Raw genomic sequence first — 72089 nt, forward strand, 5'->3', positions numbered from 1 at the left:
AAAGTCTCATCGGCCAGGCCAGTAAAGAAGTAGCACATGGCCGAGTCATCGGAGCAGTGCACGACCTTGAGCTGCTCCTCTTGGAAGCGGGCCACGTACTCTCTTAGAGTCTGTCTTCCTTCTGTCGAATGGTGGCGAGATGAGTAGCTGTCTTCCTGTCATAGTGCCGAGAAGAGAATGGGGTGATGAATTCTTTCCTCAGCTGGCTATAGGTCGAGATCGACCTCGCTGACAACCTTCTATACCAGAGTCGAGCACTCCCTGTGAGAGCGATCTGGAATGCTAGGTACTTGATGGCGTTAGACGCTGCCTGAAAGTTTATGAGGCCTTCGAAGACCTCAACACATCTAGGGCTTCATCGCAGGTGTTTTGAACTTCGGAGGAATTGGGCCCTCCAAGATGTCTAAGGTGAATGGTGATTCACCCATCTCGCCATCATCGAATGGATTTTCTTTCTTCTCGCACTTCGCCTTGAGTACTTCAACTTGCTCGTCGAACCTGTTCTTCATCATGTCGAACTCTTCCCTCTTTATTACGGCCTCCGACGTCAACAGTTTGTACTTTGACTAGGCCTTGAGGTTGTAATTAGAGTATTTGTGAGAGCAGGATGGATAGATCCTTGGACCCCGTGAGGCATTCCTCTTCTTTTCAACGAGGCGCTTTCTGAGATCGTGGTCTCTTAAGCTATAATCGACCCCCCCCATTGTCGGCAATGGGCTCATAGTCGTCGGGGTGGAGGGGCGGTTCTTAGTCATCTCCATCATCTGGCAGGTCATCTGTTCCGCCCGAGACCTTGGACTGGGACCCAGTTCAGTTCGCTCTCATCATTTCATTGTATGTTTCCTCCATGGTGCGTACTCGGTTGTGCATGTCATCTAGTTCCAGCTGGAGATTTCCCGTATGCTATGTGAATGTGTTTTTTATAGTATACCCAGTAATAGAAGGTCTTTGGGACCATTTGACTCCACGTGTTGAGAGAATTATTCTGCTATGCGTATTGAGATTACTCTATGCTAGTAGACCAGAATTATTCTACTGTGTGTATTGAGATTACTCTATGCCAATAGACCAGAATAGAATATAGATACATGTGTGGTGTTGAGTTTTATCTATCTATTTGATGTTTGAAAGAAGAATGTTTTATATGTTTTAGAATGTGTTTTATAGCAGGTTGAGAAGTTTGCGTAACTCGGTCGCAGGGGACGCAGGGGACGCAGGGGAATGCCGAGGCGATAAGGGCCAAATTCAGATTTTGAATCCTGGTCCGAATCCTGGACTTGGGAGCGTTGTCTTTTCAGTTTGCCTAGAAAGAAAATTATTGTTACAAGTTTGCTTTTGAGAAGTTTACTGGGTTTTATGAAATGTATAATGTTGCTCTAGTTTTACTCGAGTTTTATGGAATTTAAATGAGAAAGTTTATGACTTTCAGTTTTATGAAGTTTGTTTTAAGAACTGAATTTTCAGTTGTTCATGAAAGAAGTTTTACGAGATTATTTTACTATTAACCTACCACTCACTGAGCTTCCCAGCTCACTGTTTATGTTTTTTTTCCTCCCAGGCTGTACCTGAGTATCTGAGTTTCTGAGATTCAAGAAGAATTTAGTTCAGCTTCTGCCACCTAGAGTAGTTCAAGGATTTGCATATCACTTTGTACATACATGTAGTTGTTGTAAAGCTGTAATTACCCTTTTGCATGAGAAGAGAATGTATAGAATGGATGTAAGATTGGTTGTTCTGTAAAGATTATTATTCTTATCGTGCATGCATTCAGAGTTTGTTTAGTCAAAGTTCAGGTCAAAGGTAAGAAGAAGTTGACCATTGACTTCGTGGTTAGTCGGGGGTCTGTGGTCGACGCGACTCGTTCTAGGACTAGTAGGTGTTTTGGGACGAGTCGTGTCACGGGTTCGAGCTGATCGAACTCGAACACTTTTTACGAAATGACAGCTTAATTCTTTGGAGAGAATGGTTAAGTCCTCCATGTCGGAGAGCTTCCGAGGTAGACCTCTGCAAGATGCTCCTTCGGGTTTTTTCCCAATAGCGTATCACTGTCCTCCACGTGGAGGTCAGGTTTTCTTCCCCCAAACACACTCACACGTCCATAATAATATCCAAATCTTTTAAGTAAATAATCACTCACAAATCCTACAAACGAGGTGAATTTAGATTGTAGACTGCTCCAATTTTTTTTCAAAAATAATAACCACCCAAGTTTCAATACACACTTAATTTCCATTTAAATCTACAATACTCTAATTAAATCAGCATCTTCTTCTCTCTCATCTTCTCCTTACAAGTGGGACTCACATTCTCTCACATAATTGGCCCAATTTCCCAACAACTCTTTTTTTCCTTATTTAATTAAACACAACCAATTCTCTCTCCTCCACAACTACACTACTCATCATCTCTCCCTCCTCATTTCAAATCAACCAAACTCATAACTCATTAATACATAATTCACATAAATGAGAAACCCTCAATGTCTCCATCTATTCCAGGAGACTTCCTTACCTTAAAACAAACAAGTTTAATTACCACTTCCTAATCTTCAAAGAAACAGGTTTAATTACCACTTTTCATTAACTATTGTTGTTGGCTCCTCAATTCTGGCTTCAAAATCACAATCAACTTCTTCCTCTTCCCCTCTGTTTCGGTTTCAATCGGCCAAGGAACCCAATTTCTTTCGTTTCCTTTCTTTTCTTTTTTTTTTTACGAAAAACTGAAATTTCTCTCCGTTTTTTTTTAATTTTCCTTTTCATCTCAAAATTACGAAAATATTCTTACATTATTATTATAAGAAATAAGAAATAAATATTTTTATGTGAGACTCACACATCTAGAAGCAATATTTATTCAACATATTTTATTTTCTCTCCCCTAATCTAATGGTATACATTCTCTCCCCCTATTTATTACTCTTATATATTATATTTATTTTCTTTTTCTTTTTATTTCTTATTTACCCACTACCAAAAATGGAAGGGGTAATTTTGATTTGGACAAGAAAATACAGTCAAAGAAAAAGGAAAAAAAAAAGGAATTGAATAGATAATCAATGAGATATACCTACCCACAAGACTTCATAAAACTTCAAATATCTGCTCCTGGGAGTAAAATTTATTCTACTAACATATATATTAATTGTCATTCCCCATCTTTTTTTTTTCAAACATATTGGAGAAGAAGATTCGAACTCATAATCTCTTGATTTGAAATATATGTTAATTATTACGGCTTGCTTTATCCCCATTTTTCTTTTGTATGGGAAGTAGGCGAAAAGTTTTGCCAAATAAAGATAAATTTATTTCATATGTTAATGTTTTACAATATAACTATTTAAAACAATTAAGTAAATGTAATTTAATCAATGAAAGAGAAATGTCAAACGAACGTGAACTGTACCCAGAAACCTATTTATCGTAGGGTTCCTCCCCATAATCTCAAAGGAAAATTAATACTAATATAAAACCTCCTTTAATAATATACAGTTGGTATTACTCACTAACTGGTGACATCTCATCGCTGGCAATACGACGTGCGCTTCGCTACGCGCTGTGTGGAGCCTACTTCTCGAGACCAAGGGGCTTAACCAAACAAGGGAAAATGGGAAGAATGACCAAAATAAATAACGCATTTTAAAAATGATCAAACATATTAAATATTGCATAAATGATTAAGAGACGTTTTTTTCTAATTATAAATAAATATTTTAGACTAATAACCTCGATAACAAATTAGATATACATGCTTAAGAGACCAATAATAACGATCTATTCTCCCCCTCTCTCATTTAATGCATTTGTTTTTATAGGTACTATATATTGCTATGGTTTCACTTCTCCAACAAAATATTATACAAAAGAAAAAAGGTATATGTACGAGTAGACACATTAAATGTACATTTATGAGAGAGTGAATTATTGGTGGAAAAATCTCCTGCATTTAAGTTTTTCTTTTCTTTTAATATTTAATAATTAGCTAGTATTTCAATGTAGATAAAACTTGAGGAGGATTTGTGGGATTGAATAAATGAAGTGTTGGATGCCAGCCTCATCATCGAGCTCAAAGCACAAAGGTCAATCTAAGTTCAATATGGGCTCGATTCAAGTCTGGCCTAAGGTCAATGTTTGACCAGTCCGATCCAGTTCATCCATCCATAAATTTCATTAGATATGGATCTGTTTTTTTAAATTGGGTTGGTCCATGGCCGATGCATTTGCGCAACATATGGATCGGTCCATTGGACTGGTCGAAAAGTCTGATCCAATATAGTCCAATATCATTATATATTGTAATATATATTCATATATTAATTATTAATATATAATTAATTAGTATTTAGGGGTTTTCTGATTGTTCTGATTCGTCTAAAAAAATTTATTAATATAGTAATACAATTTATTTCTTTAAAAATAAAAATAAATTAAGTTGTAAAAATATGATATAATAAAATTTATTTATAACTTTTTAGAAAAAAAAACATAGTACAAATATAAAATAAAACCACAAATTTTAAAACTCAAGAACATATTTTGAATAAATATAAAAAAATTATTCTATGGGTTAATTCAAGTCCGATCCAAAGGGCTGATCCAAGCCCGATCCAACTTTGGCCAATTGATTTAGACCCATGGATTGGGCTATAAACCTAGGTTTTAGTGGTTGGGCCGTCCAAACCCAGCTCAAATATGCTGGAAGCCCGTAGGTTTTGGACTCGGACCAAGCTGAGTCTTTGCTTCTTTGGGCCGACTCAATGATGAGGGTGAGTTTGGATGAAATGATTGACTTTCAAATTAATGATAATAGCTACCACTATCACCTAACTAATTTAAATCGCTGCATACTAGAGTCTAAATTATTACACATTTTTTAAAACTATAAGAACAAATGAGTACATAATAAAGTTTAGAAATTAAATCACCAATTTAAGGAAAATACAGTGACCAAATTTGTTTTTCTTAGATTCTATGAATGAATTTGATATCAAACTCTTTGCTTTTGATATTTTTTCTATATTACTATCTATTTTCTCATTTAGATATTGTTTATGTTCTTTTGCATTTTAATATTCATTGTCACGAAACTATATATTTGTATTTTATAATACCTCGTCACACTAAATTCTTAATTCTTAATTAAATTTCTCACATAAAAAGTTAACAAGGTTAGATGGAATGTCGACAAGTCCCGTGCCTAGCTACTATTAGTTTTATATTTCTTTTTTTTAAATCATAATTAAAAAAATGAGAGAAAATCGTAGTTTTTTTTGCATGTTTTTGTAGTTTTGTAGTTTTTTTAGTACAACGACAATTTTTGTAGTTTTTTGCATATAACAAATTAATTATGATAAAAATCACAAATTTATACATATTACACATCATTTTTTGGTCACTAAGTTATACAAAATATAATTAAAATGAGTGAAGATACTTTATTAAATTACTCTATTTGTTTCCACTTAATTTGTTAAAAGATTTTTAGATAATTTTTTTTTGTATCTTTTAAAATTAAAAAAAAAACAATTGAAATCAAATGTGATATAAACTCTATTTTTTATTTAATGAAAAATAATCTAAGGTAAAATCGTCATATTTTGCAAACTTTTATTAAAATATATATATACTAGTTTATTTTAGTGGATAAAAGCACCAAACCAATTGATAATTATGAGAGATTAGATAAAAAACACTATTTTATGAATTTGTATACTTAATAATTAACACAAGTGTGCTCTTTTGGCAAAAATAAAATATTACTATTTTTTTTAACAACCATAAAGTTTATTTTTATCAAAATTTTGAGAAAGCCAAACACCTATTTTAAGAGAGAAAAATCAAAAGACCAATACAAAAATAGACATACTCTTCTGTATAAATATGTACAATTGCTTAAAAAAAATAAATTACAAAGTTTAGTTTTAAAAAAACGTTAGTTACAAGTTTCATTTAATTTGTTTTTAATATGCATTAGGATTTTCATGATGGCCAGTTGGCCATCTACCTTAGGAATTAGTAATTCCTATGTGTTTTCTAACACCAAATGTGGTAGGGTCAGGCGATTGATCCGTGAGATCAGTTGAGACACGCCTAAGCTGGTCCGGAGACTCATGGATATCAAAAATAATAATAAAAAATATATCTTAGGATTTCTTTTTTTATGCCTAAAAAGAGGTCAATAATCTATTAAATACTTTTTAAAACGTTAACTTTAGAATTTATTTTAATAGGTCCTACAATTTTTTATTTGTGGTTAATAATCTGTTAAATATTTTTTAAAAAATTCACATTCACACCATTGAAATTTATCATCGATAAAATCATTCCCTTTCAATCCCACTCAATTGAAGGATACTAATGCTAATATTTGCATCTCTTGTGGGGCTAAAATTTCAAATCTTGTAAAAGTTTGAGTACCTCCAAAAGTGGGATGAGTTTTGGTTATTAATTGATTTAGAGTGTGTTTGATTCAAAATCAATTTAGATTTATTTTTGAAGTATGACTTGTAGGGTTTTTTTTTAATAATGCTTTATTACAATTTATTTTTAAATAATGTTTGTTTAAATAAAATTAAATAAAAATATGTTTTTTCAAAACTATTCAAAAAGTAATGCTTTTGAAATTATTCTACCGTCGACTATGTCATCATGAGCACTTGGTGCTTTCTTGGCGCCACCTATGATTTTTTTAAAATATCAATAGATGGTCATTTGTGGTTGTCTCTTCAAGTGACAACTAGTCAGATGTTGATTTTTAGATAAATAAAATAAAATTTTATGTTGTATTCAATGTTATGTAATAGTTTTAAAAAAATAACTCTTAATCGTGTGGTGGATGCAATGCTTACCTTATATCGTATCCAACCTGGAATTGAGTCGTGGTTTATGCATTTTTTTCTTTTTTTAACAATTAATAATATATATATATAAAAGAAAGAAACAATTCACTACGAGAAACGGAGCTTTCAACGACAAACTTTTAGAGACATATTAACAACAATGTCACTAAAAATATGCTTTCAGCGACATTGTCAACATATGATGTCGCTGAATCTTATTTTCAGCGATGTGTTGAAATATATGTCGCTGAAAGTAATTTTCAGGGACACAGGCTTTGTCGCTGAAACTGTTTGCAGTGACGCCCTCAACCGTATGTCGCTGAAAGTCTATTTTCAGCGACACGTTAACAAACTGTCGCTGAAAGTAACGACGTCAATTGACGGCGTCGCTGAAAACAGTTTCAGCGACACATAAGTTGGATTTGTCGCTGAAAATGTAATTTTATCCCAAATGAAAACCACTTCGGGATTTTACAAATCATTTTCAGCGACGCCGTCAACAGAATATCGCTGAAAGTGCATTTTCAGCGACGCTGTTAGGTAAATGTCGCTGAAAACGAACTTTCAGCGATGCCGTCAATTGACGGCGTCGCTGAAGAGATTTTCAGCGACACATAAGTTGTATGTCTCGCTGAAAATCTCTGATTTTTATCCCAAATCAGATTGCGATTTCACAAACTCTCGCCGCCAACGCAATTTTTTCTCCCATTCGTCGCCGCGTCGCCGATTTCAGCACCTCCCCTCTCCGTTCATCTCCTCCGGTTGCCGGTATCGAGGTGTGGTGGTTGTCGTCGCCCATAGTCGCCGGATTCGAGTGGGTAGCGTCAGATTCTAGTGGGTAGTCGCGGATTCGAGTGGCCGTTCGTCTCCTCCGGTTGCCGGTATCGAGGTGTGGTGGTTGCCGTCGCCCATAGTCGCCGTGATTCGAGTGGGTAGCGTCGGATTCGAGTGGATAGTTGCGGATTCGAGTGGGTATTGTTTAATCTCTCCCTTTAAGTTGTATTTTCACTTTGGATGGTTTAGGATTTGATTTTGGAATGGGTTAAATGTGGGTTGTTTAGATTTATGAATCCTATTTTTAATAGAAATTTATGTGGGGTATTTTGATTTGGTATTTTCACTTTTGGATGGTTTAGGATTTGATTTTGGAATGGGTTAAAATTTGGGGTGTTTTAATCTCTCCTTGAATTTTCACTTTTGGATGGTTTAGGATTTGATTTTGAAATGAGTTAAAATGTGGGTTGTTTAGATTTATGAATCCTATTTTAAATAGAAATTTATGTGGTAGATGAGTATTTAAGTAGATGATACTTTATAATAGATATTGGACTTGATGTGATTTGAAGTGTTGTGACTATCTTGTAGTTATGGTAGTCAAGACTTATGTTATATCGATATGAATTTGTTAGTATTTTCACATGTTAGGAGCATTTGAGTTGCTCATGATGTAATAGAAGTGTAGCTACATATTTGATGCATGTACTTATTATGATATACTGGTTTTGACGTAGCTTGGTGTTGTGGCTATCCTGCAGTTATGATAGTCATAGTTTATATTATGTCTAATATAGGTTTATGGTAGTCATAGCATATATTATGTCTAATATAAGTTTGTTAGTAAATTAAGTGTTAGGAGCATTTGAGTTGCTCATGATGTTAATAGAAGTGTAGCTACATATTTGATGCATGTACACTTATGAAATACTGGTTTTGACGTAGCTAAGTGTTGTGGCTATTCTGCAGTTATGGTAGTCATAGCTTATATTTTATGTCTAATATAGGTTTATGATGTTAATAGAAACATAACAACGATTGTTTGATGCATATACTTATAAATATTAGTTTTGATGTAGTTGAAATGTCGTGATGATCTTGCAGTTATGGTAGTCATCACTTGTGTTGTATATATATACAAATAAGTTTATTAGTATTTTATGAAGTTATGAGCATTTTCGGTTGTTTATAGTGTTGATATAACATGTTTATTTCTCTTCTAATGTTGCAATTTTGTTTGTTTTAGAAATGTTTTAATAGTTGTTTGGATTATAAATATGATTTTGGAGTTCTAATAATTACTTTTTGTTGATTGGTTTAGTGTTTTTTCACTACGTTTTTCATTATTTAGTAAGTTGGTGTGGATATATATATATATAATATATATATATGTTGGTTTAGTAGGTCAAAAAACTTTTTGATTATATTTTCATGTTAAATAAGTTGTGTTGTTAATTTTTTATAGGATACTATTGTTTATGCAAAGGTCTGCACAATGATACTTCACGAACCAAGCTCGAACCCGGTCCCCGGCTCGACCTGAACACAAGAGTGGACCTACACAAGAGGGTAAACACTCCGACGCTCAAGTCAGTATAAGTCAGACTCCGTATTTAGTTCGAGGTGAGATTCGATACCTGAGCGTGAAATGAGGCCCTCTATTTATAGGTGGCGGACCCGACAGTACTCACGACCGGCGGTTACATGTTCTTTTCTCATGTCGGACCTGTCGGGTTCCGAGCAGATCGAACTCGAGTTAGGTCAAACTTTGGCATGAGAACTTAGCCTTTTTCCAATGGGTGACCCCGAGCTCCTCGGCAGGTTCGAGGTGGACCTGGGATTCTCTAATCCTTGGACACCAGTAAGTGTCATCCACGTGTCCAAGGTATTTTTACCCCCAAACATTGGCCCCCTCTCTGTCAGGCTCGATCTCGACCTAGCAGAGAAGTTGATCCGATTCGATTTTGAACACGTGGCGACTTTTAATTAGCAAAGAGAATATGACCGTTGTGGAAGATGTTACAATCTGCCAGGCTGTCGGAACACTCAAGTGTCCCGTCGTTACGAATTTCGAAGTGATCCTGGCCACTCGTTCATTACACGTGTACGACGTAGAGGATTTTCCGATTAACTATAAATAGTTCTGAGACTTCAGGTCAAACCTTACGTTCCCTAAATTTCTGGAGTTCGATCTGAAACCAGCTCGAACCCTTTGTAGGCCAGTCACTTTTCCTTGTTTTAATCTTGTTTTCAAATATGGTGGTTTTCTTATCTTCCCCTTCCAGTAGTGATAGCCTAGGTAGCGCAGGTCGGACTATAAGCAGTTCGCCCCCCAAACCAAGTGATTCTAGGGAGGACTTAGCTCTTAGGTTAGAGTCCGAGCTGGAAGAGATAGAGAACTTTAGGTTTTCGAACGATGGGGAGGATAGTGACACTTCCACCTCCGGCCAGGGTTTAAAATACCCTTCGAAAATTCCCAAGCACTATCTCGGACCCCTCCGTAGGGGGTTCAAAATTCCAAATGACATTCTCCTTAGAATTCTGGAAGAAGGGGAAAGAACTGACAATCCTCCAGAGGGATGGGTCACTCTTTACTTAAAAATGTTTGAGTACGGCCTCAGACTTCCCCTTCACCCTTTTGTCCAGGAGTTCCTCAACCGAACTGGACTGGCTTCTGCTCAAGTGGCCCCCAATGGATGGGGTGTCATTTTTGCGTTGGGCATCCTTTTCTGGTTGCGAGCTCGGGACGTGGACGAGGCCGAGCTGCTGAGTGTTGAGCAGCTTCTTGAAGCCAAAATGATAGCTAAAAAGCCAGGTCGGTACTATATGTGTGCAAGGAAAAGCGCAGGTGGTATAGTCAATGGGTCGACCTCCATCAAAGGATAGGTAGGGAAGTGGTTCTTTGCCTCTGGGGAATGGCTGGCAAAGGACGAGTCAGGTCATACCTTCTTTGACGTTCCCACGAGGTTTGGGAACTTAGGTATGGAGTCATCCTTGCTTCTTTTATTATGTAGTTCTAATCCTTTCAATTTTTTGCCTCACATCTAACCCGAACCTTAGTTTACTTTGTGCAGTATCAATCAAACCGATTCCCGAGCTCACTCAAGCCACCTTCAACACCCTCAAGTACTACAAGGATCACTTCCCAAGGGGCCGGAAGATCAGAACCTTGGTGACTGACAAGCTACTCTTAAAGTCTGGGTTGTTAGACTACAACCCCTTGGTGCGTCCGGTTGAAGCTTCGAGACCGAACTCCGAACTTGGTAAGTCGAGCTCGACCTTCCTTCTACTTATATTTCATTGTTATTTCTGACATCTTGCTTTAACTGCCTTGCAGCAATGGTGTGGGGGATTCACCAGTAGTGTGAAACGTAAGTCTAAGGGTCGTGCTCACGCCCTCAAGGCTGTTCAAAACACGGAGCCAACGACCTTTGTTGTGGCGCAGCTAGCGGTTCTAGACAAGGCTGGGCCGTTTTCCCAAGTTCCAACTCCGGTGATCGAGTTGGACTCTACTGGGGAGCACTCCAGAGAGAAGCGCTCAAGGAATGAGTCTGAGGCGCTGGACGTGTCACCTCTGCGCGAGGTGAGGGAAGAGTCTCCTTTGAAGAGGAGAAGGAAGAAGAAGAAAACCACCTCCTCCTCGGAGGTTGGAACTCGTGGGCCCCTGCCCACTAGTCATGTCGGCTTGGTGGACGACCACGAAGCTCAGATGGGGGGGGACGTCCGACTGAAGATGCGGTTAAGAATGGAGCCGTCAAGCTCTGGGTGAAGGACCATGTGTCTCGCATCTCGGCTGCATGCTTGGACCGTTGTCTCAGGAGAGCGTCCAAGTTTGTAAGCGATCCAGGGTCCGTGCTGCAAAGGACCATTGACCACGCTGTCGAGGTAAGATCTACTCCTACACTGTTTTATTTTCCCAACTTGTGGCTTGGTCTGACCTGTGTTTGCTTTTTGTGCTTTGCAGGCGTTCACTGCTTCCATCCATTCAGCAATCATGATAAAGGCCGAATTGGATGGAAGGGAGGCCTTGGTAGAGAAGGAGAAGGAGAACTCCTCTGCTGCCTTAGAGGCTGCCACCACAATGAAGGGCGAGCTGCTGAAGGCTCGCTCCGAAGTGGATATCCTGAGGGCCGAGGTGGAAGCTAAGGCCGAACTGCTGAAGAGGGAGGACGAGAGGCATAAGGCCCACCTTCGAGCTGCCCATGCAATCACTAAGGGGCTGGAGAAGGAGAAGTTTCAACTCCTAAAAGAAAAGGATGACATACTCCAGGCCCTCGAGGTGAAGGACGCTGCGATAGGGCGTCTTAGTTGAGCTCAAGGTGGAGAAGGAATGCCTCGCCAACGGAGCTCTTCTAGAAGCAACCTTCAGGCAACACCCGGACTTCGATGGGTTTGTTAAGGATTTCAGCGATGCAGGCTTCAAATTTCTGATGAAAGGCATTGCTACTGACATGCCCCACCTTCAGATCGACCTCGTCGATCTGAAGAAGAGGTATGCTGAGAAGTGGGCCTCTGGGCCCAACGGCACTCCAGGCCCTGCATCCCTGGTAGACAAGTACGTCAGAGATCTAGACTCTGACTACTTTGATCTCGAGGAAGAAGACGTTCCTAGTCAAGAGCTAGTCGAGGTCGGCGCCACCCAAGAGGAGGTCCCTTCGCAGCAGGGCGAGTTCAAGGAGGCCAACCTTCTGGGTTCTCAATCCGAGCTGTCCTCCCACCTCCGAAGTAGCTGAAACCTGCATATTTTGTTTTTATGTTGTCTCTTTTTTTTTTTTTTGGTAAGTCTTTGGACAGAGCTGCAAGGTATACAAGTCTTGGCTCTTTCCTTTAATCAATGAAATCTTTATTCCTTCACTTTTGTGCCTCAAACTCTGTCTTGTTCTTTCATTGCTTTTTCCTTAAGCTTTTGAACTTGCTTTTGCAACTTTGAACTGGTACATGAATAATTTCACCTCGCACCTCTAACTCGTGTGTTTAAAGGATTGAGTGTGGGATGCACTCTTTTCACATCGCACCTTTCATTTAAGGTTTGAATTTAAGAGTTTCTCTCTGATCTTTTATATTTTTCCTCGAACTCGGAAGTTCAAAAGATAATTTTAAACAATTTTGAATTTTTCACATCGCACATTTAACTTGATCGTTCAAAGGATTGAATTTTGATTCGCATTGATTTTGACATCGCACCTCATCCCGTGGGTTTTGAGGATTGAATTTAATCATTTTTACACTTATAAATCGTAAGTCTTATAGGAGTCCGTGGCCCCCATTTAATTTCCGATCAAACTCTGAGTCACGAAATTAAATAACTCTGCTTATTAACAATTCAGTTTTCCCCCTTGAAAATTTTTACAAGTCCATTCTGGGACCATTTTGACATTTCAAGGGTAATAGCGCTTTAGGTGCTCCGCGTTCCATGGATGCGCGAGCACATTTCCTTCCAGATCGGCCAGCATGTACGTTCCAAGTCAGACTATGCCTTAAGCTCGAACGGTCCCTCCCAACTTGGGTCAAGGGTGCCCACATGACCCTGAATCCTTCTTAAGACCAAATATCCAACTTGAAAGCTTCGAGGTCGAACTCGGGTGTTGTAATGTCTGGCTATTCTGTTCTGATACTCTGTTAAGCGTAGCTGAGCCATTTTCCTTTTTTCTTCTAGTAGGTCGAGGTTGAGCTTCATTTGATACTTCCGTAGAACTCCAAAGGCTTCGGCCAGATTGGAAAGATACGACTTTGACTGCTTGCTCTTGACAAGCATGTCGTCCACATACACTTCCATATTCCGGCCGATCTGCTTGGCGAACATTTTGTTCACCATTCTTTGGTAGGTCGCCCCCGCATTTTTTAGGCCGAAGGCATAACTTGTAGCAGTACAAACTTTGGTCTGTTATGAATGCGGTATGATCTTGATCTGGGACATGCATTTTGATCTGGTTTATCCAGTGTAGGCATCCATGAAGGTGAGCAGCTCGTGCCCAGCCGTTGCGTCCACGAGCTGGTCGATCCTTGACAGTGGGAAGCAATCTTTTGGGCATGCCTTGTTTAAGTTTGTAAAATCTACACACATTCTCCCTCCCTTGTTGGATTTTTTAGCCAATACAACATTAGAGAGCCACTCGGGATACAAAATTTCTCTTATATATTCAGCTTTAATAGTTTGTTAACTTCCTCAACAATTACATCACTCCTCTCCTTATTTACAGGTCTTTCTTTTTTGCTTTATAGGTCGGAATGACGGGTCTATGTTGAGGCGATGCACCATGATCTTTGGGTCGATGCCCGGCATGTCCTTGTGAGACCATGCAAAGACATCCGAGTTGGACCTGAGGAAGTTGATCAGCTCCTGCCTAGCAGTTGCCCCCAGCTTGGTTTCTATGCTTACTTGTCTTTCAGGACTAAGCAAAGGAACAAGCTCGAGCTCCTCTGTTGGTGCTGAGAATTTCCTTTTACCTGGTTTTGGTAAGTCGGTCTTGGGCTTTGGCAACTCGTCCCAGCTAGTTGTTTTCATCCAGGGCGCATACTGATGACCCTTTGAGCACGGAGGCGTAGCACTCCCTTGAAGTTCTTTGTTTCTCCTCGAACCGTGCCCACTCCATTAGGAGTTGAGTACTTCAAAACTTGATGAAGTGTTGAGGGAACTGCCCGGAACGAATGGATAATGGGTCTTCCGAAGATGGCGTTGTAGGCCGACCTTCCGTCGATCACAACGAACTCGGCCATCTGGGTTACTTGCGTATCATTTTGCCCAATTGTAACCGCAAGTCGATATACCCTTCTAGAGAGACCGATTCTCCAGAGAATCCAACCAAGGGTGTTGGACTCTTCTTCAGCTGAGACCTGGTCCATCCCAAGGCCAGATATGTCGGAAGGGACGAGATGTTGGCAGACGCGCCTCCATCTACCAACACTCTTTGACCAGGACATGATCGATAAGGGGGGGCGATCACAAGTGCATCATTATAGGGCGAGTGATCCCCTCTAGATCGGCATCGCCGAAGCTAATGGAGCAAGTTGGTTTCTGCTCCCAGATGATGCATACCTCGCGCCTGGCCGCGAGCTAGCTCTTTCCTCTTATTTCCAGACTGGCCCCCACTAGGGCCCCCAAAAATAGTGTTGATGACCGCAGGTCGGTCATCTCGACGAGGTGGCATCCTTGAACGCTTCCTCTCTTCTTTCTTCTCCACCGAGTTAGACCTTGGTTTTCCAACAATTTTTTGAAGTAGCCATCCTGAATGAGGTATTCAATTTGGCGCTTCAATTCCCAGCAATTTGATGTATTATTATGTGATCGCGATGAAAACGACAATACTTATCCTTATTGCGCTTTTCTGAGTCTCCTTGGAGCTTTCCTGGTCACTTGAGGAGCTTTTTCCATCCCACTTTCCTCGATGTTTGTAAGTATCTCAGAGATAGGGATCGTGGTTGGAGTATAACGCTCATAAGGTCGGCTTCGATTAGGACCGATCTCCGACCTACGATACTCAGTTCGGCTCCCTGAAGAGGACGATCCCTTGTCCTTTGACTTGGAATCAACCTTCCTCTTCTCTTGGTTTAGCTTCTTCTGATCGATCTGTTTCTCAGGTCGACCAGTCTTGGTTCGGAGAAGCTCTTGTCCATCAATGACTTTCTTCGCCTTTTACAAAACTTCGGCGAAGTTTGCTGGAGCCTTCTCTTCGAGCTTCACAGTGAGGGTCTCATCAGCCAGGCCAGTGAGAAAGTAGCACATGGCTGAGTCATTGGAGCAGTGGGCGACCTTCAACTGCTCCTCCTGGAACCTTGACATATTCTCTCAGCATCTCTCCTTCTTTCTACCTGATAGTGGGGAGGTGGAGTCGCTGTCTTTCTGTCATAGTGTCGGGAAGAGAATTGACTGATGAACTCTTCCTCAGCTGGGAGTAGGTCGAGATCGACCTGGCTGACAGTCCTTCGATACCACAGGCGCGCGCTGCCGGTGAGCGCGATCTGGAAACACGGCACTTGATTGCATCTGTTGCCGCCTGAAAATCCATGAGGCCTTCGAAGACCTCAACATAGTCTTTTGGGTCCTTAGACCCGTCACATAAGGCTTCATGGTGGGGTTTTGAATTTTGAGGGATCGGAGCCTCCAGGATGTCCGAGGTCAATGGCGATTCTCCCAAGTCGCCATCATCAAACGGACTCTCTTTTTTTCTCACATTTAGCCTTCAAGGCTTCAACCTGAGCATCAAACTTGTTGTTTAGCTGGTCGAACTCCTCCCTTGTGATCACTCCCTCAGAGTTATAGGGTTATAGGAGGACTCGGCCTGCTGGTTTGAGTTCATGTGCGAGCAAGACGGAGATCGTCCCTTTCGGAGGGACGAGCTTCTCTTTCTGTTAAGGTGTTCGCGGAGATCGCCTCTCTGATGAGTATACTCTTCGTCCTCATCTCTTCCAGGGCGCTCTTCCTCGACTGGACCGAGGTGATGACTTCTGTGCTCGCGTACCTCGTCGCATGCCGTTTGGTCCTCAGATCGAGACCCAGCGCCTGCGGCTTGCACCATCTCGTTGTACATCTCTTCCATAGTGCACATCTGGTACGCATTGCCTCCATTTCTTTCTGGAGTACATCAAAATTCTCCCTTGTAGGAGCTAGGGCTGGTCCTCGAGTGGTTCTCTTTGAAGCCCCACCTCGGCCGTGATTGGCCTTGGATGGTTTTGGATGTGCTGGTGGCAGAACGGGCGTGGATGCGTGCCGACTGCGGAGAGACTCGGCCCCAGGCCTTCATGAACCTGTCCCTCTTCCACCTCTGCCCCGACCTCCCTCTGGTGGCCATCATTGGCAACCAGAGCTCTTCGGTCCACCGTGTTGGTTGAATTTTGCTGCTGGCTGAACCATTTTTCTTCGCGCTTTTAGATCGGGATGACTTAGATCGTCCTTTCCCACAGACGGCGCCAAATGTTTATGCAAAGGTCTGCACAACGATACTTCACGAACCAAGCTCGAACCCTGTCCCCGGCTTGACCTGAACACAAGAGTGGACCTGCACAAGAGGGTAAACACTCCAACGCTCAAGTCAGTATAGGTCAGACTCTGTATTAGTTCGAGGTGAGATTCGATACCTGAGCGTGAAATGAGACCCTCTATTTATAGGTGGCGGACCCGACAGTACTCACGACCGGCGGTTACATGTTCTTTTCTCATGTCGGACCTGTCGGGTTCCGAGCAGATCGAACCCGAGTCAGGTCGAACTTTGGCATGAGAACTTAGCTTTTTTCCAATGGGTGACCCCGCTCCTCGGCAGGTTCGAGGTGGACCTGGGATTCTCTAATCCTTGGACACCAGTAAGCATCCTCCACGTGTCCAAGGTATTTTACCCCCAAACAACTATATCATCAAAAGCGCGGCGGTACTGGATCATTCAGAAGAAGAACTTTGTGCACCAAACAACATGTTTTCTTTTGTTATATGTAAGAATCACCTATAAGACAAATTTTTTATTTGTAGCTAGAGTACTATTTTTTGTTATAATAGGATGTTACACATTTGGAGAATCTACCTTACGTATTTTTTAATATTAAAAAATACTTTTCAGCGACGTTTTATATATGTCGTTTTAAAGCACAGAAATTGAACAAAATTGAAGGGGGAATTGGAAAGAAAAGATGCCTATTTGTAATTGGTTTTCAGTGTCAGATGAAGATGTCGCTGAATGTATTTTCAGCGACAAACCAATATGTCGCTGAAACATATTTTCAACGACAGAACAATATGTCGCTAAAAGACATTTTCAGCGACAAAAGAGGATATCGTTGAAAATGTCATTCAGCGACATCCTAATCTGTTGCTGAAATGTCTTTCAGCGACAAAAAAAATACAAGTCGCTGAAAACACTTTTCAGTTACAAAAAGGATGTCGCTGAAAATTAGTTTTAGCAACAGATGACGATGTCGCTGAAACTTTAAACGTCGTATTATCTGTGACGTCCTTAGCGACGAACAAGGTCTCGTCGTTGAAACTTTTTACGACAAAATTGGGTTTTCAACGACATTTTCACGTGTTCTAAAACTTATTTTTCTAGTAGTGATTGATCTTCATCTCAAGGTCATGAAAGCAGGATGAGGGGTTGTCATCTCATTCACGACACTACAAACACCTGTATTGTATTTAGAACTACTGAATAATATTTCATATATAATAATTGTTTTTTCTACAAATCAACATTTGGTAGTCGTCCATCTTTGATTTTAAAAAAAAAATAATCATACTTGACGTCAAAAAACGCCTCGTCCAAGAGACGATCAAGTGCTGACAATGGGTTGGTCGTCTCTTTGTGGCAGAATAATTTCAAAAACATTATTTTTTGAATAAGTTTGAAAACAACACATTTTTTATTTAATTTTATTTAAACTAGCATTATTTTAAAATAAATTTTAAAAAAACCATTATTAAAAAAGACCCGGATGATTTTTAAAAATCAATTATACTAAATCTCTTTTTTTCAAAATTACTGTTAAAACCTTACCAAACTACAAAAATAAAACCTTTGTTGCACACTTTTCTATTACTAAATTAATATAAGTCAGAATTTTGTTTTTGCACATATGAGACATGCAAATATTAGCATTAATATCCCTTCCAGTGAAAAAATATTAAATATATTATTCACTAGACATAAATTAAAAATTGTGCGGCCTATTAGAAACAAAATCTAAAAAATATTAACTAAACTTGTAATTTATCTTTAATTTCTTTTATTAGTTGACGTATTTTATAAAAGAGCATATTTTATTTTATTTTTGTATTTGGTCTTTCTTTTTTACTCTCTTGAAAGAGGTGTTTGGATTTTTCAAGTTTCGGTAAAAATAAATTTTTTGCTTGTTCAAAAAGAAAATAGTAATATTTCATCATTTTTTTTTTCATTTTTTTTTTCGGCCAAAACAGCAAACTTGTGTTTAATTTTTACTTATACAAACTTATTAAAATAGGTCTCTGTTGTATGTATTCTCTTGGCATTATTATTGTTTTGGTCGTATATACTTTTATCAATTAAAATAATTTAGTATATTTATTTTTTCTAAAATTTTGCAAAATATGATTATTTTAGCTTATATTTTTTTCTTAAATAAAAAAAATAGGTAAAAATAGATATTACTTTAGATAGTGCGTGGTGGAACTTTTTTTTTTAAACGTTATTAATAGATTTTTATTTTAATAATAAATTGGCTTTTAAACTAACTTCTAAGACGTATTGTAATTTTAATTAGATAGCATTCGACCGGCCATCAAGAGTGAGGATTTGCCAGTTTAATTAAATATAATGAAAATGAAGTTTTGCACAAAATTAAGATTTATTAATGCACGAAATCGACCATTAAATCATTCAGTCAAAACTTACAAATCTCAAATTTCTAATAAAAATCCACTTTATTATCTTTTTTTTTTTCTAAATTTTATCAATTTCATGTCAATATATGTTTTATATATTTATTTGACACATCTCCGTAAAAAAAAATAATGATAATAATTCATTTGACACAACGATAATATTTTTTTCAAATAAAAAATCTATAGCAGGTAAAAATTGCAATATTTTTTTACGATTTATTAATTAAAAAGATAAACGTTCCAAAGAAATGTAATTTGTATAAACATTAAGTAACTTTATAACAGATGTCAGGATGGCCGAGTGGTCTAAGGCGCCAGACTCAAGTTCTGGTCTTCGTGAGAGGGCGTGGGTTCAAATCCCACTTCTGACAATTATTATTTTTTTGTTTTTTTTCCCTTTTCTGAAACAAGGTGTTCGACCCATTTTCGTTTCCCTTTTTTAAGATATAATCTTCTCCTTTGGTCTCTGGAGTTTTTATATCTCCAAAAATATATAAACATTTTTATAAAACAATTATATATTTAATATTCACTCATTAAATCAGTGAACAATTTGATCATTTTATATGTTTATTATCAGTGTACTTCAACTCCCAAATTAGTGGAACTCAAAATTAAAAAAAAAAAAAAAAAAATTGTGAAAGTGAGAAACTTGAAAATAAAATTGAGTTCCTCGTATATATTTTTATGATAATTCATTTGTACTATTTTCAGTATTTCTTATTTCAAAACATCTCCAGTGCTGCTTTTTATCAAACAGTTAGTTCTACATCAAAAAATCTAAACGACAAATCTTCAATACATATTTTCTTTAACCGAATTTTCTATTTATTCCTAAAGAAAGAAATTTCTATGCTTGGTTACCTTCTAAAAAACAATTGAAATCAGAAACCAGTTCCAACTTTGCATATAAAAGTTGGTTCACTGAATTACAGTTTGATTTGTAATAAGGTTTATAAAAGACATAGCAAGTGCACATTCATTTCTTCTGTCAAATAAAAAAACTAAACATATATCTCTATCTCTCTACCATTTATCAATTCTTATACTTCAAAAGAGACAAAACAAAGTAGTGAAAAAAAAAAACAACATATTTATGTCCTCCATTAATCACCAAAGATATCAAAACATAGTCTCCCCTTTAAAATGATCCCGCCTACAAGCTAGCAGTAGCAATCAATAAACTGTCACATAATCAAGTCCTAGTTCATTGGATAGTCTATGCAGAGGCTTCTGTTTCTTCGGCGCCCGATAGATACCAAAAACACAAGCATGATCTCGCTCAAATGGTTCAAGAGTTACTTGCTCAGTGGGTTGAATTGATCTGCCTTTAGCTATTCACCTCACTTGCAAACACTGCCTATGCTGGAACGGTCGAGTCGATGCAGTTGGCCTGAAAAAGGTTCAATACCATATTATCTATATTCATGGATTATACTGTCTATTGTCTTTAACAAAATGCAAATCTTGAACTCACTTTGATTGATATAACAAAATGGCCACCCGCCTTGAGAAAAATATGATGCATTAAGTGCCAAATTCTAGCTGCATTGAACAAGTCAAAAGTGGTCAACTTTAGAAGATGAAAGACCGAGAAGTTCATGATTTCAAAAAATAAGCAAGCCAGAATGCAAAATTGGTAGCAAATGAAGGGTTTTATCAAAATGTGATATTCTTGACGCATCACAAACTCGGGTTATGCATCATTCAAGAAGTCTTGAAGGGGAATCCGAGTAATTCATCACATGCTTAGCAAATAGGAAGAGCCTAAATGAAAAACGTGAGAATTACCTGCACGACATCAAATCAAATTAAAAGTGATAAAATTATCTTAATTGAAATTGGTGAGACCTTCAGATTATTAAATTTCTGACACAATCTCATTATCCCGCACATAACCCAGAACTAAATAAGATAGCCGATGCTTTCTTTTATAATTTCATCTTCTTGCTTGAACTCTATAATCGACTACAGAAAATTTCTAAACCTCCAAAATTGAACTTTTTGTATTATAAGATCCAGATTCTAGAACAAATCATTGGTCACAATGAATAAAGCATATGCTGCATTTCAAATTAAGGGTTCTTTTAATAGGAGAACAATTAGAGAGATTTTTACACAAAGACCCCAGATATTGAATGATCCAGAATGGTTGGCAATTAGAATAATCATCCAACTCAAAAAAAATACAGCTAAACAGAAAAAAGACTTCTAATTTCCAGTGCTAATAAAAGATGAAAATCTTCTACTATACACAAAAAGAGGTGTGATGGAAAATGTGGGCAGTGTAAATATGGAATGTAAAGGTGATAGTGGAATTATTTCACGTATTGGAATAAAAAATATAGAATCAGTTGATTAGTACTAATGCTTTGAGAGAACAAGATGGTTTGATCCAAAGTTCTAAAAAAAGCAATTGTTTACATAGAGTATTTCATGAATATAAAAAATGAAGAAATGCAACTTATAAACTTTAAGCACAGGGTAAGTGGTACCTAGATAAAAATTATAAGGCATGGATTGATTTTATACAATCTACTTGAGGTGGAATAGGATGATAACATGGGAGAAAGGAAAACAGACCAAGGAAAATTTTGAAAAGAAGAATTCAGATAGTATCACCAAAATTGATAAGCATTTATTAAGAAATAATGACGACAATTCAGAAGCAAGTCTTTTTGAAGCATCTGAAACTCAGGACTTACACCATTCAAGAAGTCTTGAACGGAATCCGAGAAATTCATCATATGCCAAATAGTTAAAGGAGAAAATGTAGGAAAAGAAACAGTAAAAAATCAAGTCTTTTTGAAGGATCTGAGAGTCAGGACTTGCATCATTCAAGAAGTCTTGAAGGGAAATCCGAGAAATTCATCATATGGTAAATGGTTCAAGGAGAAAAAGTATGAAAAGAAACAGTCTGCTAGATAGGGATTTTTTGTTTAAATAATGTTTTTTAAAAAACAAATGACACAGATAATGTAGGTTTGAAAGTATTTTCAAAAGTAGGGCATTTAATGACTGCGATTTTAGGGTTTAGGGAACCCTAAAATCGCAGTGAATGACTTGATTTAGTAATATTTCGTCAATTGGTTAAATGATAAGAATTGTCCAGCAGTGGTCATAGTGGTCATAATGTTCATTTTTAACCCTCCCATCACAGGTTCGATTCCCTACTCCAGCGCCTCCTTTTTACGTCAATTCCTAAAAAATTAGGACACGGCTTCTCTTCCCAATCCATCTGAGACATGTTCAACCTTTCCACTAGACGGCTCCTGCTCCATGGCTTCACGGCAGTTGACTGCCAAGATTGAAAACAAGTCCTTTAGATGTTCTTTTGATCCGAACTTCAAGGGCAGAGTAGGGCAAATTAAGGAGTTCCATCTGAGTAGAAAGTTCATAGTCGCCTTTGAAGAAATAATCGTGGTATGGTTAACAAACTCCATAGAAGACCTCCTTCTCGCTCCACAGATCCAGAAGTTCTTTCGAAAGACACAATGCTTGAATGGGTTCGCCTGGATCCTAAAGACGACGAATAAAAGAGGCAGCTTTATAGAAATAACGAAGGTCCAAAACTCAGGGGGCAAAACCAACATTGTGGTCCCAGCGGGGGAAGGTTGCAAAGGATGGAAGGCTTTCAAACAGCTTCTGCTGGATTTTATAAACGGTTTTGAGTCACAAACAAAGGATAGGTTGATGAGCAATCAAAAGACAACTACATCTTACGCATCAGCTCTCACTAGGCCTTTGGAAAATTCTCCCACAACGATCAACACTCTATCACAGGAGAAAGAAGTGCGAGAAATTAATTGGGACCAGGTTCTTGTCCTGAATGTTTGGATGTGGCCATCAAGGTTAGAGGTAATTATTGTGGGTTTGTTCCACCAGGACTAACCATTAAAGACTCTGAAATGTATTTTCAAGTACAGACGTCGACCTATGAAGACGTTAAGTTTTTGGCCGGGAAAGACGCCAAGGTGCACGGTGGTTTCTCATCGGAGGCCGCAGTAAACTTCCATCGAGGCCCAGCTGGTTGTCCAGGTCCTTGTCCAATGGACAAATGGAGGGTGGAAGATGGTTTTTCTTACCCATTGGTAAATACGAACGCCCCTGCAACCTCGAGCCAAGCAACTGATTTGACATGTGAAGGGGGAGGAATACATCCTTTTAAGATGGGTCCCACTGACAAGGTTAGCAATGGACAAGAAATTTGCCAATCTAAAAAGGTTACTAAGTCCGAAGAAATTTAAACTTTTGGAGATGTCAGAAGGTTTACAACAAAAAAAGAAAGTTGCTTTTAAAAAGGGCCAAAAAGGTTCTCCAAGCCTCTAGAAGGGGATAGTTTTGTCGATGGAAGAAGAAAGACAAGAAAAGAGAAAGAAGCAGAGGGCAGAAGAAATCGCAGAGAATGCAAAGAAAAGGGGAAAACAAATCGATGTGTCATCTGAATCATCTTGGTCAAGCGAAGACATCCCCCTTCCAGACAGCCCACCTCCAAAAGCCCCCTCTATGGATGTACCAGAGGACTACTACCTCTGTTTTAAGAAACACACTGAAAAAGGGACGAGTTTTTGTCCGGGAACAGAGTTAATGGCATTAGAAGTAGATCCCATAGACTGCCAACCCATAGACGAAGAAGCAGAAGATGAACAGCAAGCAGTTAAGCAAACAGAGGAACCATCCTCACATGCTACCCTTCCCTTCACAAAAAATCTGGTGGTGGCTCTTTGGGAAAATAGCTTATGCATTACACCAATTCCAAACAAAGGAAAACCAGTAGGAAAAAGAAAACAAACCAAATACAGAGAGTAGAGAACTTAGAAATTTGCTCGCAACATGGGAAAATGAAGCAAAAGCAGAAAAGGAGAACTTAGACCAGGGCCCCTCGGTTCTCAAATGAAAGTAATTTCGTGGAATGTGAGGGGGTTGGGTACTGCCTCTAAAAGAGCCCTTGTCAAAGATCTGATTATCAAAGCTGATTCGGATCTGGTTTGTTTTCAGGAAACTAAGAAAGACAAGGTTGATAGGCAGATTATTAAAGACATATGGAGCTCTAGATCTATAGGTTGGAGAGCCCTTGACGCAGAAGATACAGCCGGAGGCATTTTAATTCTTTGGAAATAGCATAAACTCTCCATCCTTCAGTCGATTTTGGGTTCTTTCTCTGTAACAATCAATTTCAGGTTTGTAGACGGTAGAGAAGGTTGGTTCTCTGGAGTCTATGGGCCATCAAATTCCCATGGGAGAACAGATTCAGATTTTTGGAGAGAATTGGAAGATTTAGCAGGGCTTTGTCAGGGAGCTTGGTGTATAAGGGGGGATTTTAATGTGGCTAAATGGTTATCTCAGAAAACCACTGGAGGACAGAAACGCATCTCCCGGAGGATACCAGTCTGCAATGGATTGGGTGGAAAGCAGATAGCAAAGGCACGTTCTCAGTCAAATCAGCCTTCTTGGCCATCACCTCTCCCTCGAAAAAGCTAAATTATGCTACTGCCTCTTCTATTTGGAACTTCAGGGTGCCAAAGAAGGTCAAATTTTTCCTTTGGACCCTGTTTTATAGGGATATCAATACGGTGATAAGGTGAAAGAAGATTCCCATTGGACACTTTCTCCAACAGTGTGCCATATGTGCTGGAAGGATACAGAAAACATTGACCATTTATTTCTGCATTGTCCTTTTGCTATTCAAGCTTGGAATTTTGTGGCTGCTGCTGTTGATTTTTCTTTTTGTCCTCCTAGGCAAATTGATGATTTCATCAATGAGGGTTTTGGTGGTTCTACTCTCAGAGGGAAATCCTTTGTTCTCTGGAATTGTGCGACAAGGGCTCTCCTATGGCTCCTATGGAAAGAAAGAAATAGTAGAATTTTTGAAGGAAAAACGGTCTCGGTGGATTCTTTTTGTGTGAATATTGAGCATATGGCTTCTTGGTGGGCAACAATCCACAAGAAAGTTTTTTGTAACTACAGTCTCCTTTTGCTTATACAAGATAGAAGTCCGTGATTGTATAGTTCTTCTTGGGGGAGGGTTATCTCTACCCTCCGCCCTTAGGCTGTTTCTTCCCGCCCCTCTTTTCGAGGGTGTTTTTTAATATATTTTCTTGTGTTTCTCATAAAAGAAAAAAAAAATTACTGATGGGCATTGGGCCTTTTTATTTGGGCCCAAAAACCTAAAAATTACCATCCCCGTGTCCATGCCGTGTCCAAGCCATATCCTGCCGCGTCCGATTTAAAAATAAATAAATAAATAATCAAACACACAAAATGCATGTCTGACACGTGTCCAGCACGTGTCCAAGCCTATCCGTGTCGGACATGTGTCCGACACAGATACTTCGCCCAAAAATGTGTGCCCGTGTTTCCTAGCCGAGCAATTCGTCATATGCTAAATAATTCAAGGATAAAAAAGGCTTTAAGCTAGAAACATGGAGATATAAGTAGCATTAAATCCAACAACAAGACTGTACAAATGAAAACTATAGTTTGAAATGTACTGCACCACTTAAAAAGGTTAATCAATAAGATACAAAAATCAATGGTAGGATTCTATTAATCACATAAGTCGAAGTGTGCCATCAATCTCAACAAAGGTGATGATGTTAACATACAATAATAATAAGACTAGTCAAAAACAAAGTGTGAACCTGATCTGGCTGAGCAACATCTGAAAAGACCACATCCACCATGCCAACCAACATTCGATACTTGGCAGGGTGTCTAGCATCTTCAATGATGGGTATAACATTTGTGCGCTTCTTTGCCATGTTCACCAAATCTCTGCCACTTCTATGAGAGAATTCCACGGCATACACTATACCAGTCTGCAAATGAAAGACTACTACATATACTCTATAAATAACTACTTACAGGCCCCACAAGATCTGATACATGAGATACTGTTGTTCCTGAAGCAGCGCCAAGATACAACACTCGAGCACCAGGTTTCTACAATACACATGTTAGCAAATTAAAAATAAAGAAACAAAGAAAATAACAAACTGAAAAATTGAAGTAGATAAAATCAAAATTTTTGGTGAAAAGCACTAACAATCCATATGTCATCAACACCACCAAGAACTGCAGCTGCCAACTTTGACCTGAATGGGTTCCAAACTCTGTATTCAACTTCAGTTCCATCTTCATTCTGGAAGGACAGTATATATAAAACATTTAGCTTATAAGCTTACAAACACAGCCAACGTATAAAGCTGAGTACTTTCATATACACTCCCTAACTATTGTGCTAGAACCACACAAAACTATTTGGAGATATCAGTTCCAACTAGAATTTCTCATGAGTAATAATCAAGCACTCACGTAGTCAATCTTTTGTATGGAATGGTTCTCTAAATTTCAAAAAATTCAGTATATGAGCTAACAAAAATCCAAGCGCAAGCATTACAAGGTGAGATTACTGTTAGAAGCGAATCACCTGTACGGATATCCTCTTCTCGTTGTAGACAGATTCACCAGAGACCATATTATTAGTGACAAGAGCGTCTTCTTTGCCCTTGGCTATGAAAATACCTTCATGTCTGTGGGGTTCAATCACGACTTTGCTTCCACCTTTCATACCACCGCCTCTTCCTCCACGGCGACCTCTTCCACCTCCTCGACCACCACCACGGCTTTGCATACCTCTGCCTCTAGCGCCCCTTCCTCCATCACCCCTGCTCCTAAATCCACCACCACCACCACCGCGCCCGCGCCCTGCACGTATCCAACTCATTCAACTTTTAAATTCCTCAACTCGTCTCTTTATATTTACTGGGGTGCATTTTGATTATATTCGAATATTGTCTAAATCAAACATATTACTTGAATAAGAAATTATATTTGATGGTAAAAGTTGACAAATAAACAAATACATCTATATAGGAAGAATTACACATAATAATAATCTAATATTACATCCACACAACAGCGCTAAAATATATAATTTAGGGTGTTCACCGGTCGGGTCGGTTTTTAGGCCGAAATCCCAATCGATTAAATAAGATATAATCGACCAACCAAATATCCGTTCGGTCGGTTGGTTTTTTTTCGCCGAAATCAATTTTTTTTAAATCAGTGTGTGAACTTAGGGACTAGGAGATGACTAAATCACTCAAAAACTTACTCTTCTGAGAGCCTGAAAATGGAGGTCTTTGACGGAACGACGGGCCAGCAGCTATGGGACTAGGCCGACAGCTATCCGTTCTTATATTATTATTATTAGATGAAAAATAAATTTATCCAAAATTTTATTCAAACTTTAAAATCCACTGACCCATACATATTACATAAATTTATTGTCATCTCGAGTATAATTTAACAAATTTAGTCGAAAATCATAAGTCATATATCATCGACTAAAGATGAATTTTCTCTCACATATTGACTCAAGGTAAAAATAAACTCATACTTCCAACCCATTAGAAAAAAGAAATTATACACACTCATATTTGTATAGTATATTATCCAAAAGTGATGCAATATTCTAAGTGAATAAATTAAAACTTTAACAAACATAGAGAAAACTACCGGCCATTACATTGAATTAGTGAGAACACCGAGAGCAATCGACATGCATCTATTTTCAGCTCCCAAAGCCCATTTTCGATGGTCCATTTGCCCTTAAAATGTTTGTTATAGAGTTTTCAACCAATTTTATTTATTTATTTATTTTTATTTGAACAAACTTTTATTTTCTCATTTCTCGAAGTAAATAAACAAGAGAGTATTGGTTCATCACACATCGGAAGATAGTAGATGGCCAGAGAATATAAACTTATATCATACCACAATTTGATTGGGATAATTTTATAGTTAATTTTTAGTGTTATTCGCTAGTTCTTAAGTAAATTTCTTGTCAATTTGGATGTCTTTAAGTAAGTCTTCGAACATCATAGTTAGTCTTACTCACTGTCACTATCTCGTTCTATGACGTCGAGAGAGATTTTTATTTATATTTTTGTGATAGAATCTTGATTTACAACATTTTCCATCTGGCTATGAAATTGGTTTTGGTTCTATTTACCCATATTCGAATAGAAGCTAATGTTGCAATGCAAAGAGTTGTAAACCATACTTGCATTTTGTTTTATTATTTTATCTCGGAAACTGATTTCCTCCTTGGGTCATTCATTGATGCCAAAGGAGGACAATCTTTTTTTATAACTCATAATTGTATCATTTATAATGAAGTTTGATTTTATTAAAAAACTAAAATCAAATGAAAAAATTAGGTTTGATATGAATGATGGTTTAACTTATAGCTCTTCTAGCTACGGGAGAAAAAAATAGAACGATAAGGTGATTGCTCCTTAACTAGATTTTAATATTTTTTTTCTTACAATGGGTGCTTAATGACGTTGAAAATGATACCATTGGTGCTTAATGATGTTGAAAATGAAACCTATGAAAAGTTAAATGATAAGATCTAATCAGACTTTCCGTGCAATATCCCTTGCTAAGGTCCCGAGTCTTTAAACTAATTCGAGTCTCTTCAGCTCTTTATGGCAGCTAGTCACGATGAATTCTCAAAAAAAAGTGCTCTCTAAACCGAACGTGAAAGTCGTTTTCCCATGTATCCACCTTAAGCGAGGCCGATCCCACAGTTGGCTTTTTTTTTTAATCTTAAAAAAAGTGATATTAAATAACGAAATAAATTTAGAAGTGTCGATTACTTGAAAATTTTCCATAAGTAAAATACACCAAGCAAGAATAAACAACTTAACCATATTCTTCGATTACCTAATTTTTTTTGTTTTGTAAAAAAAAAACACATATTCATGGAATTCATCTTTTTTTGTTCCAAATGAAAGAGAACGTTATTTTGATTTCTTATTTGAGTCATTGAAAAAGAGAATGACAAAAGAAGAAGAAAGAAAGAAAAACAGTATGTCATCTTTTAAGCTTACAATTTAACTTTGCATTGAAAAAAAAAACTAAAAATTGAATGTTACATTGTCTAAAGAGAAAATACGTCGAAAGGAGAAAAGAAGGCTCAAGTTTTGATGAGGAAAGAGTTGAGAACAACGATCTTTATAATTAATATGATAAATTTAAAATATTATTTCTAACCCAATGAGATTCTAAATTTAATTGTCTTTTATTATTATTAGTTTAAATTGTTTGATAAAAATTAAATATTATCCATGTTGCAATAATTTATCTTTGAAATATTATTTTACAATAATTAAAAAATTAAATTAATAATTATCAAATAAAAATTATATAGATCAAAATTGATAAAATATATTATTAAGATGGAAAATATTAGAATATTTATACTAATTTAACCTAAACAAATTATGAATATTGAAAATTTTGTTCAGGAGAACAAAAATTTAAATATTATTTTATTATATAATAGTTTATCTTTGAAATATTATTTTACAATAATGAGAAAAAAATTAATAAAAAAATTAATAATTAGCAAATAAAAATTATATATATCAAAGTTCACTAAATATATTATTAAAATGTAAAATATGAGAATATTTGTATCTTTAAATTGAAATATTAAAAATATCCTAAGATTTATCGTAAATAAATTATGAATATTGAAAAAAAAATAGGGAAACAAAATTTAAATACACCACAAGGTGGATTAAATAAATGAATGGAATATGAAAGATTAATATGAAAAATTTTTGTCTAAGTTCAATCGTGGAATATGAAAAGTGTTGGAATCTCAAACGTTTTTGTAACTTTTTTGCTTCCTACAACTATAAAAGTGACGCTCTTTCCACTCATTTCATACTAATTTGTTTTATCGTTCTTCTATACACGTTCTTCTCTCTTTAGTTCATTGTGGTTTTTAGATTTAGTGGTAGAATACTAAAACTTTTTAATATTTGGCTTTAATGTTGTAGAGCGACATTGTTTAGCAATCGTTGATCATTGTGTGCATCTTGCAAGCATTTGTCAGTTTGATCTCAAACAATTGGTAAGAAGTAAATATATTTTATGAATATAGGGTAATATGTCTTGATTTGTTCTTCACTATTGCTATTATTAAATTCGGACTATATTGTAGTTAATCTTAATATCATTAATTTTTTATTTTAATGTTTTTACCTATTTAAAATCTACCATTACTAGTTTGAAAATATTTTCATTTTGGAGCCTCTTTATAAGTTACAAATTTTCATTTATTTTTAAAATTATTCTAACGGTTGATATATGACTTTATAAAGCCTTGAATTATCATTTGAGATCAAAGAGGCAATGAAAATCAATCCTTGAGCTTTTAGTTTAGCTAAGAGCTAATGTATTTTACAAGTTTGCATTAAGCTAAGAGCTAATGTATTTTACCATCTTTTTATAGTTTGCATTTTTAGGATACTTGCTTGTGGACTAATTCAGATCTCAAACAAAAAAAAATTTCTTGCCTTTGAGATATTTATCAATCTATTGTTAGTTTTATTGGGTTGATTTCATAGTCTTTTTGATAGGGAGATTGATAGATCGACAACATTCACTAATGCCAAAGCAGGGATTGTTTATGGTGGAAGGGTTTTTTTCACAGCGAAGTCGGTTTCTATGATTTGGATTTTAAGGTTCCAAAAAAGGTGAAATTTTCTCTATGGACTCTCTTTTATAGGAGCACAAACACAGTTGAGAGAATACGAAGAAATTCAGATATCCAGTTTGCCACTCAAACTTGGAACTATGTGACTTTGCTTATGGATTTTTCCTCCTGTCTTCCTAAACATATAGATAAGTTCATGACAGAAGGTTTTGGAAGATGACTTCATAGCGGAAGGTTTTGGTGGTGCAGCGCTCAAAGGAAAAGTTTCAATCTTATAGAACCGTGCAACGAGGTCTCTCCTTTGACACCTTTGGAAAGAGAGAAACAGTAGACTTTTTAAAGACAAATCAGCCCCAATCAACCCCTTTAGATTATTTTTGTGTGAATACAAAACATACAACTTCTTGGTGGGCTACAATCCACAAGAAGGATTTTGAAAACTAATTCTTTTTTTGATTTTACACAATATTAGAAGAATGCGATTGTTTAGTTACCTTGGGAGGGTTCTCTCTACCCTCCGCCTTTAGGTCGGTTTCGCTCTTTTGGGCTCTTTTGATATGAATGCATTCTCTATGTTTCTTATAAAAAAAGGGTTCTTAATCGATCGATTACGTGATATGTGCCAACACTTTCATCTTTCAAGTGGAATATTCCTGCATCTCAAAGTCCATATCAAAAGGAAAAGGTAAATCGGAGATTATTATATTCTTAAACATTTATGAAAATCTTTAGTTTATTTAAATTTACAAGTTCTGGTAGCACTTCCCAATCCATGCTTCAAGTTTCCACCCCTTTCAACAGTTTGTGTATGTGGTTAAAATCAGAAGCCAATTTGTAAGGGAAAAAAAGATGTTGGAAGGAACTTTAGTAGTATATAACTATATATGAGATGGTTTGCCTAAGCTTGATGTAACAATGTTGAAATTTCCTTCCAAAAACTCCTAATGCAATGATTATAAATTGAACAGACTGATTAGCGAAAGAGCCTAGGCACTGATTTCCTTGGAATCTTACCTTCAAGCTTTAGTCTTCTATATGCTTCTCTGAGATGGCATGGCCTGCTGATAGGTCGGTATCATTCCGCTCTGTCATAACAACTCTTGCTGAAAAAGAAAATGCGTCGAAATTAGTCGATGTCGATTTTGGAATATGCAGATTCTTCTGTCTATGCTTCACATTGCCATTAAAATAACCGAAAGTATGCTTCACACGAGCTTATGCGTACCTGTTTCTACGAGCTCACCAACAAACATCTTCGCTATCCCGGACACTACAATTGTCATTGGTACAGAAATTTTCTGTGTCCCTGAGATGCTTGCTAATAGCTGCCATTTAGAACAGAATGGAAAACAGGATGAGCCGAGTCCATGTTCATAAAGACTAGCATCTCAGATAGAAACCCAATAGCTAAGCCATCCATCAAAACTGCCTTGGATGGGGATTTTTTCCTGCACAAAACCTCAATCCCTCGGTGAGGATTTTTCGTCCCTGATACTGATTCTCCAAGGTCGAGGACGGGAATGCATCCCCAACCCCAACCCAACCTCCTGTCGTCGTCCTAGCATATTAGATTATAGGAAAATATTCAGATGTGTACCCTTTTCATATTAGCTTTCTGAAATCCAGCTCTCCGAAAGGACTCATACCGACTCATCTGTTCTTCTGTAAATTGTGAGAGAATGGCTCTGTCAAAGTGTTGAGAAAAAAGTTACAACAAGATTCTTTCTGAATCTGAAGTGAAAATTCAAAATGTTGCATTTGAAGTTCACTCTTAAAGAAACCAAAACAAGCATCCTGAGTAACAAAAATGATATCAAGTTTTTATAAAAAAAAGGGTCATTTTCAATCAACTTTCTGGAGAGAAGACAAACAAAATATATCCATTTTTCATACTCAAAAACAGGACATACATAATAAAGATGAAATCCACATGGTGTATTATTTTTTTAATAAGAGCTGAGATTTATGAAATTAAAGAGAGACTGCGAAGAGAAACAAAAAATCAGTAAAAGCTTAACAGATTTAATTATCCAATCCCAATTATTATGGATAAAAACTTAGTTCCAAGCTCAAATTTACATACCACCAGATAAATAATGTACAACTAGTGCAGAAAAAGATGACCTAAATATCAAACAATGAGATAAAAAACCATGACTTTTAGGTAGAAAACGAGTAGTAGTCTCCCTTGATGCTTTTGTTCAGAATTAGGTCTTTACTGGATAACTGGCCATAAAAACTCGATATAAATTTTCTCTATCAGGATTTCAAATCAAAGAAGAAACGTTGGTTTGAAGGATCATTGATTACTAGGCCACATTGTTACCATTGCTAACAAGTGTAAGTTGCAGTTTTTCACACAAGTAAAAGGAGTTCATTGTATGTCATGATTCAACGAGAAACAAACCGACCTCAAAACTTCTTCAGCACAATACAAAGGGTAGCAGTGGCTGAGTAAGCCTTAGAGTTTGTATAAATTCATTGCCGAGCATGGTTTTTTATCTAAAGATTGGTTATCCAGGTAAACTTGAGTGTCCGTCCCTATCCCTTATTTATTTTCTCAGCATGTAATCACCAAATAGTCAAGCAATTTCATCATGTGTCTATCACAACCACCTTCACATATAAGTCAATCTATCATCTTAAGTACATTGTCCTGATCATCATAGTTGTGGGACCAAATAAATAGCATCCAGTTGAGAAGAGAAATAAGCTTATCTAAGAAGCCTTTTATATATATTGGATCTCCTGATTAAGAAAATCAACATTTGGCTATTGCATATTCTTGAAGGAAACATCCTTTAATTTGGAAGAGCAGGAAGAAACATGCAATAGCAGGTCAGGTTCAAAAGTAAAATTTTGGGCAAGGGCATTGGGAATTTGTGAATTCTACAAATTATCAAGATTTCATAGGAGAAACTAAATAACGAACTAATTCACACTCTATTCATGTCAATCAACTAGATGATTTCCTGACCAAAGGACCACAGCAAACATATTAAACATCATTGGAGAGCTGATAAAACACCTAACCAGTGCTGGCTCTTCCTAAGAATAAGGTGACCTAGTAGCTACTTGAATCTATCCCTCCAATTTGCAAGAAGAATTGCTTACGACGCAGTCTATTGCATTTAAAATTTCTAAAATGAAAATATCTGCTTACCAAATTGATCTATTGGAGTGCTCCGTGCTTGATGTCAATATTCCATCAACCGATACTATAGGTGGCAAGCACAAGGCCATCTTTCAGTCACAGTGCCCTTTTCAAACAGATATTGGTCCATAATTCAAAATGCCTTAAACTGGATAGTGGCTTTCCAAACAACAAAATGTTGATTGACCACCAGTTCAAGAGAGAGAAAAAGAAGCGTCTTTGGCTGCAAACCAATAGAGCTCTCTTTTCGTTGCTATGTCTTGAACGAAACAATTGAATCTTCAACAACACATCCATATCTTTGATAAATTTATAGATTTTTTTGTTGATCCTACAAAGTTGGAATTCCTTGATTGTTTAGACCCCTTGGGGAGGGTCTTCTTGACCCTCCACCTCTAGGTTGTTCTCTTGCCTCTTTTGTTGGCTCCTTTTGATATGGAATACAATCTTTAAGTTTCTTATAAAAAAAAAATAAATAAATAGATTCATAGATTCTATTTTTATCATGGCTCTCTCTTGGTGTACATGTTACCCCCTCTACAAATTACAATCTTAATGATCTTTTGGCAAATTGGAAGGCCGTTTTAACATTCCCCGATAGGATTTACCTTGACATGCGTTTGGCTTTCAACCTTTTTCTAACATTTGATGAAGTAACAAAAACAAAACCCTCTTACAGACACGAACAATGCTCAGAATTTGTAGTCAAACCTAAAAATTATCGTAATCACAGACAAGAGAAACCGGCAGAGGTAATTGAATCTAAACTAGCGCAACTTGGAACAGAATGATCAATTAAAAACAGAAATTAGTCCCGAATATTGAGAGAGTGGGAGAACATACTGCATCTTCGCCATTTTATCGGGGTCACCGCTGGAGGGGATTTGGCGAGCTCAACTTCCACATTCTCCTCCTCTTCTTCCTCGTCGTCGTCTTTGGTTTTAGGGGCGGCAGAGACATTGGAGGAAGAAGAAACAAACATAGAAGTGTGGGTGCAGAAGGGATACCGGAATGTGTGGCGACGGCGGCGGCGGCTGCGGTGGCGGCTTTTGGATCATCGTCGCCGTCGTGAGAATCAAGAGCATCGGAAGCGGCTACATTGGTCTGGATGATTTCGACAACGTCGGCGGCAGAGGGGGAGTTCGGCGGCGATTCCTCCTGCTCCTCAAACGCCGCTTCAAATGGGTCCTTCGATTGCTTCATTCTCGTGAAAATACTCTGCAAATTGACAATTCTGTTCTAACTATGAAAATGGGAATTTTAAATTCTTTTTGTAAAATTTATTTTATATTTTTTAGTTCAATAATTACGATTAAACCATTGAACTTTTTTATAATACAAAAACATACAAGGTAAAAATTTCGAACTCACAATTTTTGTATGAGAAATAGTTCTGGTTCAAGCTGAGCTCAAAATGATTTTTTTATAAAACTAAAATCATTGAAAATTTTTTTAGTACAGAATGGGAATTCGAACTCACAATTATTGCTTGGAGATATATGCCAAATATTTTGTGGTATATATTAATTACTGTTGAGTTATACTCACTTTCACCATTTTTCCAACTATTTAAAATTATAATGAATTTTAGTTAAATTAGTGATGGCCACCATAAGCATAAATCGAGAGCTTAGGTTCGATATTTTAACATTAAAAAAATCAATAATTGATTAACTAAAATGGTTGTGGTTAATATCAATTATATTTTAGTTCTATGAGAGCTATTTAGTTACCTTTACATTTTGAATAAAATATCTATGACAAGGATAATAAATTTAATCAATACTTCCATATTTCCATAATTCAACCTAAGCAAAAAGATTAATAGAAATTTTTATTATATTATAAAGAAAAATTAATAGAATATATTTAATAGGAAGTTTTAAATTTATTTAAAAAGTGAATAGTTAATTTAAATAATTTTTACTAATTTATTGCTTTTTATAATCTTTTAAAAATAGTCATTCACATCAAAATGATATCTTTTTATTTAACTTTACATTTTGAATAAAATATCGGTAAAGAAAATAAATTTAATCAATATTTCTATATTTTCATAAGTTCAACGTCAACAAAAAAAAAATAATAGAAATTTTTATTATATTGTAAAAAAATTTAATAGAATATAATATTTATAGGAAGTTTTAAATTTATTTAAAAAGTGTGAAATAGTTAATTTAAATAATTTTTACGAATATTTCTCAAAAAAAAAATTTACGAATTTGTTGGTTTTTATAATCTTTTAAACAACAGTCATTCACATCGAAATCTTATCAGTATTTCAACTTAGGTTTGAAAATGGGCTTAAAAAACGTACGGGCTTAGCTTATCGAGCTCTTGGCCCAGCCCATTTCGGATAAGCCCAAATCGATGCGAAGAAAATGGTTAAACCAAAATTGGAAAAATCAAAACAGAAGCTCTGTAACGCCGTACACTCCCACCATGGACAGAGAAGCAGAGATGAGAAGATGAGCGGAGCTGCAACTGCTCCGCCGCAAGGTAGACCTTCCGCCCGGCCCTCCCTCCGCCGTCTCAGCCCAAAGCTCCGCCGCCGCCTCCTCGCCTCGTTTCGAAACCGTCGACCGCGAAAAGGTTTTTTTTTTTTTTTTTTTCTTTCTTAGGGCTTTGCCTTCCTCCTCTCGTGTTTTTTTCTCTCTTACTGAACCTTTGTCCGTTCATTCAACTGACTTTTCTCTTCGAATTTTGGCGTCCTCTGCGGGGAATTCAAGACCTGCCCTTTGTTGCTTCGGGTTTTTACTAAGGTACGTTTGAGTTTGTTGTGAGAAATCATTCTTAACTGATTTTTTTCCTTTGCTGTTTTGAAATTTGAGAAAATTTTTAATGTGCATCAATGGTGGAAGAAAATGTCGCGAGTTCTGACTTCCTGTTCTAAGTAACTGTTCGACATTGTTGTCCTCTGCTAGCTTTTATGATACTTCTGAGTTAATTAGCGATTGTGCACTTGTTCTACGTTGTCTTTACTCAATACGGTAGTGTTTAACCTTGATTCCGTTTCTATTGTTGTGTGAAGATCGTGTTGAAGATTTTTTTCACATTTTTCCTTTTCTTCTGATTGGTACACTTGGGAATTGTTCTTGAAAAAAAAAAAAAAACTTTATTTTGATATTAGAATTTGGGATTCATGTATTTTCATCTTACTGCGGACACTGACAGGATTATACAACATGAGCTTGAAGGAATAGATCTCAAATGATTTTTGTGAATTATCTTAAGTATTATTATTATGGATTGGAGCTATAGTTGTTTGGGTATATTTGGCTTGTTCATTTTTTTTTTCCTTTTCATATTCGTGAGTATCCAGGCCATTATGTTGACTCACTTCGGACAACCTCCTGACCCTACTCCATTTGGTTGCCAAGGAAATATCTACAATCCTAGAGGCCATTATGGGATTTGAAATCTTGTTAGGCTTGTTCATTAGGCTGTCTTTTTGTATCCTATTTTGTGTTATTTTATTTTTCTCAACGAGAGCTTGGTTTGCCAATTAAGAAAAAGAAAAATTGCCTCATTTACATTTGTTGCAGGTTGGAGGTCACCACTCTGATGAGGATTTTGCAATTAGAGGCAAGGAACCCAAAGATGAGGTTCAGATTTACACATGGAAAGATGCAACACTCCGGGAACTGACCGATCTAGTATGCTGAAAACCTACACTCATGACTCATCTATTTCTTCGTAGTGTGTTTCCAGTATTTTTCTGTTGATGTTTTGTATATGATAAATGCCCATCTAATTTTAGGTTAAGGAGGTTGCTCCGGAGGCAAGAAGAAGAAATGCAAAACTTTCTTTTGCTTTTGTTTATCCCGATAAGCGCGGTCGGTTCGTCTTGAAACAGGTGAGTGAATGATAGCAAAAATATCACCTGCAATGGACTTTAAATTTTACCTTCTCATTTAACTACAAGAATTGGTGATATATTAATAAGTTCAAGTTGTTATCATTTAATTAAGGTTGGAATGACACATTCTTATGGAAATGGGAGGAGATTAGATGATAGCAAGGCATTGGGTGAACTGGACTTCCAGGTAAAACTTGAATTCATGAATTGAGTTTTTTTGAAAGTTTGTGACTGTGAGGAAAATGAGATTTTTTATGCATTGTTTTAAATTTGAAAATTGTAGATTGGAGATTATTTGGACGTGGCAATTCTGTAGAAACCTCAATTGTTCGGAAGTAACAATGCTGCGATTTAATCCGAGTATGACATTTTTATGCTTGCTGCCTTAGAAGACTGGATTTAGCGTCGAATGTGCACTGAATTCTTGATTTTCTATATTCAAATGTCTTGTGAAGGTAGAAGAACAGATTGTATTGATATGGTGAATTTTTATTCAGTCGTCTGGTTCTAGTTTGAGTCCCATTATTTAATAACCTTCTCTTATATTTCCCCATCTATGTATTTCTAGATCTTTGTATAATAGAAACTTTATTTTTGTCTTTATTTTAAACTGCAGATTTAGCTTTAGTTTTGAACTTTTCAACTAGGGTGTCAATTTACATACATGAATTATGTCTTATTGGATGGATGGCATTCTGAAACTTCATCAATCACTCCCTTCTCTAGGTATAGAATATACATGATGAGTATTCACAAATTTGTACATCAAGATACAATATTGTACAACAGCTGAAAAATTCTCTCTCTACGTGACTTGGTCTTAAATATCTTCGTATCCAACCATAGAGAATTCTTGAAACTGCCATATGATGATCTCTTGGTCTTGATTCTCTTGGAGTTACACCTTACAGGTCCTGGATTTGTCAGCAGATAATAAAAACAGTAGTAGCATGAGAAGTCTTTAGGATTTGAATAAGATGCAGTGTTGAGAAAAAGGACAGAGTTCTGAAATGATAACCAGTCCGAGAATGGGACAAAATGACAGAACTTGGAGAATGATAACATAGAGTAGATGCATGTTATTTTCTCTAGTGAATGCAAAGCGTACCCCTCATTTAGGCACTGCTTCCTTCTGGTAATGTGATCAAGCGAGTTTTCGAGTCGTAAACCAGCTCAGTTGCACAGCTGAGGAAAAGATATAGTTTTTAACCATCCAGTAATTGAAGAAAAGAAGCTTATATAAGTAGAAGATGTGTTTCATGGTTGCAATTTTATGAACTTCATGCTTACTTTGAGCACTTGAGTTTGTTTGTGTTGCCCGCTTGAAACCGATAGTATGGTACCAAAGAACGAGACATTCTCAGTTCCACAGTTAGGACACAGGGCCCTAAAAAGATTTTTGTTCGGTCAAAGATTGCTACATATGCCATTTCAAGGGCATTCAAGGTATAAGTTGGCAAAAATGATGGAACTCTACCTTCAAGATCAAAGAGTCTCTAACAACTGCATTTGTAAGGGTAAGAGCTAACCAAACTAGGAGTGGCACAGCAGCAAACCAAGTGAAGATGAAACTGAATGGTTCTGGGAGCTGCATTCAACTCAGTATGAACAAATCCCGAGTTAAAAGAGCATAAAGTAAGAAGCCATAAGATTATCAGAGAGATTTTCGAATCATTATTTTCTATGTAATACACAAATACTGCAAAGTTTGGATTGAAGATCTCTGCTAGCTTACTCTCTAGCTAAAGAGCTTCTCTTGCATTAGAATTGATCAAGAAAGTCGAGAAAGCTCGAAGCGATCATTGTTAAAGTATTAGGATAAGGATGTGCCCATTGAGAAAAAAGATAAATATTTACCTCCAGTAAGTATGTAATTTCAAATCCAGTGATATCATCCAGGAAGAAGAACCTAAAAGGATTCATAGGAGAATGAGCGTCTTAGGTATTGAACATGAATATGCAAACAAAGAGGGGCCAAGCACGACAGAATTGCAATACCAGGACAAACCTTGGCATAATTTCAACATTTTAGGCCCTTTTGATAATAAATTTATTTTTAATTTTCTATTTTTGAAAATAACTTTTATACTTTTTAAAAACAGAAAACAAAAAACAAAAACATTATCACAGTTGCCTCTCAAGGTTGTCCAAATCAGATATTATCACATAAATTCAAATGGTTAGTTTGACACTTACAGTCCTAGTGCAACTACAGTGGCTGGAACATTCAAGAGAAGCATCTTAAAGTAGTCCACAGAGAGGTCACTATAAACCTGTAAGAAAGGTAATTAATACAAGTTCATACAAGCCATTCTGGTCATTGAAGTCTCATGCGCACAAGAAAAGTGTAAAGATGGGCATCATCCTTAAGGGAGGTATGTTTCGATCTGATCGACAAGCACAATAATCAATGCAGGTACTTCATAATCAAAGATGTATATACAATAATAATCAGAAGCCATTTTATGTTCAAGTGAGATAAAGGATTTAACATTTAATGATATGTGGATTTTGTATTTTCTTTTTGAATTGTTGTTAGTGAAGACTGTTTAGTAAGCCAGTTAGATGATAGGAAGAAACAAAAGGCATAATTCCCGGAATCTTCAAACGGAACTTCATGTGAATGATCAGTGAATCATGTCTTTTTGGTTTCTACAACCAAGAAAAGGATCAACGCATAAATATTATGACATTTCTCACTGTTCCCTCCTCAAGCAGCCTAAATTGCTTGCAGGCTTGCAGCAACTGAAAACTAAAATAAAGAGCTTTTTCTGAAAGAGAAAAGGGATGGAGTGCAATGCCCCATATATACATGCATATGCATTTTTAGTATATAATTGCTAAATAAAAAGGAAGTTAGGGGAGGAGGGGTGGTGTTGAAAGAAGCATTATCAAGTGCTTTTTAAGAAGGTTTAGAAGCATTAAATGTTTTTAAAGTTCCCAAAAAAATTCAAAGTGACTTTAGACCAAGTATCCAACAAAACAAATGCTTACAATTCGCTAATTTTCCAACATTAAGTCATCCAAAACTTACCCTAATTATAAAACAGCTTGAAACTATATACACAATATACATACCTTTCTGCTTCGGAGGCTGCTGCAACGAGGGCCCTCAACCACAATTTCACTTCCTTCCGTCTGAAAGCATAATAATTTCAATTATATCACATAAGAGACATTGATACTGACCAAACTTACATGTAGTAACTTAATTTAATATTTTTGAGCTACTCTTTACTAGAAAGGCGGTAACTGTTATTTGCTTGCTTAAACTAAGTCAACCTTGCAAGCAAAAAATAGTTCATTTTTTATGTTCCTGAACTAACTGCTCAATAAAAAATCAGCACAATGTCTAGTTAGAGGTACTTTTTTTTTTTATATCCGTATGTCCGGGTCAGCTTGTGCACACCTCGACTATTCACGGGCCAACCGTCTGACCTACTACATTTGGTTGATAAGGAAACTCGTAGGATATTAAATCCTAGATAGGTGGCCACCATAGTTTGAACTAATTCCCTCTAAGTCCTTTTTTAAGTTCAAATATTTGACAGTTTTGGACGGGCGCTAACACTATGTTTTTATAACACCTTAATATATGCAATTTAAAGTGGTTCTAGGATATTAGAGATGAGGCACCTATTTTTGCCAATGCGATGCAGAAGGCCCCTATTTTAATGCACCTATGTTTACTACCAATGATTCAGTGCCTGAAGATGAAGTAAAGCATCAAAGCGAAGGAGTTTTCTAGTTTCCTTCCAGAGACTGCTGAAACTACCCCTAACATAAGAGGAAAAGCTCCAGTCAAAATTTTCATGCCTGAAGATGAAGGTTCTCTAGGAAATTTCCATATCCCTTTGGAAAGAAGATACCAGTTTTTCTTCTTGATGTTAGTGAGACCTAGTCTCCAAACTCTCAGGGAGAAACATCCTTTCAATTCATTAAGTGGCCACCTCCAGATTTTGAACGTATTGGAAATTATTTCCTCCTTAAATGCACAAACAAATTATTGTCATCAACGAATATAAAAATGTGATAAACTGAACAGGATTCCTACTCATTGAAAAGCCTTCAAACATATTCCCCTTTGTTCCTATATCAATCACCAAAGCAAGAAGAAAAGGAGATAAGGACTAGCTTACTTTCAACCCCTTCTTATTTTTTTTAGGTAAAAACATACTATTCCCGTAGAAACTATATTAATCCAAGACAACAAAAGATCCCGCTCTCTGGAAATCCTCAAGGGAAGGAAGGGGTCATATGGCCATATGATTTTTTTTCAATTAAAGATTAAAACTTAAGAACCATGTAGGCGTCAATAGAGATAAAAGTGCAAACCGATAGCCAAGCAAAGTTTAAAAATTAAAACTGTAACTAATTCAAATAGACCTTAAGTCTCTGCTTCAATTCGTCAAATTCTTTATCCGTCAGAATTGGATTTCCAGATACATACGCCATTGAAGCTTCCAGAAACTTTTGCTCGTCAGAACCTGTATCACAAATTTAACCATACAAAATTATAAAAAGTAAGTGACCAATCTTAAATATAGTTAGGTATATACGCAGAGATTTGATTGTGATCAGTAAGTACTTAGCATTACAACACTGCTGCCTTCCCACATTAATTCTTCCTTGAGATTATCAAATTCCTCATTTGACATAATAGCTTTACCCTCGTAATAGAATGCCTGCAGAAAGTGAAGATAAACTATTTTAGGGTGTGTTTAGTATTGCTCTCTAGAATAAGTAATTTAACTACGGGCACTTATTTTACTGAAAAATCATTTTATGCTTGGTTCATTACTTTTAAGTGCTTTTGATGTTCTTTCCGATCAATCATATGGGCCAAAAGTACACTCAATGTGCTACAGGCATAGTAACATTAGAAGTCCATTGAATTTAAACTGGATTAATTTTGGAACACAACTTCAAGTCCTGATGTTAATGCCTCTAGAAATACCAAATCTTGCATAGATTAAAAGAACACATCGACAAAAAGAGATTAAGAAAACAATACTGAAAATTCAGATACAATGTACCTGTAAAGCTTGGAGAAAGTCTTGTTCAAGTTCACCAACTGACTTCTTTTCCTTCTTGTCTATGCTACAATATTGAAGGATCTTACTATCAACAACATCATCACCCTCAACCTGACCTGAAAGAAAAATAATGGAGTCAACACATTGCATTTTCCTTTTGAAATCAAGGCCTATTATGAAGTCTCTCTAGAGGCAAACTAGAAGCAGAGGAGATGGGAAGAAAGCCAAAAAGTTCCCGATAATATTTATATTTGCCAAACCAAACCGTCCATTAAAATTTACAATTAGATATCTAGTAAATGCCCATTCCACAGGATTACTTTCATCAGGATCTGCAGGTAAATTAATGTTTAAATCTCATATGCTAACTATCTGATAATGTTCCTCGTGCTTTCTTCTCTATAAACATATATTATAGACTTGCACTTTCTAAACATTTCATAGAATAATAGGTTCTGAAAACTACTGGATAATTTTGATTCTAAGGAGAAATCATAAGAAAATAAAATAGTTTTTCAAAATATTTTCTCTCTCTCTCTTTCCTTTTAGAAGAAACCATTTCATTAATATTATGAAATTAGATTTTCTAAGTATATTATGAAATAGCTTTTCTTATGATTTCGCCCAAATAATAGCAAAGTGGGCCTAAATAATAGCAAATTTGTCGCATAAAAAAATGGCATAAATGTACGAACTCATATATAAGTGTTGTAATTTAAATGGTAGCTTAATGATACACTTTATCACATAAATGGTACATCAGCGATATGATATATTTTGTATTGGTTGATTTAATATTTATATGGGTTGTATCAATGATATACTTTCATGATTATACAAAATGGTATATTAGGATCTACAAGAAAAAAGATATATTTGTAATTTTTTTTCAAAAAGTTTGCAAATATAAATTTTTTTAATATCCGTGAGTGTCTGGGCCAGCTTACGCACCTCAACTAATCTCACGAGACAACCGCCTGACCCTACAATATTTGGTGCCCGGAAACACATAGGAATTACTAATTCCTAAGGTAGATGGCCATCGTGGGGTTAAAAATTTGCAAATATGACCCAACCAGCTTGCTACCCATAAAATATTTCTTAATGTGTTAGGCCATGTTTGAGAGATCTTATATGGCAGAAGTACTTTTAAATTGTTGCGCCACCCATTATAATTTTCCCATAAAATATTTCTTAATGTGTTAGGCCATGTTTGAGAGATCTTATATGGCATAAGTACTTTTAAAATGTTAAAAATACTTCTAACTTAAATGTTTGCAATTGATAAATGATTTCTCAAGTTTCTTTTGGCTTAAACACTTAGTTCTCAATCTCTTGGACACACTTTCTTTCCTTAATGGCACTTTACATACATTTTCTCTCACTCACTTCTCCCACTATACACTTCTCTTCACTAATCTCGCTCTACATACACACTTTTCTCCCACTGACTTCTCATTACACTTACATTTTCTCACATCAAGAAATGAACGCTGCTTTTTAACTCATCTGTTCCGATAAATATGAAAGAAAAGAACCGTATAAACATTAGTTCAAGTTAACTGTGTTAAACTAATCATATTCTATCTCTGCCCGCAAACACTTAACAGACTAATCTCAACGATATAATGCTTCAGTTAAGTGAACCTGACCTGGTTGGTCCGTAGTAGCCCGGGGAGGGAGGAGAAGCACCCGCCGGCGAAGAAACAGCCGCCGGCTAGAAACCCGAACCAAATGGGACCTCGCCGGAGAGGAAAACAGAGAAACTGCCGGTTTCTGAATCGGAACAGTGAGTGAACTCGAGGATGGCAACGAGAGTGTCAATTTGGTAGCCATGTGAGAAGGAAAAAGCGAGGAGAAATTAGGGTTTCGGTGTATCGATTTCGTGTTCGCCCGTCTTGTTTGGAGGGAAAGAAAGATAAGGCAGTGGGAAAAATGTGTGGAGCGAAATTGCAACGGTTTTCTTTTCTACCATGTTTTGAAATCCGACCGAATCTTCCACGTCACCCGAACGGGCATTTTTTATTGGCTGTCGTGATCTGAGGTGTCCCCTGAGTTTCATCATGAGGCTGCTTTTGATTTGGCCACGTGACATCTGTGGGATACTCACGTGGGAGAGTGGGCCTACGTGGCTTGCTTTTATGGTTTGAGAACTTGTGACAGCAGGGAATGGTAGCCGCAAATGTAATTGTTAAAAGATAAAATATTCACAAATATGTGCTAAAATAATATGGGAAAATATACGGAAAATTGACCCAAATGATCCAAAATAACGCACCCCTCAAAAGTTGTTTTTTCTAACCTAAAACAGTTTTTCCTGATACGTCAGTGGGAGTAAAGGTACTAAACTACCCTTCATTTTGTATTCATTATCACGTTAGAGAAAGCTATAGACCTTGGGCGAGTTTTCTTCAAACTCACCCGAATTTTTATGAAATTTTCTTGGAATTAGTTCACGGGCGGGTTTTTACAGTTTGGATATCTCAAACAAGATTAAAATTGAATATATCATTTTACTTGGATCAGACTCACCATTTATAATCGAGGACCTGAGTTAGATGCTCTTGGAATGACGTTTAGTATTTTTATTTATGAAAATTAGAAATGGATAAAAATTGAAAAACATTCATTTGTAATGTTTATAATTGAAATATTTTGCATAAGTATTATTTGGCTCAGTGGATTTTACTCCTTTTTGCTTTTTACTTTTGGTTCCTGAAATTTGAGAAATAGTTCTAAATGGTCCTTGAGCTCCTTTGACCATTAGTTGACCTGATAGAATGCTTAAGTGGCAGGGACCATGATTACGTGGCACGTGTCAAAATATATTAATTTTAAATTATTTGGGTTGATTGGTAAAGTTGACATGCCCATTGCCTTATTTTCTACCTCCTCCTTTCTCCTCCCTCCTTCCTTCTTCTCCGATAGAACGTTGTCTCCCAGCGCACCGTCCAACAATGCTCGCTCTTAGGGGTGAAATAATTTGAACCGACCCGAACCGATTCAGTTCGGGTCGGGTTTAGTTGGTTTGGTTTTAATAAAATGAGAATCGAAACCGAAGGAAACTGAATCGAACACTTTCGGTTTGATTCTGTTTTAACCAAACCACTAGGGTTTCCCACTTTCTCTTCTTTACTTTTAGTGCCGCCCCACCCCCTCCCTCTCCTCAGATTTCTCAGTCCTCACGCACAACACGACCCAATGGCAAACCCACAATCCTTCCACTAACGGCGGTGACGCTCTCAATCAGTACCGATGACGCTCTTCACCGGTGCCGACGACTCCCTTCACGAGCGGCGACAATACTCTCCATTTGGGGTCTCGTCATTTTGTGATGTTGGAACCAAATTTCTTAATTTGAGTTTTTGAAGACCATCTAATGAAGCTATGCGATTCTCTTCTCTGTTCTTCTTTTTTTGCTTGTTTATCTAATTTTTTTCTTTTCTTCTCTTAGTTTGTTTCGTGAAGGTGGATTTGTATTTGCTGATCAATTTATGAGATGAGTGTTCAAAATCCAGATGAGTTTTGTGATTTCAGTAGTTTAATTGTGTGTGTTTCTTTTTCTGGGAACAATGGATGAATATGAGGTTGGTTATTGAAAATCCAGATGGGTTATGTGATTTCATTAGCTTGGTAATTAAGTGATTTTAATCATTTATTTTTCAAGATCTTTTCTTTGTTTTTCATGGTTTTCAAGGTCTAGATATCAGATCGGTAGGTTGTAAGGGAAAATTTCTGGAAGATCTTGTTTGGGTTTTGAAAAAGGTCAGATGATTCTAAGTTTTTGTGAAGAAATTTTGATTATATATGCACGTGGAAGCTTCCATTACTCATATCGTAATACATTGTGTTTATGGTGATATTGATACTAGGGAAAGCTACACATAGTGAGCGATTCTATTGTGAAGCGTTATTTCAATCAACCATTTTGCAGAGTTAAATTTGTTTAACATCTGTGATTTAGAGGGTTTAAGATCGTCAACCTATCATGTCAATTTAAATCTATCTGTAAGGAATGTTTCGACCAATGAAGTACTTAATGTACTTGGCACCATCTCTGCAAAATGCTCACTTTTCTTTTTTCCATTGTTAAATCGCATAGTCCACATCCTCAATGACTCATAGTTAGTAGTCAACCAAGTCAACAAGGAATACCAAGCCAAGGATAGTCGAGTAGCGCGTTTCGACGCCCACCATCACCTTGCTGGTGTAATAAACTAGGGACTGCTTGCTTCCCTCTTTTTTGTAAAATCCTATTCGTACTTGTCTGTCAGTTCTTGTTCGCACTTATCTGTCAATTCAAACTTGCCTTCTTTTCTGAGAATCTTGAAGAACGACAAGCACTTGTCAGTGGACTTAGAGATGAATCAGTTCAGTGTGGTGACCTTCCCGTTGAGGCTCTGAAGTCGTTTCAAGTTCGTCGAGGATTTCATATCCAGGATGGCTCAGATCTTCTCGTTGTTTGCTTCAATCCCTCGTTAGTGAATGATAAGAGGCCAAGAAACTTACCCAAGGTGACCCCGAAGGCGCACTTCGCTAGGTTGAGCTTCATATCGTTACTCCTCATGACCTGGAAGGCTTCCGCTAGGTCCTTTTCGTGCTGCTCTGCAGTGCGGCTTTTAACAAGCATGTCATCTACATAAACCTTCATATTCCTCCCTATTTGGGAAGCAAACATTTTGGTTACCATCCTTTGGTAGGTAACCCTACATTTTTCAACCCGAAAGGCATAACCTTTTAGCAATAGAGGCTATATTCGATGATGAATGAGGTGTGCTCCTGCTTTGCATAATGCATCTTGATTTGGTTATATTTCGAATATGTGTCTATGAACGTTAGTAGCTCATGCCCAGCTGTAGCGTCCACCAACTGGTCAATCCTGGACAAGGGGAAACTGTCATTTGGGTAGGCTTTGTTCAAATTGGTGAAATCGACGCACATCCACCATTTCCCATTAGCCTTCTTGATTAAGACTACGTTTGACAGCCAATTCGGGTACTGAACCTCTAGAATGAAGTCGACCTTGAGTAGCTTGCTGACTTCCTCAATTGTGGTGGTGTTTCGCGTGACATCCATGGCTCTTTTTTTTTTGCCTGACCGATTTGGCCTTGGGGTCAACATTCAGCCGATGAACGACGATGGTGGGGCCTATTCTCGGCGTGTCTTTGTGAGACCAAGCGAAGACGTTGACATTATTTCGAAGGAACTGGGTGAGCCATTTCTTCTTGTCCTAGGGCAGTTTTATCCCTACGTTGGTAGTATTCTCGGGTCCCAAGATGGTGACCTATTGTAGTTCTTCTACCGATGAGATGTTTCTCTCTCTCTCCTAGGCAAGTGTTTTTTTGTGCCTCCTCTACGATCTGAAGAACTGGACCCAGACTGGAACCGACTCTACCGTTCGCATGTCATGAGGGTCGACCGGCGGGTCAGCGGGCCAATCAGTGTTACCAGTTTCGACTGAGGTCTTGGGAACGGCTAACTGAGGCTCGGTACAGATCACACACACCTGTCTGGGATCTTTCATAGCTATTGCATAACATTCTCGGGAGACTCGTTGTTGTCTGACAATTGATCCCATCCCGTGAAGGATAGGGAACTTCATCACCTGGTGATAGGTGGAGGGGACAACCCGGAAGTTGTGTATAACTGGCCCTCCTAAGATGACGTTGTATGTCTTGGATGTGTTGCCCTAAACTCGTAGTTTGTATTTATGTAAAAACAAATGTATATTCAATAAATTTGTTGTTAAATTCATAGCATTGCATTGTCCAAAACCCAATAAACTAAACATCCAAGGTTATTATCATGTAACCGAGACAGTATATATAGTAGGTATGTATTTCATATGCCCCTGATATACGAGGTATATATTTGATATACCCCTGATATACGAGTGGATAATGTCCCGTGAATAACCTAAAGGGTCTATATTATATGGATAAGGCTGGGTACCTTATCCTGGCAACACTATGGATACGACCAACTTTGTAAATGTTACAGACCACTCGATCCAAGTCGTTCGTGTGGAGACATGCGAGTGAGGGTATCCTATACAATGAGTTTGTATAAGACCGGACCGCAAAATACCCAATATTTAGATGTAATACCGTTAACTAACAGATTGTTATTTTTTAGGATGACTAGACAACTCATTCTCAATCCTGAGTGAGTTATGGACTCTTGCCTGTGAGGGCTCGTCTTTTGATATGTATGGGTGAGAGTGGCCCGAAACGCCGACTCAATATTCCTACTATTTTGGGGACGAGACCGAGTGGAGAGCTGAGAACATAACTTCACAAGATGGAATTCACTCCTCCCCGACCTTATGAGAGTAAATGAGTGTTCTCTTAAATGCTGACTCCGGGACTTGAACAATGGGCCCCACCTTCTCATTGGCCCGAGAGGGACTTCCGATTATTGGTTCGACCATAACTGGGTTGTTCATTAGAGGAGCAGTGATATTTAAGGAGTAAGATGTAACTCAGGGGTAAAATGGTAATTTGACCCAGCTTTAGTTACGAACACTCGTGAATGATTAACTTGTCATTAATGGTTGTATATCTGTGGACATGAAATATTCTGCAGTGAGAAGAATACAGCTGTGAGTCTTTAGTGGAGTGACATGTAGTTAACGAATGTTGATAACTCGATCAATGAGTTTGACCGATTAATCTCGTATCGTTCCAGCTTCTGATCTGTAGGTCCATTAGGTCCCCTTGCTAGCTCATAGCAGGTAAAACGAGGATCAAGTTTTTGGAAAATTTAAAATGTTCAAATTAATCAAGGGATTATATGTATAGTGATACATTATAATATATAGTTAATTCTAATTGAAACTATATATTATGAGAGAAATTATTTGAATGAGATTCAAATAAAATTAATATGAATATGATTCATATTAAAACTGTAGGTTAAAAATAATATGCCTAAGATGTACATTACGACTATAAGTTATACGAGAGAAATGTTATAGAATATGATTTAATTTTTGTAATAAATAATTAAGTGTTAATTATTTATTTGATTTATATATATATATACATTAATTGTTAATTAGATTAATAATTCATTATTATTTATTAATTAATATGATTAATTAATTATATATATATATATTAATTATTATCATTAATTAATAATATTATATATATAAAATTAAGATTTAACTCCCATACATTTTAGCTGGGGAATTGGCAGTTTAATGACGTGGGGTAACTCCTCACGTCATGTTGTTGGCTTTTATGCAGAAGAGTTCTGCAGAAAAAGAGACACAGAACAAGAAAAGAAAAGGCCCCTAGCAATCTCTCTCTCGAAGAACTGACTCTCTCAATCCCTCTTTTTCCAAACCGATTGCTCCCACAAGTACGATCTCGGTACCTAGAGGATAGCACGGAAGACCATTTGGTGGTGTTAGTTGGTTAATCCATTGAAGAAAAGTTCTTCAAAGGTAAACAATTTTTCCCCTGTATTTCATATTTGCACTTTTGATTTTGTTTCTAAAATTGATGAACAAAGATCCGCTTTCGCTTCGGGATTCACATCCCATCAATTGGTCGATGGGCTGTCCACCACCACAAACTCCCCAACCCTGGTCACAACTCCTTTGTCTTCCCCAAGGTTAGGGGCAGCTCAATGTTAACCTCGGGGTACACTTTCTCGCCAGAAAAGTTGACTAGTGGGGCAGGACACTATTTAAGCTTGGTTGAATCACACCCAAGGGTCCGTAGCACCTGAGAGTGAGGACATTCACTGAACTTCCTTCATTCACTAGGACTCGATGTGTAGGGACATGGTCTATTGTTGCACGTCTGCTTAATAGCTAGAGGATAATTACAAGTAATAATCTGGAAATATTCCAAATTCGTCTCCACAGGGACTAGTCTTCTTTTAAAAATGAATTTGTAAACTACTTGAATGAGCAGTCGGGTTTGGGATAAAAATTTGGTGAATATGTTGGGTAACACAACTTAAAACACAAGGATTAAAAAGTCAACCCCTACAAGTATTTAGTTCTAAAAAGATGAATTACACCTATCAAATATGCCCGTAATTAAGCTCAATTTATGCAAACTGGTTCAACTTCTATTCCATACCGCTTTTGGTTTGTTTAGAAGCTTAGGCTAGCATTTACATATGTCTATGCAACTCTAGAATCCTAAATAAATCAAGTTCAATTTACGTTTAACGGGTAAGAGAGCATATGTCTATGCAACTCTAGAATCCTAAATAAATCAAGTTCAATTTACGTTTAACGGGTAAGAGAACCTATGTCTAGGATCTTGTTTTAGTTCTTATTTCTAAGTAACTTCTCGTTTTACCTTGATGAGATCCGTTTGACTCTAACCTTTTCAGAATAAAATTCAAATTAATGTGATTTAAACAAGTGATCAACAAGAAAATCAATTGGATAAATTGTATCAATCAAGATAAACAAATAGAGCGTAATACGTTGTGCTCACTAATATATGTAATTTAAAATAGATGAACTAAACCATTCGTATGAGGGCTGAAGAAATAATTTAGCTACTCATAGAAGTGAAAGTAATGAAAACACAAGAGAAGATAACTAAAGAATGGATTCTCATTAGAATTGAAAAGAAAGTACAAAATTGAAACAAGTTGAATTGCGATAAAATAAACAAAGAATAATTGTAGAAAAATAATTGAAAAACAAAACTTGAATAAAAACTACAAAACTAAAATTGATAACAAGGTAGAAAGGAAAAACAAAAGCATGGGAAATGAGATGTGTTGAAGTGATCCATGGAAGCTCAATTTAAGCTTGGGAGGTAACAAGGTGTTGAGAAATCCATGGGAAGTTGACAACCACTAGTAGTTGTAGAGATCTTAGGAAAGAAGACCAATTACTTGGTCAAAAGTGGCTATTCACGTTTTGATAATCTAGACATCGAATGTGGATGAAGCATTGTGAAGCTGAAACTTTCAAGTAATTTAGCTGGCGCATTCCTCTAGTAAGCTGTAAATTCTGGACATGTGATGTGTCTGATGCATTGTGATCACCAATCTTCATTTTTCTCTAAAAAACCAACATATTTACACTAATTAACCTTCATTTACTGATCACTTAATGCTCAAGTCCTTAATTACAAAACATTCACATTTTGCTAAGATAGATGCATGATCATACACTTTTCATCCTAAATGACCCTTAACTAAGCATGCAAATCTATTCTTTTTAGCCTTTAATTAAGGCTTATCATACCCCCAAACTTAATAATTTTCTTGACATCAAGCAAAAACAACAATTAACAAATCAATAATAAACATGCAAAATTCAAGAGTAAACCAAACATTAAGCAGAACCGAGTAATTTGCTCATATGATGTCTTAGGAGGAACGTCAAAGCTATAATCCCTACTACTTTTCTCAAGCAAAATCATCATAAGGCTACCTTTGTTTAATAGATAAAAACTTTTCAAATTCTTCTATTGTCTAACTCAAAAAACTTTTTCAAAATCTAGTAGAGACTATGCACACTCCCTTTAATGAAAATTTTCTAGCACAAAAATGACTCGAAAAATGGGATAGTCACAACGGATTCTCTAGGCTGGCAACCAATCCGGGCTTGTCGATTAGTGAGTTGCACAAAGTCAAGCTAGATTAAAGTTGCTACCATAAAATTACGAGTATCTCTAAGTGAGACTTTTTTCGCAAACAGAGTGGGAACTGAGTTAATGCAAGCTTTCTTACTTTTCTTCTCTCATTTTCTTGCCTCACATTTTCTTCTTTCACACTTTTGTCTTTCCACTCTTATTTTCATTTTGTCTTTCTTTGCAAAATTTTTTATCTCTTTTATTTTCTTGCTTTCCTTTTTCTCTTGTCACTCTTCTTTTTTAAGAATGAAATGTTTTTCTTGTTTTTCCACACTTTTTCTTACCTTTTTTATTTTTCAACTCATTGATCTTAATATTCTACTATACTTGCTAAAGATACTCCCCCAAACTTGAGGGAAGCAACTCCGTCAAACTTGAAGGAAACAGTGTCCTCACTGGTTTTAAGTGTGAAAAATTTTTGGCCACTAAAGAAAAGGATTCTCTTAAATTTTTTTTGTTGCTTCAGTCAATGGGCCTTTTGGGCCTACGTTGGGGTGCGAAGCTTTCTCCCACAAACTCTTTCAGATATCATCGTTGGACCAATGACCTGACCTAGTCCTTAAGGTCACGACAGTCCATCGTGTAGTGGCCGTGGTCGCAATGGAATTTGCAACGCTTGCTTCGATCTTTCTTGCCTGAGTCACTATTCGACTGCTCGAGCTACTGAACCAGGCTGTTAACCGACGTTCCGTCGATCCGTGTGAGTATTTGGTGCACTGTGATACGCATCAGGGTATAATTCTCGAACCTAGCCGGTTGGTTTGCTTTGGTCTCGGACCAGGATGAGCTTGATTCCTTGCGAGGGGGCGCGGTTTGGTCAGACGACTTGTCTTTGTCCTTTCGTGATGACTTTGGGCATTTCTTGCTTAAGGATTGTGCTTCGAGCAGCTCTTCTCCAGCTATTGTTGCTGGGTTCTGGCCATGAGGTCGGCCATTGTCTCCGCAGGGAATTTTCCTAGGGAGCGGACGAGCCTTCTATCTTTTATTTCGTTTGAGAGTGCCCATAGAGTCATACTCTCTTTGCAATTCGGTACCCATAGCTGTTCTACAGTGAAACGAGCCAAAATTTTAGGTCCTCATCTTACTTTTGTTTCACGGATATGAGATGGGTTTCCGTTCGTCGGTTGACGAATAGTAGTGGAACTGGTCAACAAACTTATGAGCTAGGTCCTGATAGGTCCAAATGGAATATTGCGTCAAATTCTGGAACCATTGCCTAGCATGGTCTATGAGCGTTCCAGATAAGCCCCGACATTGCTCGGTGTAGTTATACCCATCTTGTCTTATGGAATCGTGGTAGAAGGTGGTGTGGTCCACAAGGTCCGTTGATCCGTCATATTTGTCGATTTGCGAGCCTTTGAAACCTTTTGGGAGGTCCACGACCACTATAATGGCTGTGAACGGTTCTTAGTGTGTATTAGGGTCCCTTTTCCCCAGCTCCGAGTTCAATTTTTACTCGGTTGAAGATTTCTTCCTTCATGCAATTCAGTTCTTCCAAGCTTACCCCTACGTGGGACCCACTTGGGTGGCTAGACGTTTCGATTCTGGTTTTGGACTCCACGTCCGAGTCGATAGCCCCACATCAATTTCGACTTCTGTTAATCTTGTCTCGGAGGTCTCGTGGACCCTTAGGTAGTCCAAGCGCTACAAAGGGGTCCTCATCGGTGAGGCCCTTCTACGTGGCTCGAGGCTCCCCTTCGGTCCTTTCTCCTGCGTCCTCGTTCCCACTTGGAGGGTTAGATGTCCTCCGGGTTCAGTCAGTTAGGATTACATCAATCAGTCTCTCGATCTGACGGACATTTGAGCGTTCGTTACTCGCATTTCACTCATGAATCTGAAGCTCTTGTGATGGGGGTTTCCTACCTTTCGCTTTCCGAGATGGCCAATGGAGCGAAGAAGGTTGACAGTGTCTAGGGCCCGTTGGACTTATGCGGGGCCGGAGAGGTTAGGGGCACTTGTCAATAAGTTTGTTGTGTCGATGCTCCTCGTCGACGGAGTAGTCATAGGAAGAGTCCTTGTCGGAAGTCATTCTCTCAGTGTCTTAGTGCGGAGAACTAGTTTTTGTTTGGCTTGAAAACGTCGTTCCCACAGACGATGCCAACTATTGACGACGAATTTCGGATAGGTTCACGTGTCCCTCAGACGAGTGCTTTTGCCAATGAGCAAATGAGCTTGCAACCAGAAAACTCAACGCCGGTGCGGTGGCCCACCTAATACACTCCAATGATTAAATTAGTAATTGGAGTAAGAAACTAGGATAGACACCCTAGGGGTTTTAGTGGTAGATTTTTCATGTACCTTGCTAAGGTGGGGTCCTTCCTTTTTATAGACGCGGATGACCAACCAAGAAAGATGACGGTTGAGGTGGCAGAGGGGTGCTAAGCTGTACGAGGCTCTAACGGTGGAGGGTATGCTCCCGAAAATTAGTGGGTGTCGCCTCTATCTGTAGGTCTGCAACCTACAGTTTGCGGGTTCCAGGTCATAGTGCTTGTCGTCCTCATCGTACAACAAATGTGGCGACGTACAGTGTATGGTGATAACTGTTTGTGGTCCCGTGTCTGGCTGTCACTTCGAACCTGACACAAGTCTTGCTCGGACTTGCCCTCAACAGTTTTAATTATTTTTTTAATTATATTAATTACTTAAATTTATATTATATCTGTAACTCTTTATATGACTAATTTTATTCGTTTACTTTATGTTTATAATACTGTAGTTTTACTTATTTTATTACAATATAAAATTTTAACACAAACAATAGCTTCATTTTAAAAATTAATTTTTATTGAGTTTGAGATACATGCTTATTTTTATTATTATATTCAATTGAATGATTTTTAAACTTTATTGGTAATCGTTTTTTAAATAATTTTAACCAATATGTTGAACGAGGATTTTTTTTAATAATATTAATTAATGAAGTTTTTTTGTAATAATGCTACTTTAAAAAAAACGGAAATATTGCAACTTCTCAAACTTATTTCAGAAATAATGCTGTAATAAGTTTGAGGGGCTAGAGACAACCATAGCACGTGGCGCCAGGTGGCGCCACGTCAAATTTTTTTTTTTTAAATCGTACACGGTCATCTCTTTGGCACGTGGGATAAAGAGACGACCAAGTTAGAGACCATCTTTTTTTTTGTTTTTTTTATCTTTTAATTTTTAATTTTAATTTTAATTTTATATCTTTTATCTTTTATCTTTTTTGTTTTTTTATCTTTTAATTTTTAATTTTAATTTTAATTTTATATCTTTTATTTATAATTTCTTCTTAAAAAGTTAATTTTTTTCCTCATTTCATTAGGATTTATGTTTTATTTTATTCAAGATTAATTTCCATTGTAGTTCAAATCAAAAAAATATAAAAAGAAATCGGAGGATAACGTTTTACGTTTATATAATAAAATAAATATGTCAATTTACAGCCTATCCATCTAATCCATCCCACAATGGGGACGTCGTCGGTTACGATGTGGTTGACGACGAACTATTGGTGCCGCTGGTGTCTCTTGATCCTCTATACAATCTCGATCATCTGTAGGGTTGAGGTATTGTCCATACTCCCCACGTCCACGTCCATGGCCAGATCCATAACCATATTGTGGTGGCAACGGTGATGTGCGATACTGACTAGAACCAGGAGTCGGTATCATGACCATAGGCGTGGACGGACCAGCATCATCCTGTGTCTGTGTAAATGGTGGAACCTCATCGACGTTATGATAAATAACTTCAGGTATAGAATCATCAAGCTCTACTGGGGCATTCTGATTTACTAGACGACGTCCTCTACGTCTAGGGCCACGAACCGGAGTAGGTACTTTATACATCTGATGAAGGCTTTGTAGATGTCTCCCACCAACATTACACAACCTATTAATATCTTCTGATGATGAGATAATACTTATTTGCTCGAAACATGCAGCATACATGGAAAAAAAATAAAATAAAATAAATATATATTTAAATTCAAATATTTTATAAAACCAAATTAAAAATTATACCGTAGCACCAAATGCTGCTTCTTCGCGAGTGATATATCGCCTAGTGATGGATAAATACCAACTCATGTATTCTAGATCGCAAGCACCATCATCGTTCACGAGAGAATTGACAATAATAAAATCTTTACGCTAACGCCACCTCGTCGCATAAGGTGTAGTCTGTTCCTGCCATGTGCTATCCCGAATGTCTACGTCATGTATCCTCGGTTCCCTGTTGGGCACATCTAAAATTGTTTGTTTCATATCAAATTGTCTTCTAACTCTATCTGGCTAGTGTCACTCAACCACATGAAAGCATATGAGTGGACTTATGATGCACCATACATCATGTCCATTGGTACAATAGGCAGGTAGGCTTTCAAATTCCTGCCTATATGGCTCCCAGATAATCTGAAATAGTAATGTAAAAACATATAATTAAATGTATATCAATGAATACTTATAATTTCAACCAATTAAACACGTACCGAGCCTGGAGACAAAATGTTGAACATGTATCTATATTGGGTCAAAACATGTGTAGATACTTCTGTAACACAAAATTGATCCATTCATCTACAATAGTATTATAGGTTAACAAGGATTTCACTAGAACAATTAAATGTGTAAAATAATGTAATAGTTATATCGACGTACTGGGCAGCTAATGGTCGACCCAATAGCTCGTGATCCAAGATGTGATGACGTTGTGGAGCCATTATTGGAAACCGATCCCAAGCTTATACTTGAAAAAGTATAATAGGACCGGCAATGTCACGTGATGTAGAGCGAGACGCTTTGCACATATTTCTGTACAATCATGCTAAACATGCTCCACCCCAACTGAAACGTCCAGCTACCTCAAAAATCTGTTAGGAGTGGGAGGAACATTAAATGCACCAAGTTGTTAGACTTATCGGCGAATAGGCTACCACCGATAAGCTGCATAATATAGGCACGAGCGTATCTGGCAATGGTTTTCTCGTCTGCATCATCGTTTAGGTTGCGAAACTGAGAAGCTAATCAAGGTAAACTCAGTCTTGATCCTCTGATGTGTCGATCATCTGGAGTCACCTCAAGTAATGCTTGACAGGTGTCTTTCCAATCATAATCAATGGGACCAGTAAGGGGCTCACCATATACTGGTAACCCAAGTTGCACCGCTCGGGCACGTGGAATGTCCTGTAGAGTGATAGTACACTCCCCATCGGGCATGTGGAATGTATGAGTCTCTGGCCTCCATCGTCCTACAAGTGCTGTTATAAAATGCCAATCTAACTGGATGAATCGTAATCTGGCAAATCCGTAAAATCCAGAAGCGTGTAATGCAGGCTCAATTAGAGGATGCAATAGGATGGAGCGATCGAATACTGCCTCCCTACATCGACAGTGCAACTCCTCATTACACTGACCTTGCCATACTAATTCTGATCGATGTTGAGCTTGGGCATACAATACAGATCGATCAGTAGGACCTGGATCTAGTTCCATATTCTGATAGCATAAATAATCATTATTTGGAAACTTAAATCAAAATATTCATCATAAAATTTATCAAATTGCAACAGTAACTACCAAATTACAATCACCAAATTCAATTCACATTACAATCACCAAATTACAAAAAAATAAATATTACATAGATAATTCTAACACCAAATTCAACTCACATAGAAAGAAATTACATTGACAAAAAAAAAAAACAAATGATTCCAATAAAAATTTTAAAGTACATCAACAATTATGATGGCGCTTCCCGTCGTCTTGAAGGACAACTTCTTCGATTGTGACCAAGTTGATTACAAATGTCGCAACGTTGTTGAGAACTTGGTTCTCTCCAATCCATCTCATTATGAATACGTGAACTTTTTGGTTTTCCAGGCAATCTCAATAAAGATGGATTGGCATGCAATATAGGCATGTTTGGAAGAGGAATCCAATAATCTTCATGTAGGATGGGCTCAAATTGAGGAGCGTAAGATTGACCGTACTTTGAAAGCTTGTAACAATCCTCAATATAATCCTCGTAGTTAAAGTTTAAGTGTGAACAAACTGCCATTAAATGAGATGGATTGGCATGTACATGAACGTTGTTGGGCAGTTATTCTCACTATTTGTATGTTCTCTCATCTTGAATTGTAGAATGAATCCCTGTTTTCACATGAAAAACACACCGACAGCTCGATCGTAATTGACTACAGTGTGTTTTGTGGATCTCGCCGCCCATTGAACAAGCTTATCGTAAGCATACCTGTTCAACTTGACTATGTAAGTTAACAACATTTACAAAATAAAGAACATTAAGCAACAAATTAAAGAATACCTTGTGTATTTTTCATTTCTACTTAAAACATCTCTTGTCTCTTCCCGCCGCTTCTCGAAATATTTTACGCATCGATAGAATGTAAGTTTCACCAATGCAGTAATGGGAAACATTCGAGCTCCTTTGAGCATTCCATTAATGCATTCTGAAAGATTGGTCGGCGCCCACCCATATCTAAACCCACCATCATGTGATAGGGTCCAATTCTCAAGCCCAATATTACGGAAGAAATTCATACAGGATTCATTCAGTAATTTAATCTTTTCCACGAATTTGTTATACTTCCGAACTTGGGATTGAGAACCAGCACGATAGACCAATGTTTTCAATTTCTTACACTTGTACTTATGGTTGAAGTTGCTAGCAACATGTCATAAGCAAAATCTGTGATGTGAGTTAGGTCCGGTCCAACCATTATCTGGATTATTAACAGCAGAGGTAATACCCTCAATGTCGGTCTGAAATCAAACATATCTCTTCATGCGTAACAACCTTTCTCAGGTTCTTTAGAAACCAACCCCAGTTCAAACGAGACTCCTCATCTACAATGGCAAAGGCAAGAGGTAGCAAATGTCCATTTGCATCGACCGATGTTGCAATCAACAACTTCCTCTTATACTTTCCATATAGATGAAACCATCTATTTGAAGCACGGGTCGAAATTTTTGAAAGGCTGCAATGCAAAGACCAAATAACCAAAATACAGAATGGAGAATGTCATTACCTGGTTTTCCATAATCCTTAATTTTCCATTAGACAATTGTCCCCGGATTAGTGTGTTTCAACATGTACATCCATTTTTGTAAACGTTGATATGATTCATCCCAATCACAAAAATGCGAGCTAAAGCCTTTGTTTTCCCTTCCCAAACTCTCCTATATGGAACATAATATCCAAATTTTTCCTTGATCAAATCTTGAAGTGTTGAAATACTTGTAGAAGGATTATATCTCACAACATCACAGAATTCTCTACTTATCATATTCGAATCTAATTGACAATGACTTTGATTGAATTCTGAGTACACACAAGAATGTTGGTCTACATACTTCGTAATCTCCCATACGTCATAAGATTTATTAAGAATCGCACGAAGTCGCCATTTGCATCCATTTTGTCACTTCTTACATCTAATTATCCATTTAGATGGTTCTGATTCTACAACTTCGTAAGGGTGGTGATTTTTTACAGCAAAACGTTTGACGATATGCTACATAGTTTCTTTATCATTACACATGAACCCCTTGTACAACATATCATTTTCAGCAGCCACAGGTTGAATAATAGAATTGTGTTCTGCATTACTATTAACCATGTCATTGGCTAGGTCATTAAATGTTTGAGAAGGGATTTCATGTTCACCCTCGATGTCCAATTCATCAAACTCATTGTCTGTTGCTGTCCTGAGTTCTATAAATCTATTATCAGCAATTAAATCCATATCTTCATCTAAATCAGTCACTGGTGGCACAAATAACTCAGGTTCAGGATCAATGCATTGACTCTGTTCAAGACATTGGCTAGGTTCAAGACATTGGCTGGGCTCCTCGAGGTCCAGTGAGACATTTATCATATTCCCTAACATTCACATGTAATTTCACTAGTTCTAGACATGACAGTGCAATTGTGAAAATTAAATCCAATGCATTCTGATTCTCTAATAGAATGATAGTGTATTTAATTGATCCCGATAATGTTTGATTAGGGTGTCTATAGACAAGTTCCAATTTATTTCTGCTCATATCTACGTTCAGTGACACTCCAACCATTTGAACAAAATGATCAAACTCAATACCACTATACACAATAAAACCTCCACTTGACAGTCCATCATAATCACCTTCATTCGTATACAGTACAATCGCCAAACATTTAGCTATCATTTAAATCCTAAATTGAAAAAAAGATCTTCAATTAAGTTGTAATTAAATCTAACTACACTAATCAAATAAACTAATTTTATGTATAATACCAAAATGTAACATATAATCGTATAATTACCTAAATTTATTTAATAAAAGAATTAATTATAACATATAAACTAATTAAATAAAAAATATATTAAATAACAATTATATAATTAAATAAACAAATTTTAATTAAATACAAAAAATGTAACATATAATCTTATAATTACCTAAATTTATTTAATAAAATAATTATTCATGACATATAAACTAATTAAATAAAAGAGATATTAAATAACAATTACATCAAACAACACTAAATAAATAAATAAATTTGAATTATAATAAAAAAGGGTAATATAATTACCTAAATTAACAATTAATTCACATAAAATCTAATAAATTAGTTTACATTAACCAATATTAAATTAATAAATAATAAAATATAATATTAATAAAAAAGCTAGAAGACAAAATCAAAATACCTCGAAGTGGTCCCAAGAATCTAAAAAAACAACACAAAACAAAATAATGATTATGTCGGTTATATTAAAAAAAAACTACTTATTGACGCCGTACGGAGGATGGTGGGAAACGACAGCGACGGTGGACAACGGTAGCGACGGCGGCAAAGCAGACGGACAGGCGACAGTGGTGGGGGAGGGGGAGGGGCAGCAGGGGGGGTTGGGGGTGGCGGATGGCGGCTGTAAAACAAAAAGAGGGGCAAAAGTGGGGTAAAAGAAAGAGTGGGTAGGGTTTTTTTAAGGGATGGTCAGAGACCACCATCCTTCGCGGTAACTTGGTTGTCTCTTCAAAAGACGACCATCCCACGTGCTAACATGGTCGTCTCTTGACGACCGTATATGACTTAAAAAAAAAATTAGAGACGACTATATGACTATATGGCTTGGTCGCGACCAAGCCCCCAAACTTATTCCAGCATTATTTCTGGAATAAGTTTGAGAAGTTGCAATATTTCCGTTTTTTTCTAAAGCAACATTATTTAAAAAAAAATTATTAATTAACATTATTAAATCCTGTTGAACGATATAATACAAAGAAAGGACTACACGAGGGTAGAAATTTATGAATAGAGTATGCTACCTTCTTTCTTAACTCACTTTACTTTTTTTTTTATTAATTATTATTGTCGGAATCAAATAATTAAATATCAGACTTTAACAAATTAAAATAATTAAAATATAATATAAATTATAAATTATAAATTCATCGTAATTTATATTATATTTGAATTTGAATTATGAAAACTGTTATTAAGTGTAATTTGATGTTTGCAATTTCGCAGCAAAAACACTGAAACATGTAAATGTTGTTTTAAAAATTTCACAAAGTTTTCAGAAATAAACCTATGAAATAGCAATTCACTAATTCATTTTAGTTTTCAGAAAAAAAAAAAACAATTCACTAGTTTGATAAAAAAAAAAAGGATAATTTCGTTATAGGTCTGGATTTTCATGAATTTGTTTCCCCTTTCACTTGCTAAGGGTTTTTCACCCTCTTTTTCTCTCGCTAGATTCTCGGTCTAGCAAGTAGAGAAATTCAGATCATTGGTTTTTCTTCTCTGGTTTGGCAGGTTTGTAATGCCTTGATTATTGGGTTTTACAGGATGACAATGATTTGATTCTTGGTTCGACAGGTACATGCTTCTGGTTATTTGAATTTGTTTTGGTAATCGTTTTCTTTTCTTCTGCTGAATCTCATAATGTAATGACAGAATTCTGCTTTTTTCTCGTTCACCCAAATGCTCAGCGTTGAATTAGATCCTGTTTTAAGTTGCTTAATAATGTGCGCTTGTGGTGAATAATTCAACTCTCATCGATGCATTGCTTTGAATAGTTCCAGTGCAGTCCGTAAACTCCAAATTTCACCTTGATGATGCTTCAATTAGTTTCTGAAAGGGGAAAATCTGAAAGCTAGAAGATAGTAAACAAGCTTCATTTTGATTGATGAACATGCCTTATATTTGATTGTATATTTTTAATTAGAATGCGTAAGGAGCATTTGAAATAGAATTTTTGCAATACCAACCTTTCTGTGTTAACAAACAAAGCATTGGATCAATTGAATTGAACTTAAACCACCATTCAAATCCTTATGCTGCTTTTCTTTAGTTTCTCTCTCTATCAGGTTTGCAGTGGCTTCAGTAGTGCAAGTAGAATGCAGCTTAGAACCATATAATGAGTTGTCCTCTGTTAGTTTATCCATCTTGATTTGGAGAATGAGAATCTTTCCTGGTTATAATGAGCAGAAGTTATTAAAACTGAACATTTAGTTACCATCGACCAAATCCTTCACTTGAAGCTATTATGCGCTTCATTCGTTTGCAGTAACCAGCATATATGACTACAATTTCACCACTGTCAATGACAGACATGATCCCTTCTTTCAGTACTTCCAAATTGTAATCCTTACGTATGCTTTCCGCATTAGTATCCGTTGATAGGCTTGATAAAAAAAAAAAAATTCCACCCTCTGTTCCTTTGACGTGCAAGGCAAAGTTATGACATCCATACATAAAGCAATTATCCAAATAACCAACAAATTCACCAACCAAAATTTTTCTCGGTTCTTCCGTAGTCATAACCTCAACACAAGTTTTTCTGGGATCCATATCTATTAAAATTTTTAACTCTATCTATAGGTAGGACGCCAACCATTTGGAGCAATTTTCCCAATATTTGAGCTACCATAGTCTTACCTTTCTTTTGATAAGAACCCATAGTCTTTTTTTTTTTTTATAATTGGGAGTCGAAGTTGTACTCCCCTGTACCTAGGGGCACCCACGCCCACCCCAAGGCCTGGACCAAGAAAACATCTAGGATTTTTGGTATTGAGCTCACTAAAAAGTCCGAATTTGAGACCTATAAATCAATATGATCAAGAGACTTCAAGCTTTTGCCAACTAGACTGTCCCTTGGAGGCTGATAAGAACCCATTGTCTTACATTTAAAAATAATAACAACAATTAGTGAACCGTTATAGTAAGTACAAGTTTCATTGGTTAATGCTAACTAGCCAAGCAACTGAAGGATGCATGTTCTTGAAAGGAATAAATAAATAAAAAGCAACAAAATACGTGGGTGATATATGTGTTTCACTGCAAAGCTCAATACTTTACACTTTCCTCAATTTGTATGTCTGCAATTGTCGTGCTGCCTCCTGATTTTTTAGCTATTATTGGACGAGTCACATCTCAAAATTCGTCTTAGTGCCCTCTTACTCTTAGCTTCTGCACCACGTCTAATCTTAGTTCTTTCAGTTTAAAAAAGCCTGCTTTAATGCTTCTATCTCTCCTACTTTTTCAGAGCTCTGATGTGAGATTTTAAATCTATTTTTATTAAAATACCAAGCTTGTTAAGGTTAAAATTGATTCATTAAGCCAAGTACAAGGGGACATGAAATTTCTCCTCTAGTTTAATCTATTTGTATTATGATATTTTTGTATAGTAAACGTTAATGATAACAGAATGAAACTACTTTGAAGCTGGAAAGGAAGACACTGAGGATCCTAGTATTATAGTTAGGGGTATTAGAGTAATTAGATAGAGATGAGTTTGTTATAAATTGGACCAGTAGGGGAGAAAGGAAGGTATATTTGGGAATAGTATTTTAGCGAAGGACTTGAGAGAGTTCTTGGGAGAGATCTTGGGAGAGAGATAGTCCTCTCGAAAGACTATCGATATTGTATTTACTCTTTGGAATTGCAATATAGTGTTCTAGTTAGGTTCTTGTATTTGTGATCCTAACAAATTGGTATCAGAGCAAGTTCATCCTGGTCATAGATCGTGATCGTGTGTTGGAGTTCATGCGGAAGGATCATGATCATGTGTTGGAGTTCATGTTGAACATTCAGAGATGTTTGGTCGGAGAAAGTGATTTTATGAAACAAATAACAGAAAATAGAAGCTGGACTACAAAGAATAGAAGAAGAGGTGTGAAATATACGAAAAACAATCAAGCTAGAATATCGAAAGCAGGGGCGACGAGTTTCTTGAAGGCGACGATCGTACCCAAGAATGTGGACTGAAGTTCGATGGAAAATTAACCGACGAGAAGAAATGTCTTCATGTAGGGATTCCTCGAGAATGGAGGAGAACAACTACCTTCAACAGAATATGAAGAAACTAAGGAGGAGAGAAAGAATGCAACGACAACGAAATTGCAGAAAAAAGTATGAAGAAGAAATCGAATATCCAAGAAGGACGAGCACGAGTCCGAGGATTGCTGAATCTTATTTGCACAGGAGTTTTTTGATGAAGAAGAGACGAAAAAAGAAGAGAGAACAAATATCGGGAAGGAAGGCTCGTATGCGATTTGAAAGAGATCAACGATGAAATTCGAAGATTGGACACAGGGAAACATGAGAGATACAACTTGCAACGAAGGTTGGATGTCGGAAGAGGTTGACCATGAGTGGTTATGTGGCAAGAAACGAAAAACCAAAGGGGAAGGGGATTGAATACCCGTGAAGCTCGGGAAAAGTGGAAAAGAATGGCGAAAATGAAAGAGAAAAGAAAAACGGGATGGATGGAAGACTTCGCCAGCGATTGTTGGAGTGGCTAGAGGGAGTGGTCGGAGTTGCAGGAACAACAACGGCGGTGCCTACGTCTCAAAACGGCAAAGGAGAAGGGGAAATCTGCCAGGATTTCTTACCCTAATATCTTTGGAGTCAAAGGGGCTAAGGTAAATGGGCGGAAAGTAGATAAGGGGAAGGGATCAGATTAGTACATTGATAGACTATTTAGAGACTATAATTACATAAAATGATTGAATAAGATTTACACTTTTGTAATGAAATAACCCTAATTAAGATGGTACCCATCACCCAATTTACTAATATATCATTTTGTATCTCACCTCAATATTAATTAATTTTTAAAATCCAAAATTGGTTACTTGTGAGGTTACATTTTAAATCACTTAAATTTTGCTTAATTAGACTTTCCAAAAGTAAAAATTGAAAAAATTCGAAAACATCCTTCTTCCGACTTTACTTCTTCCTCTGTCGTTCTGTTTCTGTCCATTCCTTCGTTTTCGGCCGCCGTCTGCGTTCCTTCGTCTCCGGTCGTCGTCTCCATTCTTCTTCGTCGTCGGACAGTCCGTCTAGCTTATCCTTTGTTTCCAGCTATCTGCCCATTATTTCTATCCGTTTATCCCGAGGTTTCTTTTTTGTCACCGGCCGCCCGTCGACCATTCGAGCCCCCATTTATCCCGACCATTTTCTAGTCGCCGACCAGAAGGTTTGTAGGTTATTTGTTTTGTTTGTTAATTGTAGGGGATATAATCGTATATACTTTATAGTCAGATATATGTTATATCTTCATATAAGTGTATGTTATAATCGCTACAGTTTATATCACAATTATTAAATGTATGTTTCTTTGGTTTATATTTCCATATAAATGAAAAAGTTAGTTTATATTTCTAATTAAATGAAAAGGTAGCTGGATATAGTTTATATCTCCATATATATAGCTATAGTTTATATCTCCGTGTGTGTATATATATATATACACATATAAATAAATAAATGTATGTTATAATGACTATATTATTGAAATGTAGCCAAAAAAAATTGTAATGAAATGAAAAAATGTTTTGTAATAAATTTCATTATTTAGTAGAATATATTAAGGAGTAAATTTTGAGATTAGGACCATAATTGAATATTTTGTAATAAATTTCATTCTTCAGTAGAAGTAGAATATATTAAGTAGTATGAGATTATGAGAATGATTGATTTAGGTCGCACATTAATTTAATATTTACAGAATCAAATTTGGAATATTAATAAAAGATTAATTATAATAAATATAAATGTTATTTGACATTTGGAAAGAGTTCTAAATCAAGAAATTCAAAGACTTTAAAATTTGTAAACATTCGATATTTGTAAAAATAAGTTTTCAAAATATATCATTTAAGATATTATCGCACGAAATGGATTGAAATGAGATAAATTGGCTGATAACTTCTCAAAGAGAAAAATAAAATATGGGCTTTAAGTAACCCTAGCTGTCCCTTCACTTTTTCAGCAGAACCTCCAACAGACTACCATCGTCCCGTTGATGCGCCCGTCGGCCGCCGCCCACCGCACGCCGCCGACAACAAAATATCATCGTCCGCCGCCTGTGCGTCGCCGCCGCCTGCCGCCGGCCACCACCATCTGCCGTCGGCCAACACCACCTTTCTTCGCACAATCCGCCGTCTGCCGCACACACCGTCCGCAGTAGTCAAAATCTAGGGTTTGAGATATGCTAGGTTTTCAATTTTTTAGGTGTTAAATAAAAAAAAAGACGGTTAAATTCGTTTTTTGTACGCACATCTTGAGGACAAGATGTCTTTGAAGGGCAGGGTAATGTGAGCATCCTATTAGAGTTATTAGAGTAGTTAGATAGAGATGAGTTTGTTAGAAATAGGACGGGTGGGGGAGAAAGGAAGGGATCTTTTGGAATAGTATTTTAGCCAAGAATTTGAGAGAGTTCTTATTTGGGATCCTAACAAAAACATTGGTCATAGTAAATGGAGGTCAGGCCCAATATCAGTGGAGAAGATGTTATCGAAAAGCTCAAGGATGATGGTGACTTCGATAATCTCCGTCTCAAGATCATCCGCAAGCTGAAAGACAATGTATGTCCATTTTCCTATTTCCTTTCTAGCCTGATTTCCTCTATTTCCTAGGTTTTTGTTGTATAGTTTTTTCTCTATTCATTCAGTTACTGCTTAACAGTTGTTTTGTTAATTCTTTTAATTCTATTCTAATAAATATGATTAATTGTACCGAATCCATATGGGCGAGAATGGAGTTGTGCAGAAAAAGGAAGTTATCAATATTTGAGCTATTAATTCTCTTTCTTTCTAATTCCAAACAGAGCATATTTGTTTGGGGTCTCAAGGGAGATAAAATAGGGAAATCCACTTAGTGGTTAGTATTGATTGAAGTTCTAAAAACGTTGGATTTTGGATTCTCATATAAAAAAGTCCTTTAACTGCAGGAAGAATTGCGCAGTAACATTATTGCTATAGTGAAGCAGTCAGCAGCTCTTAATCGTGCAGGAACTGAAAATGTGAAACCCCGACAGCTTTCTGATGCAATATATGACGAGGTTGGGTAAGACCAATTTTTTGTCGCCTCATGTTCTTAATTTTCTTCTTAGATATTAGTTATATAGACATCATACAGTATTTTATTGATTCTTCTAGCTAAAGTAAGGTCGTGCAGATGAGATGATGACTGCTTCTTTTGTGCTGTCACAGCTAAATTTGGATAGGATAGTATGGATTGACCCTTTCTCGATATCGGATGCAAACGTTTATTCTCATCTAGACCAAGTATTTCACATTAAAAAGTTCCATTGTCAAATTCTGTAAAACCCATCATTGCTCTTTACTCGATTTATCTATTTTAAGACCAGATTTCTTGGACCCCTTTGTTTAAATTTGTTTTTATAAAAATTTAGGTCCCAGTTAGTAGTCTGATGACTCTGGTTTGGTCTGGTCTTGAAGTGGTTAGATAAACATTGGCAGACAACTTGTGAAGGAAGGTTGGAAAGTAGTCAAGGCTCTGTTTTATAACCATTTTATTTTTTAAAATTATGATGGTTTTCTTACAATGTCTTTGATGTATTTTCACCTTTCTTAGAAATACATTTGAATTCAAACTAATTTTTGTAGTTTTTAAAATTTGGTATAGACTTTGAAAATATTTGTAAAAAGTAGGCCACAAAACATAGAAACACATAGGTGGAAGTAGTGTTTATGAGCTTAAGTTTCAAAAGAGAAAACCATAGAAAAAATGGTCATGAAACAGCTAAATTATCTTGTATATTTACTAGTGTAGTTGTTTTGTTTCTCTTTTTCCTATTGTCTATACTGAAATTTCATTCTGGAAGAAAGTTAAAAGTTCATATTGAGAGATAGATAAGAAGAATGTAATAATGTATTTGCATTGTCTTTAGGGATGAAATAATGAGCAAGGTTTCTGATAACTTATGGGAGATAATCAGATCAGCCGATGGCATGAAAAATGAAATTACAGAAACCGTACAATCCGTCTACAATAAGTTAGCAAACCCAAAAATGAACGAAGACGCTGGAGCATCCACCGACCACACGAGATCAGTTTGTAAGGAAGCTGTTAACAATGGTTTTATGAAGGCCTCCACCAGTGCATTTGAACTTTCTGAGCCTGATCCTGTAGACCTCCAGGTTTCTCCTTTGCTGGTAATCATGCAAACAATGAGAAGCAACACGTAGAGGAGACGCGATTTCCAGAACGTCATGAAGGAAGGCATGATTATAATAGTCGAAATGTAGAGGGACACCATCAGAATAATGTGTGTGATGCAGATGTTGTTGATCTGCCACCAGGCTTTTCTTCAAACAAGGACCACAACCGAATGTGTAAAGATGCTGGTAGTGATGAGGACCCAGATGTGCCCCCTGGTTTTGGCTGAGGAACTACATTTTTACTTTGATTTTCTTTCTATTGATTGTGCAGTCACCAGCTTCTGAGAATCTTGCAGCAAGTATTCGGCTTAATCTCGTGCTGTGACGAAAATAACGGGACTAATCGCTGGATCATTTTGTCTGCCATGGTTCGTAATGGATGCTTACCAATGTAAAAGTTTCAGTTCCATGTGGAATGAATTGTGAAAAACCCTTTGTTGAGAATGTAGTATACAGAACACGGTTTTGTTTGTTGTTTCATATTTCTGATAATTAAGTTTGGCAGAAAGCCACTGGTTAACTTTTGACAAGATATCTAAGCATACAAAATGTTTCTGCTATTGTTATTGTGTTTTGCTTAACTTAAAATTAATAGCAAAATAATATTTTTCTTTATTTTTTAATTTCATACTGTTTTCTATAAAAAAAAAAATTGGTTTGGAATCTTATCTTTGAAGGGGGGAAATTTCTGAAAATTTTGGTATAGTTGAACGGTTAAGGCAGAAAAAAAGAGAGATTATTTGATCTGTCTTGATTGGAAAGATAAAAGGTTTCATTAAATTACAACTATCATATTAACTTAGTGCAAACAATCGTGTTTTCTTAATAATTTTAATCCCTATTATTTATTAAAATTAAAATAAATAGTATAATTTATTTATTGTTAAATTTAAAAGAGAATAATTAAAGTCGAACCTATATTTTATTTTCAATGCATTTTAAATTAGGATTAATGGTATGATAGAAATTAAGGGTGTTCATGGGTAGATAAAACATCAGATTGTGTTGGGTTGAGTCTCGAGTTCAACCTTTAAAAAATCGGACCAACCTAACTCAACTAAATTTTTGTACTTTTTTTAATTATATATAATAATAATATCTTCTATTTCAACCCTTCATTTAGTTTCAATCATAGGATTTCATTTAAGGTTTTCATATTATCTTTTTCCATTTTTATCTTGGCGAATCTCGATTTGTCTCAAATATGTGTCTAAGGTACCCTCTTTTAGTTGCTCTCCGTATTCGGCGAATTTTCACATAAGCGAAATGGATCGAGGTCTTATGAATCGTGCTTCATAAGCTTGATTGATTAATAGAATAGGAAGAGGTTTTTTTTCGAGTAAAAAAAAATATGTCATCATCACGGCAAAAAAGTAAAACTACAGTGCGTCGGTTTTTGCTTATTACGCTGAGCCATTGCTACCATTCCTGTTTATCACCTTCTTTCAAATAGAAAAGATTGGGGTTAACCTCAGCCATCCATTTAGTTTTAATCTTAATTCTTCGTCGCCACCGTGATAATTAAAAATTAAAAATAAAACACAATCCGACAATCAAACCAGACCCAACTTGAAGATATTGGATTGACGATTCCTATATATGGCCAACCCGAAAATTTGGGTTGGTTCCAAAATCTACCTAATTCGACCCGACCCAACCTAAGCCTTGAAGGTGGATAACAATTCAACTTAAAAAACTAAAAAACCAAATTGATATAAATATCAAAGCACGAGGGGAAAAAAAAATCAAATTTTACTTTCTCTAGATCTAAGCTATAAAAAAATCTCAAGCATCCCTGTATTGAATTCTCAAAAAATTAAAAAAAATCTCATTTTCCTCTCTTTCTTTTTATTTTTTTAAGCCTAAATTTGATTTTGTTGACAAAAGTGGAAAGGGAGGAATCAGTAACAAAGAAATTCGCTCTTAATGGCCGCATTTCTCAGGTCCACGGCATCAACAACTAGCTTCGCCATAGCAGCATCTGCAGCTTTCGCCTTCTCCGGACCTTCTTCTTCTTCTTCTCCCCTTTTTCCTTTTCCTCAATCCTTCAAACCCATTTCCCTCTCTCCATTTCCAGCTAGAAATTCCTTCGGATTTATCACAACCTTTGCCCATTCACCTTCTGCTGTTCCCATGGCGGCACCCACTTCGGAACCAACCTCTTTCTCTCAGGTTCCCTTTCATTTCTTAAACCCATCTCCAATTTCTGTTATCAATCATGTCTCATTTCTAATGCCCCTCAATTGGTTGTTGATTGATGCAGAACAACGTTGGATTGCCTGAACTTCTGGTGAGTCTAGTTCTTCAAATTTCTCCTGATTCTTTAACAATTTTTTCTCTGTGTTGTCTCCACAGTTTATGTTTTTTTTATATTCCTTTTGTGGGTGTATGTATTATCTTGTATCTTTCATTTTCTGAAAGGAACTCTACTGGTTAAAATGCTTAAGGGGTGTTTTAGATATTATTTTAATATGAGAATCCGGGTCTACGTTGGGAATTTACTAAAGTAAGCTGCTTAGTTTGTCGTTTAGAACAATAAACTTTAACCATCTGGTTTTGTTGGGGTGACAGACAGAGTATATGGTGGATATGAAATGTGAGGGCTGCGTTAATGCTGTCAAGGACAAGTTACAGGGTGTTGATGGTAAGTGTCTCAGAGGAAGATTTTGTTATTTAATTTAATGTTCAAGTTTCCGTTGTTAGTTGTTCCAACTTTTGGTTGGTTTCTTACTTCTTATTAAGATTTTGACAAGGTTGAAGAACTTTTGTTATGGCCAAAAGCACATTTCATTCAAAATTTTTATATTTTTAAGTAATCAGAAGTGTTTTGGACTACTAAAGCACATTTGTTATGCCCAAAAGCACTTTCCATCCAAATTTTTTTTGTTTGGAAGAAATAAGAAGTGTTTTGGACTACTAATGCACTTGTACAGTGCTTTTGATCCGAGTAGTTGAATTAGAAGCAGTTGATAAACACTTCGTAGAACTGAGTCTCAAAATGATTTCTCATCAAACACTTTCTAATAATTTTGGAGTAATTTTATTTTTGTACTAAAAAAAAACCTTTTGGAGCACTTCTACACATTAGGTGCATTTCTTTTATGTTGTTTCAGGTGTAAAGAATGTTGATGTGGACTTGAGCAATCAAGTGGTTAGGATACTGGGCACAACACCTGTGAAGACAATGACCGAAGCTTTGGAGCAGACAGGTCGAAAAGCCCGGTTAATTGGGCAAGGGGTCCCTGGGGGTACGTCTAACTAAGCTTACGCTTACCCCCTCCTCTCAATGTGATAGTTAGATGTTTTTTGATGATAAAAGCTTCTTGAATTTTTTGGATTCCTGAATATTTTCACAAGTGTATGTTGCTTCCGGGAATCATTGGAATTGATTGGTTGATATTCCCTCCTTTTATTTAATTGATCTTTATTACAAATATGTTCAAAAAATGGCTTCAGCTTCTTATTCTAAGCACTGATGTGGATGGGTGAAATGTT

The 72089-nt window shown here is 36.7% G+C and overlaps 4 protein-coding genes, 4 non-coding genes and 2 pseudogenes across 10 annotated transcripts in view; 4 read left to right on the top strand and 6 right to left on the bottom strand.

The window, feature by feature from the left end:
• The first annotated feature begins 19237 nt into the window (after positions 1–19237).
• TRNAL-CAA (transfer RNA leucine (anticodon CAA)) lies at positions 19238–19321 on the top strand. Its single transcript has one exon. It is a non-coding gene; the product is annotated as a tRNA-Leu (tRNA).
• Positions 19322–20629: 1308 nt separating this feature from the next.
• LOC148208746 (small nucleolar RNA snoR60) lies at positions 20630–20701 on the bottom strand. The gene has a single exon (XR_015788598.1). It is a non-coding gene; the product is annotated as a small nucleolar RNA snoR60 (small nucleolar RNA).
• Positions 20702–21632: 931 nt separating this feature from the next.
• Positions 21633–21703, bottom strand: LOC148208747 (small nucleolar RNA snoR60). The gene has a single exon (XR_015788604.1). It is a non-coding gene; the product is annotated as a small nucleolar RNA snoR60 (small nucleolar RNA).
• A 56-nt stretch (positions 21704–21759) lies between these two features.
• On the bottom strand, positions 21760–21831 carry LOC148208748 (small nucleolar RNA snoR60). The gene has a single exon (XR_015788606.1). It is a non-coding gene; the product is annotated as a small nucleolar RNA snoR60 (small nucleolar RNA).
• Positions 21832–25359: 3528 nt separating this feature from the next.
• On the bottom strand, positions 25360–26676 carry LOC148208749 (rRNA 2'-O-methyltransferase fibrillarin 1-like). The gene is made up of 5 exons (XM_088119174.1): positions 26380–26676; positions 25996–26091; positions 25815–25892; positions 25592–25768; positions 25360–25440 (listed from the first exon to the last, which is right to left on the bottom strand). The coding sequence occupies exons 1-5, from the start codon at positions 26674–26676 to the stop codon at positions 25360–25362; spliced, it is 729 nt and encodes a 242-aa protein (XP_087975300.1).
• Positions 26677–31317: 4641 nt separating this feature from the next.
• LOC148208750 (transcription initiation factor TFIID subunit 11-like) lies at positions 31318–34850 on the bottom strand (annotated as a pseudogene). Its single transcript, XR_015788412.1, has 4 exons — positions 34463–34850; positions 32063–32150; positions 31691–31790; positions 31318–31568 (listed from the first exon to the last, which is right to left on the bottom strand). The product of XR_015788412.1 is annotated as a transcription initiation factor TFIID subunit 11-like (transcript).
• A 1150-nt stretch (positions 34851–36000) lies between these two features.
• On the top strand, positions 36001–38081 carry LOC148208751 (histone deacetylase complex subunit SAP18-like; annotated as a pseudogene). Its single transcript, XR_015788439.1, has 6 exons — positions 36001–36211; positions 36349–36381; positions 37165–37275; positions 37380–37475; positions 37591–37665; positions 37762–38081. The product of XR_015788439.1 is annotated as a histone deacetylase complex subunit SAP18-like (transcript).
• A 90-nt stretch (positions 38082–38171) lies between these two features.
• On the bottom strand, positions 38172–44467 carry LOC148208752 (PGR5-like protein 1A, chloroplastic). The gene is given in 12 exon segments (XM_088118962.1): positions 38172–38392; positions 38587–38663; positions 38769–38798; positions 38800–38865; positions 38951–39066; positions 39336–39387; positions 39675–39751; positions 40557–40616; positions 41865–41965; positions 42067–42163; positions 42515–42625; positions 44162–44467. Coding segments are annotated over 11 exon segments (969 nt in total). The 5' UTR covers positions 44351–44467; the 3' UTR covers positions 38172–38392; positions 38587–38593.
• Positions 44468–61802: 17335 nt separating this feature from the next.
• Positions 61803–69126, top strand: LOC111020416 (uncharacterized). The gene is given in 5 exon segments (XM_022297089.2): positions 61803–62001; positions 66404–66995; positions 67361–67476; positions 68324–68559; positions 68562–69126. Coding segments are annotated over 4 exon segments (720 nt in total). The 5' UTR covers positions 61803–62001; positions 66404–66887; the 3' UTR covers positions 68822–69126.
• Positions 69127–70450: 1324 nt separating this feature from the next.
• The window catches only part of CCS (copper chaperone for SOD1), a 6270-nt gene continuing 4631 nt past the window's right edge, over positions 70451–72089 (top strand). The window contains 4 exon segments of the mRNA XM_022297112.2: positions 70451–70766; positions 70858–70884; positions 71166–71238; positions 71708–71842. Of these exon segments, the coding sequence (XP_022152804.2) occupies positions 70521–70766; positions 70858–70884; positions 71166–71238; positions 71708–71842 (481 nt within the window). The 5' untranslated portion in view covers positions 70451–70520.

This window comes from Momordica charantia (genome assembly GCF_013281855.1).
Source record: "Momordica charantia cultivar OHB3-1 chromosome 10 unlocalized genomic scaffold, Mcharantia_2.0 BLBB01000010.1, whole genome shotgun sequence".
Taxonomy (NCBI): Eukaryota; Viridiplantae; Streptophyta; class Magnoliopsida; order Cucurbitales; family Cucurbitaceae; genus Momordica; species Momordica charantia.

Coding starts and splice junctions, on each gene's coding strand:
- LOC148208749 (XM_088119174.1), bottom strand. CDS start 26,676: ATGAGTTGGATACGTGCAGGGCGCGGGCGCGGTGGTGGTGGTGGTGGA. Junction 25,893..25,995: donor GTGTTGATGACATATGGATT/GTTAGTGCTTTT, acceptor TGTGTATTGTAG/AAACCTGGTGCTCGAGTGTT. Junction 25,769..25,814: donor TATCAGATCTTGTGGGGCCT/GTAAGTAGTTAT, acceptor TTTCATTTGCAG/ACTGGTATAGTGTATGCCGT.